General features: G+C 31.9%; 1 protein-coding gene across 1 annotated transcript; it reads right to left on the bottom strand.

Moving 5' to 3' along the window:
• Window positions 1-11665: 11665 nt before the first annotated feature.
• LOC113395003 (sodium-independent sulfate anion transporter-like) lies at window positions 11666-71708 on the bottom strand. The gene is made up of 11 exons (XM_064215868.1): window positions 71537-71708; window positions 68702-68897; window positions 67028-67248; window positions 62031-62205; window positions 53710-53874; window positions 46028-46189; window positions 44470-44610; window positions 29397-29542; window positions 24992-25234; window positions 14537-14681; window positions 11666-11838 (listed from the first exon to the last, which is right to left on the bottom strand). Exons 1-11 carry the CDS (start codon window positions 71705-71707, stop codon window positions 11789-11791), a joined length of 1815 nt encoding a protein of 604 aa, XP_064071938.1. The 5' UTR covers window position 71708; the 3' UTR covers window positions 11666-11788.
• Between the last annotated feature and the right edge of the window lie 381 nt (window positions 71709-72089).

The raw sequence follows: 72089 nt of genomic DNA, 5'->3' as shown, positions 1-72089 counted from the left end.
TACACAGATGTAATTTATTGATATTTATTATTACCTATAGCACTCAAGAATAATGCAGGTTTATACCAGTGAAAAGAATTAGAGCATTAGTTCCGGAGATTACACGCTTGATATAAACAATAAAATTTTACATCTTTGCTATATTAAAAATCAGAGAAGTCGATGCATCGAAATAGTTTAATTTTTTATAATATCGGAATTACGTTTTCTCTGAGTCAATAACGTAATAAAAACATTAAATAAATTGACTGTCACGGCATATGTGAAATATTGAAATTGATGCTTATTAAAATAATTTATAATTAACTAAAACCCATATGTGAAAATATACCAGCGGGTTCTACGTACTGAGGCCAAAATAGGAAATTAAATTTTACAGGAGAGCCATTCAAAATCTTTAAAAAATATAGTATGTAAAAAAGTTATCAATAAATTGGCAAAAATTTGACTAGAAATTATGACTGCTTATCAAATTTATATGATACATTGAAGTATGCTTTTGGTGTAGATCATTTTTGCCTTTATACATCTCAGAAGTTAAGGAAATTGTAATGAGTTTGATAAAATGGCGGATGTTTTGTGTAATATAGTTAAATATACGAATGATGTTTTATGTTTTTAGTGAAATATTTTTATCATTATCACAGTATCCGGTTTATTTTACAGAAATGAAACAACGATTTCTATTGTTGTAGTTAGAATAAAATCAGTTTCGCCTTTCGTTAGAAAAGTTCTCGCAAATGTTTTACTCCAAGTATAGACTCAGGTAGTTCTTAAAATTTTGATAGACTATATCCACAGTTCAATTGTTTAGTACAACAATTGAACTGTGGATTATGATCCATACTAATATAATAAATCCGAAAATAACTCTGTTTGTCTGTTACGCTTTCCCGGCTAAATAACTAAACCGATTATGATGAAATTTGGTACGGAGCAATACTAAGTTCGTATTTTTCACTTCACTCTACCGAAAAAAAATTATATTAAAAACAATTCTTTATCTCTAGCAACAACATTTATACCATTTTAATCCTTTTAATGATATTTTTTCGAAAACACCATAAAAAGTACGTTTATTTTCAGTCTTATATTCATTATCAGTGTGTCTAAATACATATATCTCATATATAAATTCAAAATTATATAAAAGATGTTTCTTAACTTGAACTGTAGGCAAGTTTCTGTCACTAAGGTTCCCTGGAAGAGATCGCTATGTTTGTGTGCAACATAGTAAATGAGAGAGTAGGAGAGTAGAATAAGAGGAAAAATTTGTACTAATTATGTTATGTATTAAATTGTAAGTTTAATCATAATACGTAAATATAACTCAACTTATCCACTCAGAATAAACTTTTTTTTTTTATTTTACTTAAAATAACAAAAATAAATTTATTTTATATGTTTACAAGATTAAAAAAAAACAGTTGTTTATCTGTGTTCGATTTCTTTCATATCGCTGATTCTGTGTCTATGGAAAAACGATATTTCACGTTATCGTTGAATACGAACAACATGTATGGATGGTTCAGGTATCGCAAGTGAATGCGTTGTTTTTTAACACTTCTGTTCTTGAAATTTTGATCTCAACCCAATGGTTAATGAAAAATCGTAGTTTCAAATACATCCCAATCCACGACCTAATTAGCAGCCACTTTCGACGCAATTGATAAAACGATATCAATATATTTACGTCAATTTTGAAAAATATAAAATCAAAAATCTATTACCGATAAAAACACTGAACTACAACAAAATTGCTTCGAAGCTTTGCACGATACAGATTCTTGAAACCAGGTACGAAAATTACTGCACAGTTGTACTGTAAAGAATAACTATTGAATAAGTTCGCTGTCAAGCACGAGATGATGTGCTGGAAACTGCTTATAAAGATTTCATCATTTGCCCTCCCCAATATTTCTACAACATCAATAAAACCTTCTATTAAAATGGCAATATTGCATTGTCAGCACTGGCCGATACTTCGATTAACCCCTTTTAGCCCTTAAAAGACATGCGAAAATAAAATATACTATCAAAAAAATATATGGATGATAAACTCTGTCACATTATCAATTAATGGATTTCAAAAACTAATAAATATATATATCACATATGTGATCAAAGCAGCTCCAAAAGGTCTTAAACTCCGAGACGACCTCTGTGGTCGAGTAGTGTGTACGCCGGTTTTCATGGGTACGCCACTTCGAGGTCCCGGGTTCGATTCCCGGCCAAGTCGATGTAGAAAAAGTTCATTAGTTTTCTATGTTGTCTTGGGTTTTCTTCATTTTTTCCATAACACAATTGCTTTAGCTACTTACATTGGAATCAGATTAATTTATGTGATGTTGTCCAATATTTTAACTGCTCGCTACTCCGTTAAACGAGACAACAATAAGAACAAAGATTATTAATTCAATATTCCACATGGCAGAAATCCAGATATGTTTTTCATTTGGACTATTTATCTTAACATGTTGTAAGTCAGTCTTGTTTTAAATACAATTTGTAGACCCAAAACAAAAGTCATAGCAGCAAGCAAATTATATAGCTATTCCTAAAGATAAGCATACAAAACCGAAAACATAAGTATAAGAAAAATATTTAAAAAACGCAGTAGTTATTTGCATTCAAGTGGAATTAATTAATTAAAATTTGAACAAATAATGCCTTGTTTAATTGATTTATGTCAATAGTTGTCCTTTCAAATCACGTAACATGAATTATATAATTAGGATTCCATGCCGCTGAGACATTTTCAATAATAGCTACTACGGCTTCATGAAAAGTATAAAGTTAGAATAGCATTTATATTTTATAGAGCCCCAAGACAGCGTGAAAACACTTGTATCAGAAGGACTCGCTCCTCCATAATAAACGAATAAATATAATATAGTAACAATACTTCAAATAAAGTAAAGCCTATATGTTTTAGAAAAGATATATATATATGTGTGTGTGTGTGTGTATGTATGTGTTTTGTATGTTTTTTCTGCTTATATGTACGTGATAAAAAAAATGTTCTTATAAAAAAACCAAAGAATGATCAGTGCTTGTCTACTACTACTACTGTATTATGTAAAATAAAAAACATATAATATGATCATATTATATTTAATATAAAGCAATACATTTTTGCATTTCTAAACGACGATAGATCTGGAGCTCTCACTTCTGAAAAAATATTTTAAAACGTTTTAATTTATATTTTTAAACATTTTACTTTACATCTTAATCAACAATTGATATGTAAAACAACAATTTTATGCGATGAAATAATTAGATATCTGTTGAAAATTTTAACCAATATATAGATATATATTATGCGCAGTAATTTAAATACTAAATATGATATACTACTAGGAACCCAACTTATACACATATAAAAAAATAAAAATTTGATGCATGTCAAATTTAAAACACACTTACATTAGGGCTAACATATCCTGTATGTTTATTTAAAAATTCTTCTTCTGATAAGTCAGAAAATTCGTTAATACCAAAAACTGCACTGTCTGATTTTTCGTTTAATCTGTTTATTTTTTTTAAATTTTCAACAAATGATTGATAGTGATGCTCTCTATCAGCGAGACTCGAATATTGTCTTTTGTAATCCCTGATAAATGTTTCGAATAAAAGAGGGGCGTCTTTTAAATCGTAATGCGGTTTTGTCGCACATGTGAAAGCGACCGTAATCAGAAGAAAAGCAAACGTTGCGAGTTGCATATTGTACACTTTATACCGAATAGTATGAAAACAAAGTAAAAGTGAATACATTTATTTGAGGAGAGCTCTTATATAGTAAGCCAATCATCATAATAACGTCAAAGTGCATGGTAATTAATGTATCAAATTATACGGCTTTTCTATGGTATGCTATTTATAACCATAAATAAATAAATTTACTATTATGTTTGTTTAACTGTTGAACACGGATATCCTTAACCTAAATACTTTTGTATTCCAATGTAGAAACCAGATTAATCTAACAATTCGGCGTGATATACAAAGTCGAAAGCGCTAAACCAAATATATATATAACGGCGAGCCAGCAATATTGTTTGGTTCGGGGTCATCATCTTCGTCATACATATTCACAAATAATACAACAAATCGATAGCTGGATTATCATATATTGATTTTTACAATATTTCATTGGCCGCGACCACATCTGTCTTATCCTTCTTGACAACTGACATTTTATGTTTTTCTAACGTAACAAAGAGTGATTGACTTCACTGGCCATCCAAAATCAAATCTCAAAACTAAGAGATTACAATCAAAGTATTTAATTATCTGACGCTGCGACATATATATATTTACAATTCAAGAACGGCTGAACCGATTTAGCTGAAAATTGGTGGAGAGGTAGCTTAGAACCAGGTCAGATCATATTCACGTTCCAGTTTCGGAACAGGAACGTGAATATGATCACCATGAATTAGATTTAGATGTATCCCTGTTAAATCAGCAACAAATGGAAGTTTATGATACATTAATGATGAAAATGGTGGTTTTTATTTCCTGGATGCCCCTGGCGGAACTGGTAAGACATTCCTCATGTCAGTAGTTTTAATCACTGTTCGTGCCAGACCCAACATTGCGATTACAGTTGCTTCTCCGAAATAGTCTGGTTTTTGCTACATTGTTAGAAGGGAGCTGTACGGCTCATTTAGTATTGAAATTGCCACTAATTCTTTAAACTATTAAAAAACCAACATATAATATTGCAAAACACTCCGCAATGGCCGAAGTTTTATCAGCATCGAAACTTATCATCTGGAACGAATACACAATGGCGCAGAAACGTGCATTAGAAGCGCTAAACCAAATATTGAAAGATCTACGCAACGTTTTGGAGACGCAATGATTTTATTGTCTGGTGATTTGGTTTGATGATGAATTAAGAGCAATTGCTAATTGTCGGTAATAGTTGAGTACCCGTCGACGAATTGAGTGGATTGATTTAATTTTCTCAGAATTTCTGTAATTTTGACTCATTGAATCTCATCATCTCAAACTCATCAACAAAATTCCCAAACACCATTACTAACCACAAAAATAATGAATGGTTCAGTGATCGAGCAATTTTGGCAGCTAAGAATAAAGGCGTAGGTGACTTAAACAACATTATTCAGAATGAGGTCATTGGTACGCTGCATTCATTCAAATCTATTGACTGTGTAACAAATAAAGATGAAGCGACTAACTATCCAATTATTTTTTTAAACTCCTTAGATGTGCCTGAGTTACCATTGCACAAATTAAGACTAAAGGTTAGCTCCGTAGAAAACCAAAACTTTAGAACGGAACGCTTTTGGTGGTAAGTAAATTAAAGAACAATTTGATTTACGCGACGATACTCAAAGGAAAATTCGAAGCTGAGGAAGTTCTAATTCTGAGGATCCCGATGATCCCAACCGATTTGACGTTTGATTTGAAACGACTTCAATTTCCAACCCGTCTTGCATTCGCCATGGCCATTAACAAATCACAGTCCAATCTTTGAAAGCTTATGGTCTACTTATTATGAATCTAGAAAATCCATATTCTTTCCATAGTCAAGTATATGTGGCATGTTCACGGGTTAGAAGACCATCTTCGTAATTTGTTCTTGTGCCTGATAATAAAATAAAAAATGTCGTCTATTAGAAGGTGGCTTCACTGAAGAGTGCAACCTATGCACCAAAATACCTGGCAAAAATAGAATCATTAAAATACTTGATTTTTTTTATTTATATTTATTATCATAATAAAAAAATTAACTTATTAAAATCAAAAATCTTCTCATTCATTGCTTCTATGGCGGAACAAAGTTCGCCAGGTTCACTAGTATAATATCAAATAATACAGTAGATATCATTTACATTTGCTTTGCGGTCAGTATCGCACTTACGAAACTCATTTTGAATTTCGAATTGACATTACTTTATTTGAAACTAGTTACCCGACCCGGCTTCACAGATGTCATTTATTGATATTTATTAATACATAGATCAGTCAAGAATAATGCAGCTTTCTACCAGTGAAAAGAATTAGATCATTAGTTCCGGAGATTACATGCTTGATATAAACAATCAAATTTTACTTCTTTGTTATATTAAAAATCGATGCATCGAAGTAGTTAAAATTTTTATAATATTGGAATTACATTTTCACTGTGTTCATAACGTAATAGAAACATTAAATAAATTGACCGTCACGGAACACCCGGCATACGTGAAATATTAAAAATAGATTTGTATTAAAATAATTTATAATTAAATAAAACCCATAAGTGAAAATATATCAGCGGGTTCTACGTATAGAGACCAACGCGAAAAATTAAATTTGACAGAAGAGCCGTTTAAGGTTTTTAAAAAAGACATGTATGTATAAAAGCTCTTAAAAGAATCGCTGAAATTTGGCATATCGTATTAGGCAATGAGCTACATTAAGACTGATTATCGAATTTATATGATACATTCAAACTTATTTTGATTTAGAGCAGTGTTGCCTTTATACTTCTCAGAGATTAAGGAAATTGTAGAGTCCGATAAAAAGGCGGATGTTTCGATTAGATGCATTTTTACTTTGCATATATTTAAGTACGATATTTATTTATTGATATTTTTTGTTTTTATTGAAAATACTAGCTGTTACCCGCGGTTTTTCTCACGTAGAATATGAATATATTTACAAATTAACTTAAAATATTACGTTAATGTAATATCTCTTTGTATACCACATTGGTGTGTATTTCAGCCCTTAGGGTAGAATATCCAGAAACGCTTAAATGCGAATCAACTAATTTTTAATCGGTAGCCAAAAAGTAAATTTTGAACTTCAAAATGACAGATTTCCAGACTAACCTGAATACGAAATATTAACACCTATTTTTCCCTTATGGCCTAAAATATCAAAAAACGCTTAAATGCGAATCAACTCATTTTTAATAGGTAGCCCAAACATAAAATTTCAAAAGATTGTTAATTCATTATTCCACATGGCAGAAATCTTAATATGTTTTTGATCTGTACCATTTCTCACAATATATTGTAAGTCAGTTTTGTTTTCAATAGAATTTGCAGACCCAAAAGAAAAGTCACAGCAGCAAGCAAATTATATAAGTATCTAAAGGTAAGCATACAAAACCTAAAACATTAGTATAAGAAAAATATTAAAAAAGCGCAGTAGTTATTTGCATTCAAGTGGAATTAATTGAGGAAAATTCTGAACAAATCGTGTCTTGTTTAATATATTTATGACAATACTGTCTTTAGTTTATGATTACCATACCTAGTTATAAGATAAATTGGCTGAATGTCATTCAGGCCGCTTTGAGCAGGTTGAGCTGCGCCGATTAGTATTGTGTCTAGGCGTTTAATTGGATGGCTAATTGAGCAAGTTGCCTGCTAGCTGCCTATAGATCTATAACTAAAGCAAATGTGTTTTACAAAATATAAATATATAAGTGTGTGTGAGTGTGTATGTGTGCTCGTGCTTATATATACGAGATAATCATATTTTTTTAATAAAAAAAATTATTATAGAAAAAAAAAATTCTAGCACTTGTCTACTATTGTATCTTGGTGTTTTGTTAGTTGTATTATTTTAAATAAAAAACATATAATATAATCATAATATATTTGATATAAAGAAATACAAGTTTGCTTTTATCAACGACGATAGAATTGGAGCTCTCACTTCTGAAAAAATAATGAAAACGTTTTCATTTTAATTTTTTAACATTTTATTTTACATCTTAATCAACTATTGATATGTAAAACAACAATTTTATGCGATGAAAAAATTAGATATCTGTTGAAAATTTTAACCAATATATATATATATTATGCGCAGTAATTTAAATACTAAATATGATGTACTAAAGTAAGTAACCCAACTTATAAACATATTAAAATAAAAACTGTGATGCATGTTAAATTTAAAACACACTTACTTTACTATTGACAAATCCTGTGTATTGTTTAAATTCTTCATGTGATAAGTCAGAGAATTTTCCAATATCATAAACTGCAGTGTCTAATTCGTTAAACTTGTTTATTTGTTTTAAATTTTCAACAAATGATTGATAGTGATGCTCTCTATCAGCGGGACTCGAATATTGTCTTTTGTAATCCCTGATAAATTTTTCGAATAAAAGAGGAGCGTCTTTTAAATCGTAATGCGGTTTTGTCGCACATGTGAAAGCGACCGTAATCAGTAGAAAAGCAAACGTCGCGAGTTGCATATTGTACACTTTATACCGAATAGTATGAAAACAAAGTAAAAGTGAATACATTTATTTGAGGAGAGCTCATATATATTAAGCCAAACATCGTAATAACGTCAAAGTGCATGGTAATGATATATGGTATGCTATTTATAACCATAAATATATAAGTTTACTATTACATTTGTTTAACTGTTTAACACGAATTTCCTCAACCCACGGAGACACAATACTTTAGTGTAGAAACCAGACTAATGTAACAATTCGGCGTCAGATACAAGGACGGAAACCTTTACAGAATATAATATAAAAATGAATAGAGCAGATGTCATTTACATTATCCGGAAAGTTGGGAAGAAGTAAGAGACGTCACAGCTATGAATGCGATGCGATTATTTAATTTAATTTAAAATTACGAATAAAATCTTAGGATTTTGAAAAAATATTGTTCACATTTGCGAACTCCCACAGGTATGGCATTATCAGACTTATTTTTATGATCATACAGGGAACTGTTAAAAAGTTTCAGGGCGGTACAAATCGATTGGCGAAAAAAAAAAAATTACTCCTTTGCAGTGGTATGGCGGCCATTGGGAACTGTCGGAAAAGTATGGCAAGGTGATTTTCGTGAATGGCTACTCGACGATGATTAGCTATGCAAAAATTAGCGTGGTACAAATGGTTGAATTGTTTTATTTAAATTAATGTATTCGCGTCGGTATGGCGGGCTGTACGTCACACCCGAGAAGTATGGCATTACGCTACCGCCTACTTCTTTTTTTTTCGACTATCTGAACATACAAGCATTTTTGTGGAACAAATCTTTCGACACTCGTTATTTATCCGACGCGTTCGATTAACGCCCACGTGATTGGGCCGCCGGTGCGAGCGCTATGACCATCATTTTCCTTTTTGCCTTTACGTAATTAGACCCCTGAAGAACCGCCATACTGATATAAATGACCTAGTATTTTGTGTTATCATCTCCCGGTCTATAACGTAATAGAAACATTAAATAAATTGATCGTCACGGAACGCCCGGTTTATATGAAATATTAAAATTGTTTCTTATTAAAAGAATTTATAATTAAATAAAACCCATAAGTGAAAATATATTTGTGGGTTCTACGTACTGAGGTCGAGATGAGAAATTAAATTTTATAGGAGAGCCGATCAAAGTTTTTAAAAAATATAGGTATGTAAAAAGTACTCATAGATCATAGATTGGCTGAAATCTGGCATATAATATTAGGCAATGAACTACATTAAGACTGTTTATCGAATTTATATGATACATTCAAGCATATTTTGATATAGAGCAGTGTTGCCTTTATACTTCTCAGAGACTAAGGAAATTGTAAAGAGTTCGATAAGAAGGCGGATCTTTAATCAATCCTTTTTACTTGGCATATATTTAAATAATAAAAAACCTTCTATTGAAATAGCAATATTGCAGTCAAACTTAAAATGAAACTCAAATTCCTTTATATAGAAGCATTACACTTCCTTATTGATAGTCAAATGAAACACTACCACTGGTTCGGAAAAAAAATACCCTGACCTGACAAGAACCGGCAAAAGAAACTCAGCGGGTCTTTTTTTGGCAATTTTATTATTTCCACAATTGAATATGAATAGAAATAGCCAGGAGTCGATCGTTTTATTCCCAAGGTGTGCTTTCAATCTCTCTCAAAAGCTCACTAATTGTATAATTATGGATAGCGGCTGTGTTACCCCAAAGCATAATACCGTAAGTCAATATACTGTGAAAGTAACTGAAATATACTAAGCGAGCCGTATCAACATCGGTAAATAATCTAATTTTTTTGACCGCAAATGCCGCAGCTCAGTCTACTCGCCAATCTATTAATAGTGTCAGTAATGACCGATACTTCGATTAATCAATCTTATTTCTAATTTCCATGACTCATTAAATTACACTGGGTTACGCTGTACCAAGACTGTTAACAATTGTGTATTTGCATTAACCTTTTAGCCCTTACAAGAGATGCGATATAACACATAATATTTATAACGAAGAATATACAAAAAGATTCCATAAAAGCGAAAATACGTACTATCAATACAAGAAACAAGTATAAACTTGTACGTTTTTTGGCAATGGTATACGCACATACATAATAAGATACAGGAAAATATAATCAAATTACAATTTAACACGTTTAAAATCTTTATTAAGATTAAATTAATCAATAAATCTTACTATTTATTAAAATAATACTGTTTACAAAACATCGCCTAGCCTATCCCATCACAGGACTGATTGAACACTAAGAGTGAATAACATTGTGCATCTGTTTATTTGAAAAGAGCAACTATTCAAGTTTCTTGCCGTTTCTTCTCGCTGGAGGTTGCTTCCGAAACGGTGGTAGTGTTTTAATATTGACGATTCAAAAACGCTTCATTGTAAATTTAACTTGAATAAAATATATTTGATTTTATTTAACAATAAAATATATAATCAAAAAAATTATAAATGGTACACCTGTCACATTATTAATTAATGGATTTCGTAAAACTAATAAACATACATATCACAATTTATTGTGGCTCATCATCTCCATTTATTAAATAAAAAACGTATAATACGATACTATATTTGAATTAAAGTTTTTTTTGCGATTGATCACTCAAATCTGTATTTCTTTTCCCTATGGAACGACTTAACTGAATTGTAATAAACATTTTTATAGTTCCCAAGATAGACGGCGCATTGCCGATGAAATAATTAGTAATATTTCTTACAGCTCCGATGTATCTGGGCGGCGGTGACCACTTTCCATCAAGTGGCCCATTTGCCAGTTCGCCTACCAATCTCATAAAAAATACACATACAAAACCGAAGACATATTGAGAAAACATCAATGCGTAATTGTTATTTTTATTTAACAAGGAAAACTTTGTGCCATAATTCATTACTCTTTACTGAGTAATACAATACCTCATTTATTAATATTGCGTACATGTTTTAATTTAATGGTCAATTGTTTTTTACTTTTGATATATTTTACAGTTTTTAATACATTTTTTAGTGTCCGACTTTTTGTCTGCATCAGTCAGGAGCCAAATCTATTTTTGGTATTATATAAAATTGATGGTGGCAAGAGGCACCTTATCCAATTAGGAACCTTCATTAACACATTTTATTGAAAGGGACACATTTTTAGAGGAATACAATACTTTGGTATTTGTATTTTTCATAATTTGATCTCTGATTGTAATAGTCAATAGTATCAAAAACCTTGTTGATATTTTTAGATAGAAAAAGCGTCCTTGTAGGTGAGACTCGCTGGTATGTAGGTATACCAAATACACCAAAAATAAATTTTATTTATAAATAATAAGAAAAACATAAAGAAAAACTTTTTTTTTAATACTTTAATGGTAAGTAGCAAAAATGATTTGCTCTTTACAAATGAAGTAGGCACGTAATCAAACTTATCTCTTGTTTGATTATTTTTTAATATATTTAAAAAAACAAACATTAAATATTACTAAAAACAAAAAAATGTGTAAACCGACATTGTAATTACATGAAAAATTAATTCAACTCTAAAGTCTGGTATCACTGGTAGTACCCGTTATCGTTGCCATTGTTATTTCTGAAACAATAAAATTCAAATGAGCGGATATTATGAAGCGTATTAATTTTAACGCGAGTTATTTTAATAATAAATTGTGTTATTGGTGCCTTAAATGTTAATTTTCTAACAGTAATAAATATTCAATACCATTATAATGTTTCGGACGCTACGCTACTAGTCTAAGAGCCAGTGATCGGCAGACTTACGGTGTAGTAGCAAACTCCATATTACTGCCAGGTATACTGCTTCACCTGCTGTTGGGGAAATGGAGGTTCACTATTCCCATCGAGGGTTCCTTTGAGCACGCAAAGGAGTCAAAAATCTTAAAAATTGACTTTCAAAACGTGATCGCAGCATGTCTGCCATTTTGATATTTTAAAATATATTAGAAAAAATATAGAAACAAATAATGGCAGATACTTACTCCGGTTCCTACTATATTTTTTTTAATTTCAAAGGTACAAATTTACGTCATTTCAGCAAAACCCATATGTATATATAATATTTATACTATTATTATATACATATATTTACAAAGGTAGACACATAGGTCGGTTCTAAGGTGCAGGCAGACCACATAAAAGTTTCTTAGCTGTCCTTATGAAGGTGCATTATTTTGATTCTCGCACTCTTAATTTCGGAAAAACTAGTGTTTCAGCATAGCTGCAATTTATGTATATTATTTATAGAATTCAGAGGGTTGACGTTAAAGGGACACGGTCTCCTGGGATCTCAGTTGGTATGGGGGTCCCACAAGAATCAATTCTTGGACCTTTTCTATTCCTCATATACATAAATGACTTGCCCTTTCTTGTTCGGAACAAACATTATATAGTATTGTTTGCTGATGATAGCTCATTGGTTTTTAAAATTAATAGGAAACAGGTACAGTATGACGATGTAAACAATGCTATGTCTGATATAGTACACTGATTTAGGTTTAATAATCTTAGGCAGAATAATAAAAAAACTAAAATTGTAAAATGACGTAAATTTGTACCTTTGAAATTAAAAAAAATATAGTAGGAACCGGAGTAAGTGTCTGCCATTAATCTTTTCTATATTTTTTCTAATATATTTTAAAATATCAAAATGGCAGACATGCTGCGATCACGTTTTGAAAGTCAATTTTTAAGATTTTTGACTCCTTGGCGTGCTCAAAGGAACCCTCGACGGGAATAGTGAACCTCCATTTCCCCAACAGCAGGTGAAGCAGTATACCTGGCAGTAATATGGAGTTTGCTACTATACCGTAAGTCTGCCGATCACTGGCTCTCAGTCTATACGTTTACTCGTCGCATAATAGTGCAATACAAACAAGATAACCAAGCCTATTTATTATAATTATTAATATAATTTGAAATGATGATACATTAAACAATACGACTGTGTCAAGTAATGGTATGACCTGAATATAAATAACATAAAATAAAAGAGACAAATCCTCAAATATAGCTAGCAACGAATCCGTTCCCTCGACAGACATTAGAAGGCGAAACGTGAACATCGCCTCGGGCGTTAGGTTAGTTCGTTATTATACACGGATGGAACACGAAGCGAAATAATTGCCCCGTTGAGATAGTTTCAAAAGACTGTTTTGTTTCTTCCTCTAAGAATATTCTTTCGAAAATCTTATCTACGAAATGTTAAGAAAATTGCCCTAAGTTAAACTATTTTACATATAATACCAGTATACTAGCGTTAGTGATGTGTGTTGTTGTATAGTATGTAAGATATAAATAATTCAAGCAAGTTGTATCAGACAACGCAGATGGTTGAGTTCCGTGGTCATGCAAATTACGCAAAACGAAGTTATTTCTGTTATTTGTGTAGTACGAATATACATTTCGTATGGTAATAACTGCACAATAACTTTGTCTACCATATCTATCTCCCGAAGTTGAATAGCAATATATCATGATAATTTTATTAAGATTCTATTAGTCTTTAACAAACCTCATTTATTACATATCTTTGGAATAAAATTTTAATATTAAACTTAGTATTTTATAAATAGATAGATAAAACGTAAAAACGAATATGCTAATTTGGTTGAAAAGCAAAGCACAGCCGTCGTAAAAGGCCATTTAAGTGACGTCACAATTACCTACGTACAAATTAGAAAAAAATTGCAAATTTGCAATAAAAATTTTAATCTTATTATTCGTAAAATTTAATTTCGCTGCATAAATTTGTACTATTTATTGACGTTGACTATGTACACGATTAAAGTAGATAATACGATAACAATAATTAAAATATTCTAGTGTTATCTTCTACTACATTTTATATATTATATGCAATTTTTACCGCGATCGTACTTTTTTTTTTATTACTTTGGCAGAATTTTTGACACAGACGCAATTGCTCTTTCACGGAAATACCACTGAACCGAAAAAAATGAAATTTGGTATGAAGCAAGTATGAACTCCAAGGAAGGTCATAGGCTAGTTATTTGCAGAACACCTGACGACCATAGCCTAAAAGAAAACAAAACCACGGACTAGCGTAACATATGTATATGTGATCTATGTGATCTTGAATATTTACAATACTTACACCCAAAGAGATATGAATTTTTTAGTTAAACTTCATAGAAAAAAACTTTATGTGTAATATAAATACAAAAACAACTAATGATTATTAACTAACTAGCCTTACATTATATAACAAGCTCGACAAAAATATTATTCAATGCCAATTTACTACCACAAACCTATTAAAAATAATCCAAGTTGTTCCCTGTCACAGTATAAGGGCTCTTGAATGACTGTGTTGAGTTGCTCCTTGATCAAGGGGCTTGCGTCACACCAGACTACTCGGCCATTACGCGACCACTCCTGCACGAGCATCTTGATACTCTAAAAACACATTATGCATAATTAAATTACAAATTTCTGTCTTCCTTTTATTGCATATAAAGAAAAAACACATACATATAACAATTAACATTAAGAATGAGATATACCAAAAATGTATCCTCTGCATTATTGGAGGGGTATGACACGCTAGACCTTAACGTTATTGTTGCTTTTATTATGTGTATATTTTTTACAATACCAAAATCTATGCGTAAGGCTGATCAGCTTTACGTGCACGTATTCCTGATGGTAGGTGGTCACCCACCATCGGGATACGTGCTCATCTAAACACGGAACGTAACGTATAACAAATGTAAACAGTGTTTTCTAATAATTTCATTGTCTCCATTTTCAATTCATTCAGGTAATTGTAAATCAGTACTTCACATACGACTAGGAATTGTGATAAATCCTGAAATAGTAGATAGAATGGGAATAGATAATCTATTGATTACAGAATTCCTGCATAAATGAAAGGAAAATGCATTTTCAAGGAAAACTAATAACGTATTAGAGTTTATAAATGTATTCTTCTATTTGATTTGGTTCATGTGTGCCTAATATTAAATTATGTATATTTTTAATTAACTTAACTCAGAAAACAATATAACTAAACACCGTGAATTGAGACAAATAAATCAATTATTTGTAAAACGAGGCGTGAAATAATATGTTGAATTTTTTTTCATTATTATTCAGCATGTAATATATAATCATGCATGTTTATAAACTACAATTGAATTAATCATTTTTCGATAATATATTCAGTGTGAAAATCCTTATCAGTGGTTTTATTCACATATTATTCTTTATTGAAGACGGGCCGGCAAATTGACCACCCAATGATTACTGGTCATATCTATACATATAATATATTGAATTTGTAATTAATATAAGCCGAGATGGCCTAGTGGTTAGAACACGTATATAATAACCGATGATTGCGGGTTCAAACCCAAGCAAGCCCCACTGAATTTTCATGTGCTTAATTTGCGTTTATAATTCATCTCGTGTTCGGCGGTGAAGGAAAACATCATGAGGAAACCTGCATGTGTCTAATTTCAACGAAATTCTGCTACATGTGAATCCACCAAATCGCATTGGAGCAGCGTAGTAGAATGTACTCCTAACCTTCTCCTCAAATGGAGAGGAGGATTTAGCCCAGCAGTGGGAAATTTACAGCCTGGACATGTAATTAACATAATAATGTAATAATAATAACAATAATTTATATTATCAAATAACACAGACCAGATAATACAAATACAATATTAAATGGGCTTATGTTAGTGATAAAGGTAGAGACATTGACATTAACAATTAATGGATTAATCTACTGGCTTTCTATACTATACTACGGTATACTGCACTAACTGAAACTTTACAGTAGCTATTTATAACTGTACTGTCTAGTCTGCTAGTAATCATGTTCAGGATTTTGTTAGAGCTGACGCGAACGTTGCGAATTAAGGACGTGCACCTTTTTCGTATTATTGCGTAAAAATAGTCAATATTTGTTTCAGCAAACATCCCTGAAGCATTTGAATCATTGAAGCTATTAAAGCGTTAACAACCATACAAACTAAGTTGTTATTTTCTACATGCTTTTCACTACATTGGCTTACTAACCTTTCAGACCGCAGCAGAGTACCATAAAGTACCATAAACTAATGATTCGATCGAATCTTATCCAGCAGGACGTTGTACTAATACAAATCTATGATAGCTAGATATTGCTTACGTTAAAATCGTATTTTTTTCCAAGTAACCGTTCTTAAAAGTCTATACTCAAACAACCAAATGGTAAAATCGAACGTGTGAGTTTCATATATATTTAGATAAAGACTTCCTCCTATTAAAAGGAACGAAAAGATCTCGAGGAATTCTGTACGTTTCGAAATAAATTCTGAGAGCAGCATAATATATACACACGTACATACATATACGCGCTAACTCGCAGTTGCAGTGGCAGATTTAGCTCTTAATCCTTCTTCTTGATAAAAACCTACTCTAAATTTTCAACGAACATATATCCTGTCTTTTATTTAATAATATAATAATACATTTTACTTATTACACATAAGTGTATATTTGAAAATATTTTTATAGTAATAATCTAATTATATCAAAATTATTAATAAAGTCAAATAAATGACTCTAATTTTAACTAAAAGAATGGCTAATTAGGCACACTAATTACTTCTAAGAGTTTTGCTGTGCCATTTTTATGCGGTGGCCAATATAGGATGAATAAATATGCTATCTAATGGTAAATGGTTACCACTGCACTGCAAGAAATTTTATTCTTCCCTTGCACCAATAACAAAACCAACCTTTGGAATTGAAATGGTATGTGTGCTAGCTCACTCACTTCTCAAAACGGAACACAATAATACTAAATATTGCTTCTTGGCGATAGAATATAATATGATGACTCATTCAAATAAAATCTTATAAAAAAACTTATGTTTCTGCCAAAACCACATTGATAAACGCATTTTTTTCAGATCATGTTAATAGGCTTGTGATTGCAATACAACCCATTGGTAAAAATATATGCAATTGAGTCATATTCTTATGTCTAAAAGAGGCGCGAGATTATTGAGTTATTTTTCTTTTATTTTGTGTCAGATATTTTCTACTATTCTTAAGATATACTTTTTATTTTATTGTATATAATATTTTATTTCTATTAGTAGAAGCATAAAGACATATTATATTATGATAACGAAAATTCCCCGAACTGAACATTTCTCCAATTTCCCGATATTTTAAAACTATTTTGGTACAGAGTGAATATCAACTTCTTAGTACTACGGTTACCGTCAATATCAATTATCTGAAAAAGATAATCGACATTATTTACTCAAAGTCCGCTTTTTCCCCGACTACCCAAAAAGAGTGAAATATATGTATGTGAGTTTATTTGTCGCACCATAACCGCTTATACCGAATTAACATTTCACGAGTATTTTTTAGGAATTGCAAGCCAAAATTTGTAATTTATCAAATACTTAAAAAAAAAAGACTGTACAAAAGTTTAATCTCTTATTAATAGAATGATTTTAAAAAATCTTATAGAAACTCTACTGATATTTGACAAATTATTTGTTAAAGATGCACGTTTTCAAAAATTGTACATTTCAGTGTGATTTGAACGCTGTTTTGCCCATAAAAATAAGTTGTAAGTTATTTCTGTAAACATTACATAAACGATCCGACTTCTTTCTATGGAATATATAGATAAATAATATATATTCGTATATATTCACAATATTAAACTTCAAATATCATGCCATTTCTACAAAACTACATCGTTAACCGAATAAATACTTGTGCAATTATTGAGTTTAAGTATTTGTTTACGGAAAACAATGTTTTTATTAATTTAAATTACGATTAATATAATTTATGTATTTTTATCAAAATACCTATCAACATTGAAATGCAATGTCCAAATTGGCATTCCGCACCGAAGGCTCACAAAGGTGGGATGTATCGGTCGTTGTCGCATAGCACACTCGCGCATGCAAATAGCTATTTCCTACGTATACAGTCTCTCGTTACAGCGCGGCTAAGACGTTTTGATCTGAAGTAATAATAGAATAACAGGTACTCTATTTTTACTTAATACATTTTTCAGCTATAAAAAATTACATTTTTCTGATATTATAAAAAATGTAATTTTAGTAATTCGGTAAATTATTTTGATTCAAATGTCATTTTATTTTATATTTAATTGAAAACAATACCTTTAGAAAATGTATATGGTATAAACAATGTAATCAGCATCACAAAAATGATAGAAATTGACAAGCAACAATTGAAATAAGCGCTCTTAACCGCTTCAACAGATTTAGACGGAAATACCTAGGGTATTGTTAAAGTCACTGAGCGACACTGGCTTTTATAAACAATAACAATTAATAATATTTTTGACATCGATAAACCTACTTTCTAATTTACAGATCAATATTTAATTTTGAAATAGCAAGCTTCTGACAAAATAAATTTCACGTTCAATCCTTAATAGAATAACAATAGAGATTTTATTGAGAAACTTGAAGATTTGGTTTAAATTGTCCTCTTCTTAAAATTGATCACTTTGTCATTTTAAAGGAAGATATATTTACAACCGTAAACATACTTAAGCAAAATATTTGTCATTTATGTATTATGTATGTATTGTTATAAATTTCCTGGACAAAACTAATTCGTATACAAAAAAAAATATAAATATACCAATGACAATGTTATATGTCAGTTACGAAGGATTTTTTGTGTGAAATTTGCAACAAAAATCGAATAATGTATTCTTCTTATACCTCAAATATTATAAATAATTGAGTAAATATATTTATTCCCTTTTCTCGTTTTCATTAGCGTTCAACGCTCGATATTTCCCCGCTTTAACTTTTATTTTGCGTTTGAGTAATTACGTCAGCTTTCCGATAATTTTATTATAATAACGACAATCAGTCATGCGATATGTAAGATATTATTATGTTCTGAGTAGTTCATTTAGAAAAATGTATATTACCGATTAATGATCGCTTTATAATATTTAAATGTGAATCACAAAATGTAATCAATCTCTGAATACGAAATGGTAATTTTATAATCTTAAATTAATGATATCAATGTTACAAATATTTATATCTATAGGATATATTTACGCGTATCATTCGATAAGCCACAGCCACGACATGCCGGCTCGGCCTAACATAAAACAAATACACTGAACGGATTTAAAGCGACGTGACTGACATAATTAACCTACATAAATATAGAATTAATTTACAGGACAATAATAATACGAAAATAGTATGATAATGCTGCTAGTTGTGTGTTCGCATCAGAGTTTAATAATGTCAGCCAAAGAAGGATTTTCAAAGCCACGCATTATATTACGTTCACAAAATTGGTGACAATAATTATTCTGGTAAGATTAAGACGAATAATTGAATTTGAATTATATATATTATTTAAACAGCTCGATTTACGCAATAATTGAAATAGTCCGTCGCTGGAGCTACCATTCAAATTTTATATATCCCGGATGAGTTAATAAATAAAGCAATAACGTCATCTCATTCGATGTGAAGTACCTTAATGAGGAACACTTAAGCCTTTAATGAGGTTATCATCATCGCAGATACAAATATACCTATCTCTATTTTGCCACATTTAAAAACCGAACTCGTAAGCGGTTATAATAGCATCACAGCTCTTAAAATTTTAAAAAGGTCACTCGAAACGTTGCGCTTACCTATTTCAGTTGATGATGATATAAACTAACTCGTTAAAATTTATTATATGCTTGCGCTTCGCAACGAGTGATAGAATGCACGTTATAAAAGGGACTTTAAATATTAAAAAAAAAAACAACTAGTGTTTATAGTTACAGGATGAAATTATTCTTAGAAATTCCTAATGGAACGTAGGCAAGCATTAAGGAAAGATCAAAATTCATCTTCCAACTGGAAGTTTGTATGAACGTCCGTTCATCATTTTTGATAATTATATATGGGATTCAATATTCAGGCTTCTTCAGTAAAAGACAGTCGTTACATCGTTTTTGATAATTCATCATCTAAGACGTTGAAAGATTCTACGGAATCTCTTATAAATGTTATAAATATGGAATATTTACTGGGGTATTATTTGTGAGTAAAATACATTTATTACAGCGTTTTTTAATCATGTAAAAGGGTGCGATTGAGGATGAAAGTTTGTATAGAAGTTCTTCATAGTTATTTGAAATTCCAAATATGCATTTAGGTAAAGTAAAAAACTCTAATACCTAATATATATATGGATGATGGATGGATATTTTTAAACCATAATAATCATAATTATTATAGTTATTAGGAGACAATGAGCTCTGTCTGAACTCTATAGGCTTTTTGATTTTGAGACTTCGTTTCTGAGTTAGGTAAGCAACAACTCTGTAGTCATTATGATCGTAGAATATAATGACTTACTTTGATATCCAACGAAACTGTTGCTTGTCTTATCAAATTGTGATTCTAAAATATGGAAAATGTCTTTCTTAGGATGGACTGATATTTTTATACTACATCAATAAAGGTTTTAGTATATATGAATCCTAAGAGGCACGATCACCGAATCGATATACCCATCAAAACCAAGTCGCAGCACCGGCGTTGCGAAATAACCAACGAGTTCCTACATTAAACAGTAAACCGCCGATCATAGAATAATAAAAATTTATTGTGGTAGAGCTTTGTACAAGTCTGGATAGGTACCACCTCAAGCAAGACTCAGTATTGTTGTGTTCCGGTTTGAAGGGTTAGTAAGCCAGGCACAAGGGACATAACATCTTAATTCCCAAGGTTGGTGGTGCAATGGCGATGTAAGGAATAGTTAATATTTCTTACAGCGCCATTGTCTAAGGGCGATGGTGAGCTCTTACCAATTTGCTTGTCAAAATAATAATAGTTCTATCTTATTTTAAGCACGTCGACGTCTATTTTTTACAGTATTAGTAGACAAAAAAGTGTTACATACCTGATTTACAAACAATGGCGAGTATAAAGTAACAGACACAGTAAAGACATCGCTTATTGAGTACATCCTGTATTTTACTTACTGGGAAGATATGCTTCATATGCTTTTTGGACATTCGTACATAAAATTAATAGCGAAGACAAATTTTGAGAATATGTACGAATGAGTGTATAATAATTATAAATGCAAGCTCCTGACATTGACCGTTGACCGTTGATGGAAAATATAATGTACCCAAATTTGCGGTGCGGCAGCGCTACGATCCATACGGATCAAACTTTAGTCTGGCGACTGTACTTCTGTGCGCCGAACACGAAGACCAATACGTATCAATTTTAGTTTACTCAATTGTATATAATACATAAAGTATCATCATTAAATGATAGTCGCGCTTTCATATTCAAAAAATCACACTACAAAATGTTATCGTTAAAAATACGTATAAATTTTATACATACAATAAGCATGTATGCACCTTTGTAAAAAATAACGAGTTTCATAAAAACACATGGTTTTACAGCAGAAAGGACCACAAAAGCCTCTATCGGTATTTACCGACACGGGTAAAAAAACTTTTATAACGGATATTACATTTCACCGCTCCTACTATTCTTTATTCATATTTTTAATTTTGCTGCATACTCTCATTTTAAAGCATTACAATATTTTATATAAAGAGCAGCTTCACTACATATGTTTACAATTATGTTAGAAGAAATATGTTTTCACATACTTTCATCGCGTATTACATGGATACATGTAATGAATTATAATATCGTAATGTCTATTGAAATTGCAGCATTGTGTTACATAACTATATTTAAAAAAAATCACAAGAAAATGTACACAATTCGTCCTTCGCTTCTCTTTTTTTTTTAAAGATAGGACAACAGAAAATATTTATATTTTATATATTTAATATTTTTATCTATAGGAGCCAATTACATAATCAAAAAAAAAAATTTTTATCCTTACGTCACAAACATGACTGCTGTTCTTAAGACGATTTTTTTTATTGTATGTGGTATCCCTTACATCGCCAATGCGCCAAATAAGATGTTACGTCTCTGTTGCTCACTCACCCTTTTAAATTTAAATCGGAAAGCAATAATGTTAAGTGTTCTTGCTTGGCGGCAGAATATAATAAAGTGGATGATTATGATCCAGGCGGAAACGCACAAAACCCAACTACCAAGTCAGACATGGACTGTAGACATGACAAAACATACGTTATGAATGTCGTGGATGTGACTCAACGTCAAATGGTAATTTTATCATCGTATTATTACCGACCAATTTGTGTAATTTAAATATTTTCAATTCGTCACATAATATATGATTTATTGTTCTTGTTATGGAGACGTTCTGAGGTGTCATTTTCACCAATATAAAGATGATGATGATGTTCACTTGACTATATTCGGTGAATCTACAGTGTTCAATTGGTAGCAAACATTCAATATATACACTCATATTTTGGTGGGAAAGCAATCACTCCGATACGACCAGAGAAAATTCAAGTGCTAAAATGCTGAGAACTTATTGTCAGAAAACTAAATATCTTTTGAGTCTCGACCTGGTGTGTAAGTCCAAGTCTGCTGGAGACCACTAGATCAATTTAGTCATGTAAATCTACATAATGTATTCAATTAATAATTATATATACAACTATAAAGTTTAAGATACAATACAAAATTTAAAAAGGATTGGACTCAAAAGTCTGTAAAGTGATAATAATTCTCTTAAGAAGATATCAAACACGCATCCATTGCAATGCAGCAGCCAGTTGCAAATCCAATTTAAACCTGTTGTGCCAAGAATAATGTTCACTAATAACTACTATTTCATTATAGTGTCGGAATTTCTCTTGTTATTATAAACTAATACCAAATTTTAGATTAGAATAAGTTTCCAGAACGCATACAATGCCTTGCGGTCTACAAACGGTAGTGAGTGAAACAATCGTCGTTTCTAATTGCAATTTGTTACTTTGTCATTAATCAATACTTTGTTTGATAGTTTCAAATTCTGATTTATTATTATTATAAGAATTTCTCTTAGTATTCAAACATGAAAATAATTAAGTTATAGTAAATTCAGATTCAAAACGGCTCATCTGACGGTGAAATGTCAACTTCGCCCAAAATTAATGTATATAATATATACATACATCGGACTGTAAAAAAATAATTTCTTACTATACACTTAGTGGTAGGGGTTTGTGCAAGCCCTTCAAGCTAGGTAACACCCCAGATATTCCGGCACCTAACATCAATACTTAGTATGGTTGTGTTCAAGGGTTGAGCCAGTGTTACTATAGTGCACAAGGTTAAAAATATCTTAGCTTCCAACGTTGGTGGCGCATTGGCGATATAAGTAATGGTTAATATTTTAAAGACCAAAAAGGGCGCTGAATGGAATATGTTAACCATGTTATATCTGCATTTAAATAATAAACAAAACTTTTTTTAATATGAAAGCAGTAATATGTGCTGTTAATTAATATATATTGTAACTACACTTTATTGTAATTTTTATATTATAAGTATAACAGTTCAGTTTCCACAAATAACTATTAACCACTAGAATTATAGTCGCAGCGTTTTCAATAACTATAATTCTAATATATCAAAGAAACCTTTTAGCCGGAGAGTCGAAGTAGGAGAGTAATCGATTCTGTCGAGAGCACTGCAATGCATCACCGATGTGTTCAAAGACTTTGTGACTCTTACCGACTGTGCCATATATCTAACAATTCGATATCTTTCGGTTTCCTTGGAACACATTTAAAATCTTAAAATTAAACATCTGCACAATTAGAAATCTGTAATTAAATTGTTTTTTTTTATTCGAGCACCACAATAAAACTTCTAAACCGATTTTGATCAAACTCTAATAGAATTTCGCTGCCATGACCAAAGGTAGACGGAAGGTTTAAGACATAACTCTTATTTTTACAATCAATCGTATGATAAAATACAATTGCAATGACATTGGCTACTTTGATACCAGAAGCCAGTTTTAGTATAGATAATTTTAATCGGTTGACCGGACGTATAAGTCAAAAATGTATACTTCCATAAATATACAAATACTACAAAGCTTGACAATAAATAAAATATTATAATAATGTTACAAAATGAAAAAAATTGTATTTACTTTTTTTAAACTACGTGGAAATTTATATTTCGATTAATATGAAACTTTCACGTAATATGTTATACTTTTCATTACGGACATGGACATTATGGCTACATTATGTTTGAATAGAAACTCTAATAACTTTTTTTTGTCCCGACCTGGGTTAAAAACTAGTGTCTCATGACTTGCTGCCGTACAAGATAGCCAGTAGAAAAACAAGACAAGAAAACAATAATAATAAATAGTTGAAGAGTTTATCGATAAAAATATAATTATTCGAGTATTGGCCGTGCGAACCCTGCGATAAGCTCTGCGGTTTATACTGATTTATTTGTAATAGTCTATAGTATTAATATAGTTTTAAGTAAATAACACACAAAGTTATCTCACTACAAATGAATTCATAATATATTTTTACAGATAAAAACAATACCTGAAGCATTTCATAATTAGGTAGTTACTAAAATTTAGTTTGACATTGTGATTACTCAAATAGATTTTTTTTTAAACCTGTTGAACTGTCAAAAAAGTATCATATCATAGTTTTCTGTGAATAATTTAAATAATAGTCATATATTATTATATATTTTTTTGAGCCATAGGAAAAATGATTCGTATTTAAACATAGTTCAACATACCTGTAGAAATGTATAGTCCAATCTGCAAATCGCATCACAATGTACCACGAGTACATTTGATCCAGCCCTGTGTTCCGATGCACCATTCGTTACAGCCCCATTCGGTATCACAGTGAGATCACTTAATGTTGCTAAATTATTATTGTGTTTTAACGACACAATTTTAGATCGAAGTCTTTCAGCGCTCGCGAAGTGTAATCCGCCGATGGGTTGTATTGAATAGTGTGGAGGATAATTACTTTCCTGTGAACAAATGATAAGTGTAATGTAATTTAACAAACTGTAAATGTCTAATGTCTAAAATGGCTGGTGAATACATATGTCGAATATTTTCATCCGATATTCGGTTTCCTTGCGATGTTTTCCTTCATCACCGAGCAAGAGATAAATGATAATAAATATATATAATTAAATACAAAAATAAGCAATGATGCTTGCTTGGATTTTATTTTCGTTTGGAATTCACTTGTTAACAACATATCAGCTCTTTTAGATTTATAGGAGTTAAGATAAGCACCAGCTGTTAACACATACAAGACTTATATTGTCGAATGTCTCGATTCATTAAAAAATATTCTAACAAATGCATCAATCAAGAACAAATGTTACATAAAAAATATTTTTAAAGTCCATTCAAAGGTTTTACATTTTAAATTTAAGATTAAAATTACTAACGCAAAAAAAAATATATAAGCTTAATTTTCAAGTAATGGAAACCCCGAATAATAAAATCTTAATTAACATATAATTTTCGTTAATTATTAACTTAAACATAATTTGTTTTCGTCGTCGTTTTGTCGTTTGTATCTAAAAATTACAAAACGTAATTAGAAACTTTACCCTGAAAAGGTTATTTGAATTATTATTTAATTAAATTTGCAAACGATACACTTATGTACATTGTTATTCGATATAGGAGAGGAAGGTTAGAATTTAATATAGCTATTTAAAAAACATTTCAACAAAAACCTAGAAGACTATCTGAATCCGCGGCTTTATCCGCGCAAAATCTATAAAACTTCATAGCACACAATCCTTCATACCAAATTTTATACATTCGAGAAGTGAATTAAAAAGAAAGTTAATCCGTACCACATTTCATGAAAAATGGTTTAGACAGTAGTTTAGCTTGCGTATTCATAATAAGTATGGATTTTTTTTTTATGACATAGCTTGGCGGACAGGCATATGGGTCAATACTGAGTACTGTTGTTTAGCGGTAGAATATCTGATGAGTGAATGGTACCTACCCAGACGGGCTTGCACAAAGCCCTACCACCAAGTATCAGACGTATACACTAAATTTTTTGTCATTTTTCTGTACTCCACTACTCATAAATTAGCTGGGTAGCATCCAAATTATTTTACATGGTTTATATTAAAGCTACACTCCTTGCTTTTCATTGATTCTTAAGTCTGAATTTAGATCTGACAAGTGGTATCAATACTAACAAATGTCTGACTCAAACTCAAACTCAAATTCCTTTATTCAACATAGAAGCATTACACTTTCTTATTTATAGTCAAATTAAACACTACCCAAGTTCCCAAGTCGTATCGGTTCGGAAAAACCGCCGGCGAAAGCTGGTTCCACAGAGTGGTTGTGCGAGGCAGAAAATGTCTTAAAAATCGCGCTGTTGTGGATTTTCGGACATCTAGGTGGTGTGGGTGATATTTTGAATTTTGGCGAGATGTCCGAAGGTGAAATTCAACAGCCGGGATTAATCCGAACAATTCATCGGACCATTCCCCGTGATAAATTCTGTAGAAGATGCAGAACGATCCAACATCTCTACGCAAAGCCAAAGGATCAAGCAGATCGGAAAGGGCTTGATCGTCGATAATTCGAGCCGCTCTATGTTGGATACGGTCGAATGGAAGGAGCTGGTACTGGAGAGCACCCGCCCAGAGGTGAGAGCAGTACTCCATGTGTGGCCGAATTTGTGCCTTGTAGAGTCTTAGACGTTACATACATAATTGTATATGAATAGAAACAGCCAGGAGACTACTACAATTAGTATACTATAAATGCATCTACAAATAACTCTGACAAATGACGCTACAAGTAAACCCATCGATACCTACCCAATCAACTAATATCATTTAGTTCAATAACACATACATTACAGTAATAATATATAATTTACGGCATGCAATTAATATAATACCAATTTAATTACAAATATGGATTGGTAAATATAATTTTGGCATTAAGCTCTACTTACATTCCTAATACACTTCGTTAGAGCTATAATTTGTGCAGTAGGCGTTAAGTAATTATTTGTAGTATATGATAATAAAAGAAGAAATTTATTAAATTTTAAGTTAAATTGTTATCAAGTCTAAATAAATAAACTGTATAACTCTGCTTGTCCAAACAGCAATTAGAAATTTTCTAGTAACTAACAATTATTTACTTTTTACAATAGAAATATAATGGAAAACTTTCTAGAATTTTCTTTAAGGACATAAACTGTGGTTGGTAATCCTAACAACTTACCTGAAAATAATATATCTGAAATGATAAATTTTGCTTAATTTATGATTTTCTTTTATATCATGCTCGGTGGTATATATAACCTGCTATTTTGGTACAAATATAAACACATGAAATGGTGAAAATCTGCCTGTTTATAATAACATGGTAGAGTGGCAAGTCTAACCTAACCTAACCTAACAGCCAATATTTCCAAGCTTTTAACAAAGTATGGCATCCATGTTGCTCTAAGCGTCCTTATTAGATAAGTAAACATTTGTTATGTTTATTTAGAATTTACATGAATATGAAACGCTATGTTTTCTTACTTCAAACACAAGGCAACGTTTATTTCCCGCTTCAATTCATCATTTAAATAAATAAAGCAACTACAGTTAAAGTAATAACGTCTAATTTAGAGTTTTACAAACAACGCTAGTGAAACTTTGTGCAATTTTAATTTTACTTTTACATTTAAAATATCAACTCCCGAAGAGTTTTTTAACTATTGTAAACCATTTATAATATTGTAAAGGTAAAGATGTCACCTGAAGATGGTTATCTCTATCTTACCATTGTGTAAAGTAAAAACACTGTAAATAACGACACCGCATTTTAGAAGGATAACATCAACAACAATTTAAAAAAAAATTAACTAATAAATGAGAATGCAAATTTTTATGTTCCCTGTGTGTTTTTTTTTTGTATAGAGTAAACGATATGGTAATAAATTGAACTTAGGAACGAAAACGAAGGACAACAGTATAAACCGAATTCATACATTCATACAGATTATGTTCATATGTAGAACCAGTAGCAAGAAAATCCATAATGTTCTGTGAATAATTGATAATTAAGTTTCAGATAAAACGTAAATCTGAAGAGAAAAAAAACTTCATTTAATCTAGCAATGTCTGACGAGCCAAAGATTTTTTTCTTTTCGGGCAACATTTCGTCCAATCAAATACGGTTTGGTAATTACGTTGGCTATTGAAGAAACTTTTAGCCACTACTCCGAGTGATGCAGTGACAAATTCATTGTTACATAGCTTTGAAGACCACTCGTAGGAAATATTTAAAATTCGCTTAAATATAATAATATAAAATAGTCTAAGATTGACATAGTACTAAAAATACGTATGAATTTTCATTTATATGTAAGAAAAAAAATGGTATGTTAAAACAAGTTAAAGCTAAACATGAATAACAATAGGTTTTAATATATTGAATTTGAAATATGATTATATTCGACGGAAATTTATTTGAACTCATAAGGTAAGGTAGCACCATTTTTTATGTATCTACGCCACTTATAAAATAAAAATATACTTAACTTTAAAAACTTTTCCAGCAACAACTAAAAATACATCAAAACTGGTTGTTAATTATTCACGTAGTTCACAGTAAAGGTCAGAATTAACGAACAGAAATACTGTTTTCAAATAAAAAATAATTACTTTGTATAATTCTGAAAAAACGTAGTTGCTCAAATTAACTTTCAGATTCGGTTGGAGTATTTTTTTGTAGGCTAATTAATTTACTATACTGATTGTTTAGTATCGTAACATAAAATACTTCTAGAAATCTTAATCGATATGAACTTATTACATGTTTTACTGGTGTAAGAGTCATTTGCAAGCTTGTCTAACCAGACCTGGTACCACTTACTTCCCACCGGTAATTTTAGTGCCAAAGCGTACTTCAAAAGTATGTAAAGGTCGGTCGAGTTCATGAGCGGCGCGTTGACAATATAAAGAATTACTTATATATCTGATAAAGCGAATGAACGTTGCGCTTCATAGGCTGCCCCTCGTTGATAGTAATAAGGATAAGTGTGGGTTAGTTTAATAAAGCAAAAATATAATAAAAGCATTAAAAAATTAAAAGAGTTTGTATCAAGTGATGTAGTTTTATAAACGTAATACGTACATCCACATATTTTATATCCAGCCTCGGTCGAGACTGATAGTACAGTAGCAGCAAGACGTCTATGGCGACACCACAGCCCAGACCCAGCTCAACTCCCAGCGCGAGGCAAGAAACAAATGTGCCCAACAACGGGATTAGGTCGAGTCCTGTTTAACATAATATATATTTTATTCGTTAATTGCACTTGCTTTTTGATGCTACATCGTTAAATAAACTAACACGGAACTACTTCAGTTAATGGTCCACTACATAATATGTAAGGAGTTGACTGCCTTTATCTATACTAATTCAATAAATGTGAAAGTAACTCTGTCTGTCTGTTGTTCTCTCACAGCCAAACCGCTGAACCGACTTTCATGAAATTTGGTATGAACCATGGTTGGACTTCAAGGTAGGAACATAGGCTAATTTTTATGCCTTACACCTAACGAGCTTCCCTTTTAAACGCGAGCGAAGACGTGGTTGACAACTAGCAAGCTATATAGAGTATTAATAAATACAAGCGATCACAAATTTAAAAAAGCAATTTTATAAACTATCCACGAGGGATGTCGCTTCGTTTCTTCATATAAATTTTTCGTTAACGCCTTTTTGCCTCGAAAAGACAAGAAAATCAAAAATATAAACGAATCGCACAAAAATTTACGTGCGATAAATATTATGAACCCACGTCCTTACATACCATGATATATTTAATAAATATATGTAAGTACAATATATAGTAATATTTCTTCAAATATTTCGTCAGTTTGTGTGTATATGGGATGGAAAATTGACTGGAAAATAATTTTTAGTTCCTACTTACAACTTTCATGTACATTAGACACATTCTAGTAATTTCTACTAGTAACGTAAGGTATTTGGTATTGTATCATTTCGAAATATTTACTTTAAAATTATTATTTTTACCAAGTTAATTTTTAAAGAGAACATGCACCAAATTGAATATATTATTGACGAGCTGCCCATGTTCCCTTTTTCATACACGTTTAGCAAACCGTCCGTGACATCTCTTATGTATAAATATCAAAATTGATGTTGATATATCTGTTGGAGTACTTGTGGCAGTCATCGGAACTGCACTCGAGAACCACTTAGATTTTGCACGCACTATACAAACATATGTACATATGTGTATATAGAACGTAGGTTCATTTAATTATTATCGAATATGGTGAATCGAACGTATTAAGATAGATATATAAGTAGATTGCTATTTTGATATACTACTTATATAAGAAGTTCAGTATTGAAACAAATACAAATTACAATGATATAAAAATAAAATGCATTTAAAAAAAAATATTTTCGACGGTAATTACTGAATGGAATTAATTTCCATTACACTATAAAATATCGATTACGCAATTGATCATTCTATATCATAAACGATATAGTTATTATTCTCGTTTGTAGTTTGTATTAACTCTTTTGTGTATACAGTGCATTCTTAATTTGAATGACAAGTGAAAGTTTTAAGATACTATGCGATGTTTTATTGATTGCGATATACTTTTGTGTGTTATTGTGATACACGTTATTTTAAAATGGCGATTAAATTTTGACAAACCCATCACTCTTGTTTCTATGATCTTAGGTTTAACACGATAACGCAGACACATCGATTTATCCGCAAATAGCAAACTAACAGTACCTATGTAAAAATAACGTCTTACGCAGCCGAAAAGGTTTCGTATTAGACCGAAAATCGTATTGAATTCAGGAAAAGCTTACAAAGGGCTATGATTGGGCTCCATCGAACCCGGCGACGTACAAAACTGTTTGATGCAAACCGACGCTCGCTCAATGAAGTTATCTCCTCAAATCAACGAGTAAATAGACTTTGTTCTTTACGTTGTGTCGTCGCCGTCGTCCGTAATTTGAATCTTCAGACATTTTAAGGTCGTTGAAGCGCCTAATTCTGTAACGAATTTTCTCTTATCCTAAATCCCTATGCCCTTATCACTTTACTATGTTTAAATGAAGTGCCTTGAAGTTAAATATGCCTTAGATATTTTCCTCTAATTCTGAGCAGTGTTTCCCGCACAACATATTACTGTATATATTGAATTACAATGTTTTAATTATCATAATCGGATAATGGACTTAAATGTCCTACTTGCTTGGCAAAGGTCAAAGCTCCAGTTAATGTGAAGATTTCTAGCATTTTCCAACTTTTTATAGATCGTCACGTAGTTGATCCGTATGCTCCATTCACTAGACCTTAAAAGGTGATCGAAGATCTAAGTTCTATACATCCTATAAAACGACGACATTTTTAACTACACCATTTAAATACAGTAGCGTTTCTAGGTTAGAGAGTAATGTAGTAATCAATATAAAATTCCACTCCTTCATTGGTTATAATAATGTATGCAATTAATGTTATGTGTAATAAATATATTTTGGCTTAGGTTTAAGCCGAATTTATTTAGACACCTACGGTTTGATACACGATAATTATATTTTACTTTGTTGAAAGTGAAAGCCGAGATGGCCCAGTGGTTAGAACGCGTGCATCTTAACCGATGATTTCGGGTTCAAACCCAGGCAGGCACCACTGAATTTTCATGTGCTTAATTTGTGTTTATAATTCATATCGTGCTCGACGGTGAAGGAAAACATCGTGAGGAAACCTGCAAGTGTCTAATTTCAACGAAATTCTGCCACATGTGTATTCCACCAACCCGCATTGGAGCAGCGTGGTGGAATATGCTCCAAAACCTTCTCCTCAAGGGAGAGGAGGTTTTAGCCCTGTAGTGGGAAATTTACAGGCTGCTAATGTATGTTGAAAGTACACAGCTTATTATTATATTATATTTACGGCGTATATGAAATAATAACTGATATTCCAATATGATTTTATTTAATCCGATTCCATAATTGAGAATTGAATAATAATGATATTAGTAATATTACACGAAAGTCGCCTGTGTTATGAATGAGGCGATGTTAGGGGTAACGATTAAAGAGAGTACTAGGGGTCCATAATAATGAATTATTTATTTGAGGCTTGAAATACGGATGTGCCGTGCGTTCGTCGAACGGAAGGGGTGAGACAATATCCGAAGCGCGTAAGGGAATTTACCAGAAAGCCGTAAATGACAGTTTAATTCTTTATTGTTTCGTTCGCTATGATTTATGCCGAAGCTAACGACTTTCTTTTGTTTTTTTGGCTATGATTCTGGATTTATATTTTTGGTTATAATAAGTTTAAAATATTTTTTTGATTTATGTTACGTCTTGAGCTTTATAGAATAGTCTGAATTATTATTTGTTTAAACAGTTGAAAAGCGCCTACTTATTTAGATTTACTAGTAACATTTTTTTCTTTACATGATAAAATCATAAGAAAAATGTCATGTCAGTGCAATTTATTTGTAACAGTATGTATTTTTTTCTTTTATAGCATAGTTAGGCGGACATTGTGCTTTGACCAAGAACTCAGAAGTTAAGTCCCTTGTGCCTATAGTTAAACTGGGCAACTCACCCTTCAAACTAGAAAACAACAATACTAAGAATTTCTGCTTTGCGGTAGAATTTGCGATGAATGGCTTGCACTAAGCCCTACCACGAAGTAAATCCTGATCAAAATGAATAATTGATTATATTGAGAGTGTTCTCAGTAAATATAATACCATTTACGATTTTCAATGTATAGGTTATTACATGGAAAAATTAAGTGGCGCCTGCAATAGGTGAGTGATGTATTCAGTACTGACCGATCTCTTTGATTGTTACTGAGAGCACATTGCTAACCTGTATCTTATTATTTAAGTACATATATCATGAAATAAATCCCTAGTATGATACCAAGCAGGACAATATAAGTAGTCACAAATATTTGGGTTAATCACACCATAAGACTATGTAATTGATAACCTTAGAAGTATAAAATAATTGAAAATAGAAGAACAAATAACTGGCCAAGTGCTAGTCAGACTCGCGCACAAAGGGTTCCGTATTAACGTAAAACCATAAAAATTTTTGGAAGGCCCTCTAAATATTTATTTTATTCTGTTATTTAGTATTTGTTGAGATAGCGGGATCAGAAAAAAATGATCTAAAATTTTCAACTGTCTAACTATGACGGTTCGTAAGATGTAGCCTGGTGACGGACGGAAGTCAGACTCGCGTACAAAGGGTTCCGTATTAACGTAAAACCATAAAAATTTTTGGAAGGCCCTCTAAATATTTATTTTATTCTGTTATTTAGTATTTGTTGAGATAGCGGGATCAGAAAAAAATGATCTAAAATTTTCAACTGTCTAACTATGACGGTTCGTAAGATGTAGCCTGGTGACGGACGGACAGCGGAGTCTTAGTAATATTTATAACGAAAAAATAGTGCAGATACCAGTCTATTTCGCCGTATTCGTAATAAAAAGTTTTAAATATTAGAATTAAATAACTAATTTAACTCTGCATATCTACAGAAGTGCCTATAAGAACTTTAACAAGCTCATGTTCTGATGAATAAAACTCTCTGATCATAAAATGTTAGCTCCTTTTAGGTTTTTAGCTTTCGTTAGGTCAATCAAGCGCTTTGTCAATGTAATCATTTTTTAAAGTTTTTTACAGCCTATCCTTACAATAAAAAAATGAAGTAAAAATAATTAAATTTCGTGTCAAAAATGGTCTACATAGTATAGAAGGATTAAAATCGAAAAAACATTTTAGTACTAACCTGTAATTTTCCCGTAATTGTCATACTTTTGCGTAAAGACCTCGTCTCTTAACGTGAGGTTAACCCTCTGTATATTTACTGAATATGACAATGTATTCTAAGGTAAGTTGACGGTTTATATATTGAAAATAAGTTTACAGCTATGCTCTTGAAACTCAATGGGATATTAAGTAACTATATATTTAACTCTAAATATGCAATTAAATATAATGAGCTCGATCAACCCAATTATATATATATGTCACAGCGTCAGATAATTAAATACTTTGATTGTAATCTCTTAGTTTTGAGATTTCATTCTGGATGGCCAGTGAAGTCAATCACTCTTTGTCATGTTAGAAAAACATAAAATGTCAGTTGTCAAGCAGGATAAAACAGATGTGGTCGCGGCCAATGAAATATTGTAAAAATCATTATACAATAATCCAGTTATCGATTTGTTGTATTATTTGTGAATATGTATGACGAAGATGGTGACCCCGAACCAAACAATACTGCCGGCTCGCCGTTATATATATATGTAAATTACGTTATGTTTTATATGTTTTTTTCTGTTTTACCAATTTCTAAAGTGTTAAAAAGTATGCGACATAATGCCTAATAATCCTTACGCGTTCTTGGTCGCTATTTGTATTCCTTATAAAGTAATACTTTGTATTATTTTTGTATAAGTAACAAAGACAAATAACGACGTAAACTATGACGTAGGTATATTTTATTTATTACATACTCATATATTACAGACGTCTTAGTCGTCGCATAGCAATAATTTCGAGATAAGCAGAGAGCGTGATTTTGCAAAACTCTACTTACTAGGTCGATAAGTACAGTTTTGCAAAATAAAAAGTAAGTAAAAGTAAAATTCATGAAAAATCATGAATTTTACTGAAAATGAATTCACAATATTTCTACACATGTACTGAGCAATTAGAATGATATTAAAATGTTTTTGATTTGAAGACAATTAACGATTTTTTTATGTCTGTGTCAATGCAGATTATTCATAATTTAATACATTTCGGTTTTTAATTTATCATTTTATAAGTAATTTCATTTGATATCGATTTTATTAATAATGAATATATATAATAACCACGAATTTTCTTATTTGTCAATATACTAAAAATATATATCTGACCAAATACGAGAAAAATCTTAGTACCTTTATATTTAGATAGATAACGACGAAAAAGATAATTTAATCAAAGGCTTAGAAAAAAATTAATGAAATGTTTTCATTTAGATACACCAAGAGCCCATTTAATAGGAATATTACACGCCAAACATTTACAAAGTCTGAAAAGAATCTTCGTAACATATCCCTTGGATATACGACATCACGATTCACAGGGATTAGATAGGATCCGGTGTAATCAAATGAGACGTCAAGATGACAATCTTAGAGAATTTCAGCACAAAATTACCTGCTTACTTATGTATATAGACAAATTAAAGTCTGTTACAAGAATGCCTTATTGGTTTCAATTCAATTTTCACTATAAATATGTTGATAATATTAAATAGAGACATGTACGTTTGATAGAATTTTAATATTAATTATAATATATATATTCGTAGATTAGCAATTAAGTAATATATTTAAAAAAAAAAATGTATCGATGTTCTAACTGATTTTTGTATTATAATGACAGCTCAATCATTTTTAAAATAAGAAATTGTGTTACATGCCAGTATTTAATGCTATGCCATGGGTTATTTGGAAATAATAAATTGAATTAAGATGTATTACCTATTAAAACTGGTGGATGAGTGTACTCATTTTTAATTGATACTTACTTTTAATTTGACAGACAATTCCCTGTCTAAAAAATCTCTATTAACAAAATGACCCGCCATTTATTGAAATCATTTGTTACAAAAAATGTGATAAATGAAGAACCACTCGACCGATTTTATGCAAACTTCACATAAACCATCTACTAAATAGTCCGAACAAACCATGAAAATTTGGTTTGGATAGATGAACCCGTTCTTGAGTTATAAAGTGACAACGAAAAATGCCACTTATTTTTATATATAAGATAAAAAAAATAATCTAGTGTCAATAATTAAAATACCTAAGTATTTCTATTTTAGTTTTCTCGTTTGCTGTTTTCTGTACAATCTATATTCCGAGCGAGCATTTAATGAGCATACTTGAATAAAAAAAGCTTTGATATGATTTAAACCAGTTTGTAAAATTGATAATTATTTAAAAAATATATCAAAGGCCTCGCAACTTAAAATAATAATTAAATATATATATTTCGAGTACATTCGAAAAAATGATTAACGTAATGGCAACCTCTACCTATTGAATCTGAAGAATTAACCATTTCTTACAAAGTCTATAAGACATCAACCTACAGGATCTAAAATCTGTAACTGATCACACTGTCTCATAGACATTCTCCATACCAAACTGAGCAATACGGTCGCTGCTGTTTAGAGGGTAAATAATTATTTAATGACAGCCATGAGCTTCGAACGATATAAACGATAATACATAAGGGATGTGTTAATAAATAAACATATAGTAAGTATTAAAAAATACATCCAGCAATCGCTGTAAGTCGAAGAAAAAATATCTGGTTTAACAAAATGTTAAGCTGGCGTGATTTCCAAATAATCTAATATCTAATCATAATACAAGTGTAAAGCGTAATCAATTATTTGAAACGAACTATGAAGTGACGTTTAGTTTAATCAACAATAGCCAATTTCTATGCTCGACTTCAATCATTTAATTGTTCAGCTTAGATTATAATTTATTCGAATATTTATCGCAATCCATTTTAACTTTTCATAATATTATTGTTAAATGTTATGATAAGCTACAGTCGGAGCTATTAAATTAACTTAAACAAATAAAAAATATTTAAATGTTTGCCTATAAAACCAATTTTATAGGCTGAATATATTTGAATATTGTCCTATTACCTACTCCTAACCATCTGCTTTGTTGGTCTAATGGATAGTATATAGATATAAAGCTCACGAGGTTCTGGGTTCAAGCCTCAACCTAATCAAGTTGATGAAAATTCTCAGTAACCGCCCGGAGTCTCGAACTTGTAAGTGTGTACAATCCCGTATCTCTAAAAGCACCTAAAGGCTGCTTCTGCACAAATCCTGCCCCTGGGCTCTATTCGGTCGTGTTGGATTTGCCATCCCGTCGGGCAATGAGGCTCAGAGATTAGGGAGAGCGCCTGTGATTACGCACACACTTGTGCACTACAATAATATATCCCGAGTTGGCTAATCGTGACATTAGTTAGTAGTGAAATTAGTTAAGACAACATCCTCACTTCTAAATGATTTCAGCTATGGTGGTGATTTTATCGCACAAGTATGTACGTAAACACATGTATTTTATCTATTTCTTTACTCAAATATTTCTATGAGTCTTCAACTCGACACGATAAACGAACACACATACTTAATGCATTATATGTGTATATTTTTTGTTACCCACTTGTTATTAACCTTGTATTGTTCGCAAAGACTCATCCAACATAAATTTAGAACAATCGATGCAGTAATTAAATAGAGTGCTATACCAATGTAAGGGAATTTCGAGATTGTTCGAAACTTTTAAACTCACGGTGAGATATGGAACCTCAAAAGTTCTTCGCCTGAGGCTATACAATCTATGTTACTTCAAAAACATTTAAAATAAACAAATTTCATTTACCAGCTCCATTTATTAGAAACAATTGGCAATTACCTTTTGTGTTTAATATGCCTACTTTGTGATTCTGACAATATTTAATTAAGAAAATAAAAAAAATCATAAAGGTACTACGACGCTTAAATGAGAAATGGTAACATAATATATGTACTAACGCCATATCATACGTCATACTTATGTATATACACTTATATGGCAAATGTGTCATCTGATAGTGAATGGTCACCACCTACTACTGAAATTGGACACTGAAAGAAATTAAAACTATTAAAATTACCAGTGCACAGGCAGGAACACAGCAATATAATATTAATATTTGGTAGTCATAATAATGGAGTCGACGGCACGAGTACCTACACAGACGACCGTTTACCAAGTCGGGATTAAAAAAAACTGTACTTATACATAGGTTAAGATTTTATGGTTTGCCGCTTTTATGGTGGATATAAAAAAAAAATTATTAGATGAACCATAATTACGACCTCAAGAATATTCACATTAAATACCCAATTTCATAAGGATCATTAGCTAGATTTATAATATTAAGCAATAGATATTAACTTAGTCCTAAGTAATAATTTATATTCTTCCCTTTTTGTGGGCGTTGATTTACGATTTCAAGACTTTTTAATTACTTATTTTTAAGCCTTTAAGTCAAACGTTGTACTACGAAGAACGTTATTTAATTATAAGAGATTTAACTTAGATAGAGATTCTAGACGGGAAAAGGTGTCGACTATATTGATTACCGTGACGAAGCTAAAGAAAGTAACGCAATTAAACCTTTTTCTTAGTGTGATCCTTTAATTTAAATCGTTGACATAATCTATTTCACTGGATGCGTAAATGTCAATTGATAGTTGAGTCTATATACAATCAGGTAACTTAAAAACAGGTAATTTAAAAGTTTCATATCAGATCTTATTTAAAAAAAACTACTAAAAGACTGAAAATTTATTTTATTTTTTTTTATTTTTTTTTTAATAGCGCATGCGCAGTTCGCTCAAGGAGGTCTGCGATGCGACCATGCCTCAGACCCGGCGCAGGGTTCCGCGCCGGCACGTCTATTGGTGGTCGCCCGAAATCGCCGACCTTCGGGCGACGTGCTGCCGGGCGCGGAGGGCCTTCGTCCGCTGTCGAAGGCGCAACGGCCTCGACACGGATCTGGAGGGACAGATGCTGGACGCTTATCGCCAGTTGAAAAAAGATCTGCAGCTGGCGATAAGCAAGGCCAAGGAGAAGGCCAGGGAGGAGCTTCTGGCGGGTCTCACCCGAGACCCGTGGGGGCGCCCGTACCGCGGTGTACGCGGGAAGTTCCGCAACCAAGGCGCCCCCGTCACCAAGACGCTGCCGCCGGAACTCCTCCTACGCCTGGTCGGGGAAATCTTCCCCCATCCAGGCGAACATGTCCCCCCGCTCCGTGATCGAAGACGTAGTGGCTCCACCACTGATCATGGAGCGGGAGATGGAGATGGCCCTCGGTCGCTTGAGGGCCAAGAACACGGCGCCGGATCCGGACGGGGTTTCAGGGCGTGTTCTGTGCGACGCCCTGGAATTGCTAGGTGCAAGGCTTCGGGAGCTGTTCGACGAGTGTCTGTGCAGCGAGCAGTTTCCGAAACCTTGCAAAGAGGGAAAATTGGTCCTGTTGCCGAAGAAAGGTCGGCCAATGGATTCCCCTTCGGCATACAGGCCAATAGTGCTGCTGAACGAGACAGGCAAACTCTTCGAGAAGGTCCTCGCAGCCCGTCTCGTTCAGCATCTCGAGGAGGTCGGTCCGGGTCTCTCAGAGGCTCAGTACGGGTTCAGGGTGGACCGGTCGACGGTCGACGCCCTGGACGCCCTGAAGACTCGGACGACAGAAGCGGTGGCCCGGGGGAAAGTCGTCCTGGCGGTGTCGCTCGACGTGGCAAACGCCTTCAACAGTCTCCCTTTCGAGACGATACGGTAGGCACTCCGATACCATAGGGTGCCGACCTATCTGAGGAGGCTGCTGGAGGCGTACCTCCAGGATAGGGAGATCCTCTAGGCGGAGGTCGATGGGAGGCTTGTCCGGCGTCGGGTAGGCTGCGGCGTTCCACAGGGGTCGGTTCTAATTCTGTGAAACGTCGGTTTCGACTGGCTCCTGCGAGCTCCCGTCCTTCCCGGGATGGGGGTGTTGTGTTACGCTGACGACACCCTCGTCACGGCGACTGGGCGGGACTTTTGGGAGGCGGCTCGCCTCGCCGAGGTCGGAACGGCTCTCACCGTGGATCGTATGGGAATGCTGGGCTTGAGGGTCTCCATATTCAAAATGGAGGTCCTCCTCTTCCACGATCCACGGAAAGGACCCCCATGAGGGTCGAGTATCACCGTCCGTCCACCACCGTCCACCACCGTCGTGGACAGCGGCGACACTTCTCGCGGGCGATCCGCCCTGGGAGCTCCAGGCAGAGGTGCTCGCGGAAGTGTGCCGGCTCCGGGTCGAGGCGAGGGACCGCGGCGATCGTCCAGGATCGGCGGAAGTCGGGCGGATCATGGCTCTAGCCCAGCGAGCCCTGATCGTCCGATGGGAGGAGGACCTGGGGTCACCCACGGCGGGCCTGGCGACAGTGGAGGCGATCCGTCCCCATTTGAGTCGCTGGGTCGAGAGGAAGAAGGGCACACTCACCTTCAGAATGACGCAGGTACTTACCGGGCACAGATGCTTCGGTAAGTACCTGCACGGAATAGCGCGGCGGGAGGTGTCACCCTCCGACACTGCCACGAGTGTGGTGCGCCAGTCGACACGGCGCATTAATTTAAATTACAAAATTACAAAACTATTTTGTATTTTTACCACAAATTATGCATAAGCGAACGCAAAAAATCCCAAAAGAAATCTTCTATTATTTCAAAGTTAAAATTACGGATTACATTGCTAGTAGCTAAAATCAACAGCGTATACAGTTTAAGTCCCGAGAAGAGGTTTTCTTTTGCTTTTTCAATGTAAAATTTCAAATAAGCCGCTGTTAGGGCGCATATAGACGTTATATACGGGTACATTAAAGGATTCGCTTGCTGCGGAAGTCAACCTCGACAAACTCTAATAGAGTCATACAACCAAAGTAATCGTCCCCTTCCTGTAGACGACACCACACGAAGCCATATTGTTACATTATCGCCTTCATTAAAAAATATTAATTCATTGTTGATAATGCGCTAAAATAATTAAAAATTTATTTGAATGCTTCGTATGATTTCTCATAAATAAATAAAAAATATGTATATTTTACGAGAATTTAATTGAATAATGGCAAATTTTTAAAACAATTCATAACGCAAAATATTTAATTATATACCATCATATTATATAGTATATAATTAAATATGCACCGTTTAAATGACTATTGTCGGCAGATTTTCAGTTAGAGAGCAAATCAAAATATATTCTTTACTAGCGACCCACCTCAGCTTCCGACGAGTGCAAATCATTAATAAAGAAAATAAATACCGTAATACTGCCCTATAATTTAAACCCTATAGCACTGGAAAATAAAGAAGCTTTCTACAATTGAAAATTTTTATTATTTATTAATATTTATCATTAGTTCGAGAGATATACAAACAAAAAAAAATATTTCTATATAATATTAGTATAGATTCAACTCTGTCTGAGCATTGAGTACCTAGTCACACTTGTTTATAAATTATATTTATTAATTGATTGAAATTCCATATAGCCAGCCCATATATGTATGTAAATAATAAACACCGAGAGAAACAGCGCCGGAACGCGTTTTTTCGTTGCGTGTGTTTCTATTCACTATACGAGTTTCATGTTTAGCCTCCGGGAGTGTATTCACAATGACAGGCGTCACGCAGACGCGATGCAGGATGAATCTTCACCCTCCCTTTATATGGTATTATTTTTACGGAACCATGATGCTGGGAATATGGACGCATTTGAGATACGTAATTAAGGGATCTCGATTATATTCCGTTGTTTTTCTTTGATTTACTTGAAATTAATCGATTTAAAGTATACTTATTTTTGGTTTATATTTATATTTTTCGAAATTTAAACAATTTGCCATTTAATTAAAATTAATATATCATCTAGTATTAAATTTTTCCTCTATTATACTATATTTTGCTACATTTAATTGCAGGTACTATCTTTTGTTATGATCCATAAGCATTAACGCTCAAATTTTTCATTATTATTCTTTATAATGCCTGGCTTCGTTGTTTCGACTTGATTTTGATTTTCAGCGACGATTATAATAAATAACCTCAAGACGATGAATTATTATTAGTCTTTAATATAATGGAGGCAATTTTTTTGTATATATGAAAAACTTGTAACGGTTATTAATTTTTTGCATACTATTCTGAAATCAACAGTCAGGGTTCGTTCTGGGTTCTTTGGCATTCCCTTTTAATCTGTACAAAACATACCTAATGAGAAATGCAACGAAATATTTTGCATTCCATATTCAAAACAATATTTATAAGGTCCAAATAACATGGTAATTTAAATTTCGTACAAATTCACTGTATGACAGATTTTTATCGACTGAATTTTAAATAGCTTCAGGCATGTACAATATTTGAAAGCAAATATAATACTTAATTAACCAATTAACTACTTGCAGGAGCTGACAGTCTATAATTATTATATATAAAATGAAATCATCACCAAAACTAAGAACATTCGTTACCATGTTTACTTTTAATCAAGATGTTAATAATAATAATAGCAGAAAATGGGACGATCGACAGAAATGCAAACAATATACAAGGATATAAGAGAGTGCTAATTGAGCAAAAATTTAATGATAGTTAGCTGTAATTTAACATAACTATATTAAATCAGGCGAACTATGATCATGGAAACATTAAAGGCCGGAGCCACAGCGTAAAATGCTGAAGTGAGAAAAAGCAAATATTCGTCTCTAAATCCAAATTTTACACTTGTTCCGGTTGCTGTTATATCACTTGGAACTTGGAATCAAAGGGAGAAAACATTTCTAAAAATATGTATGTATGTTCTTACGGCCTCCACTGGGGACTTTATTTTCGCCTAGAGACTTAGAATCGCAATCTAACGGAGAAATGCTGCTGGTGTTGGTGCGTCCATTCCACGTAGTCATTATTGTAACAGTGCCTTTTTTTATTTGGATTTGTATGAGTAATTTGAGTATTCATTGTAAATAATTTTTCAGCAAAAATTGTAAGCTTTTGCTTTTACACGTTTATATGGTTTGAAGTTAATTGTATATTGATGACTAAATATTCAATACCCTTAATTTAAAGTTATAATGTTTGTTCGTCTAGGTAGGTACCGCCAACTCATCACATACACTATTAAGTATTGTTGCGTCCAAGGTTGAAGGGTGAATGGGCCAGTGGAACATAACATCATAGTTTCCAAGGTTGGCGACGCATTGGTGATGTAAGGAATGGTTAATAAATCTTACGGTGTCATTATTTATGGGCCAGTGGAGACCACTTTAAGTGGCTCATTTGGCCAACCGCCTATCTATATTATAAATTAAATGGTCAGGCGATATAACTCTAAAAATGTTCATGTTCAAATGGATGCCGAATGGATTTTGGTAGTAGAATAGACCTCATCAACATATGGTAGCTTAAACCGACTAAAGGAAATGTTTATGCTAAACGCGTCCATCAATATTGTTAACACTGAAGCAAACAAACGATGCAAATATTTTTCTCTTATTCCGAATTATGTATTTGATCTATTTGCAGTTGACATATTTTGACATTGGAGTAGTAGTGCAAAAACCTTTACTAAATTTATAACATTTCGTATTACCTGCACTGGTGACAGGAGGGCTGGTTCATTTTTTGCCTAGAGGATTGGAATTGGGATTCAACGGGCAAATGCTGCTAAGATTCTCGCCACCATTTCCACTATCGTGGCAAAGAACTAATCCACCAGCAAAAACTTTCCCAAGGAGGGTTGATATCAGAGGCTTTAAATATCTTCCAAATCCTTTATCTTGCATGTTATACTAAGCATAGTGCACCCATTGCAAAATATGGGAAAGCGAAATAATATTTAAAAATTATTAATACGAGATGGCCCAGTGGTTAGAACGCGTACATCTCAACCGATGATTTCGGGTTCAAACCCAGGCAGGCACCACTGAATTTTCATGTGCTTAATTTGTGTTTATAATTCATCTCGTGCTCGGCGGCAAAGGCAAACATCGTGAGGAAACCTGCATGTGTCTAATTTCAACGAAATTCTGCCACACGTGTATTCCACCAAACCGCATTGAAGCAGCGTGGTGGAATATGGTCCAAACCTTTTCCTCAAAGGGAGAGGAGGGCTTAGCCCAGTAGTGGGAAATTTACAGGCTGCTAATGTAATGTAAAAATTAATACATTTATTTATTAATAACAAAATTATTCTTTATTCAAGTAGCCCGATACAAGCCATTTCCTAGAACCGGCAAAAAAACGAACTTGTTACTTATTCAATAGTATATTATTATTTATATATGTATTATATTTTTGAAAGAAAACATGGAAGGAAATTAAAACAGACTTAAGCTTGTTATATAACAAATAATCAACTACGATTTACTAGTATAATACTCATGAAACATACCTATATTCACATTCAAAATTCATATACAAAATTGAATCCTACAAACCATCCTAACATTGAACAAATAAATTACATTTCGACATTACAATTCATTACTCACGGTTATTTTGCCATAATCTCTTGAGTATAGCGATGTCTACCATGTGCAGTACGGCGCACATGATAACGGCAGACAGCGCCGCGCGAGGGATGAAGTAGAAGTAAGGCGTCAGCAAGCCCAGCGTCAGGAGTACTATGATACCTATTGATGTCAACTTATTTATTTAGTTTATCAAAGGAAGACGAGTGAAGTGTCACAACTGCAGATTTAGCAGTTTTCAATAACCTAGGAAGGCAGGGCAAATGGGCCAACTTAAGTTACTCAAAACCCATATTGGCACCGTGAGTAATTTTAATCATTCCTTACTTCGCCAATGCACCACCAACCTTGGAAACTAAAATGTTATACCCTTGTGGATATGGATATAATTAGAATGGTTGACTCGCCCTTCGAATACAACAGTACTAATTATTGCTTGGCGGAATATATTATGATGAATGGCTGGTACATGCTTAGACGGACTAGCACAAAGCCCTTTCACCAAATAATTCAACAACTAATAAAATTATCAACATAAATATTACGCAGCTGATGGATATTTAATCGTTGGTAGAATTCTACCTAGGTTCCATCTTAGTTTCCAAGGTTGGTGTATTGGCGATGTAAGGAATGATTAAAATTTCTCACGACGAATAGGTGATATCCACCCAGACGAGTCTGCACTACTCGTGTTGTCTGATAAATAACTGTATATATATTCATTCAGTAGTTGTCACTTATAACTATTATGATAGGGAGTATAAATATTCTCTTAAGTTTAAAACTGCAAATATTGTGTAAACTATGACGCTTTAACTGAGATCATATCACTTAGTTATTCTGTATCGCCGTGGCAGCACGTGCAATATTATCGTTGGTTTTTTGGACTTAATTGAAAATTGAGGCAAACGAAAAATGTCCATTTATATTATTTTATTTCTTACGTCCGTTTTAAATTTTTTTTTAAACGAATTTATAACAATTGCCCAGTTCTTCGTGAGAAAATGTACTTAAAATAACACTGTTATCTGATATGTAACTAGAAACATAAACCGAGTAATTTAATTTCTCTCGGTAACCGACGTTTTAATGTAGTTCCTAAACTTTTAGATAACAGAGCTGTAGATTTAGAACTTGATGCGAGTAACGGAGTGTACTTTAAAGGAGTATATCAAAAATTTTGAAGTCGGTGCGACAGTAAACTATGCTGAAAACTTTTAGATTTATGGAGGACCAGGTCCCCAACTCGGCGTCGCTGTTTCAAAGCGAAAACTGATAGCACTTGTGTTGACATGAAGAGTGATACGATTTATGAACTCATTAAAATTACAGCATTATCCATTTAAAATAATAGACATAGAGACCATTACTATAAATTATATAATCTGGGTGTAGTAATATCGAAATAATGTAAAATATGAATTATATTTTTCACCCCCGATCCTTGGACTATTGTCGTATCCATATGATGTTTTATTTAATTTTTAAATACGCCCATAATTCGTATCGGAAAATACGAAATAAAAGTTCTTTAAAATGTACAAATACGTGAGCTAATTGAAAGAAAGATTATAAATACCAGTATAAAATCCAGCAGCAGGGGTTTTGACTCCCGACGCGTCGCTGACAGCGCTTCTGGTGAACGAACCGTTCACTGGAAAGGAGCGAAAGAAAGCGCCAATAATGTTGCAAGCGCCTAAAGAGACTATTTCTTGAGTGGCGTCCAAAGTCCTGCCTTTCGCTGAAATATATTGAGTTATCAACTTTCTTAAGTCATCGAGATAGGTTTTAATGTCGTTAGACGTTGAGCTTTTGACAGTTTATTATTATGAGACATTGAACGAAGACAAACGTTAGATGTGAAGTTTATTGTTAATAATAAAAACCACAGAAAATATACAATAGTTAAAATTGAAAAAACATTATTTTAAATGAAATTAGTTTATTTATATATTAAATATATTTGTTTTATTAATGACTATTATATACGAAACTGATCTTTTATAACTTATATACTTTTATAATCGGTGTACATGCATATGTATATCACAATAGGTTCTCTTTTTATATAAAAATATTGTGTCTGACTGCCTCTTGGTTCTTTCGATTTTTCTCATCGAATTATTAATGTGTGGGAATAGAGAGTGCACACACTTGTGCACTATTTCCTACAAAGTTAGAGATTATACACCGTGATCAAAATCAGTCAAAAGGACATTATTGTTATTATCATATATTGTGTCTTACAATTAGTGATATTTTAAAGACCATCAACTCTTGTTTTGTAAGTACCTTAAATTCCAACAAGGCGATGAATTTATATATGTAATGTTTTTAAGTTTTCATTGTCTCCTACAATTTTACTTATAACAGTTTATTCGATACAGAAAAAATATATGCACACACCGACAATATATAACCTTTTATAATATATTCATATAAAGATGCTGCAACAACAATCGTATGACTTAGTTGCTATTTTTTTAAGCTAGCGTTTTATATAAGTTTACTGTCTTCATGGAAAACCGACTTATTAACAATGAATATAAAATATATATAATTTTATATATATCGAAAGAATGTGCATTGTTCAATAATAAAACTTTTTTTTATTGTTTACTTAAATAAAAATCATTAACATTAAAGCGTCAAAAATATTCAAATAAAAATAGTTACCGCGTTAAAAATAAATAATCATGTTAAAACTAAATACGTATTTTAAAATAAACCGATGCAACCTGCAATATTACATGGATTAGAAATCCCTTTGTATTTTATCAATTCTATAACACGGCGCTATTGAAACGTGTCGGAAAATACAATAGTCTGAGCTTACTTTCAAACAGTGCCGTGAAAATTTATAGAGCAAAAACGCTCAGTAATCGATATTGTAAATATTGCTATACAGCTGCATTTTTGCGTTATAAAAAGTAATTGCGTTAACATTTATAATATTTTAGTATCGCAAATTAATATATAACTTTCGTTTGCATAAAAAAAAAATATTTTAGTTATAAACGGATACCTCAAAAAATGTTTTTTTAAAATTGTTATTCATTTTTTAATATCGTTACGTTATGAAGTCACCGTCTTATAAAGTCATTGCGACTCTAGCGATGGTTATTATACTGGATAACAACATACCCGTTACACGACCATATCTTGCATATTAGTTAAATAACAATTGAATGACGCAAACCTATCGAAACTAATCGGTTTATGTTATTATATAATTTCATTTAATTCGTCCACAGAAGCATACCTCTGTATAACATTAATTCCAGGGTGAGTATTTAAAGCTTTAAAGCTAATAATTCAAATAATGGGACAGAGAAATTCCATCCATTTACATCAACTCGACTCACTTGGAAAACATGCAATGCATTTTAACCAAATTATTTCGCGCACGTTTTATGTCACTGGCTTTATATACATGGATAATGACAGTTGCCATAAAAAGTAACACAGGTTCGCGTACGACAGCTTGATACTGAGTTCAAACAGCGACAATTATGTTATAAGCCTCATTACTATTTCATACTATATTCGCACCCTACTCTGCTCATTCGAATTTTCTGGCACAGTGTGGGATTATTATAAGTTTATTAATGAGGACGTATGTACATATGTAATTTATGTGAGAGTTACAGTAAATTTCGATAGTTTGTAGCAATGGAATTTGTAACAGTGGAGAGGGACGAATACTTTTTTACAAGATCAATAATTAATCACATTTTCAAACAAACAAACTTGGTAACAAAATCTTGTATCATAATAAATTGTCAAAACACACTTAGTACTTAGTGAATGACACTGACCTACATTACGGTAAATCTTTTTGCATTCAGGTTTGTAGTGTGTATATACACTGCAATAAAAATTAAAAAATGTAAAGAGCACCTTTTTACGGTGAATTTGTTAAATACAAAAACATAGTACTCGCTCGTTACAGCTCTTATTCTGTAGATGAGTGGAATATGAAAATTAATCCATCTCGCTGAGCCACTGAACTGAAGAAATTTTGATGTTTATATGCAGTAACCCGTACTGCACATACACATCAAAATTTCTTCCGACTCATGCAGATTTTCTCACGTTTTCCTTCAGCGCCGAACACGAGGTGAATTGTTATGACGTATCAGCGTTGTAACGATTACTTTTATATTATTTCAGAGAGATTTATCCTCATTAAACTAGTTAAATCAACCTAATCAATATATTTTGTCACAATGCGCAGGGTTGCTTGGTCGCTGGATCATACAAAAAGATAACATTAAATTTCAATGATACTTATTCATATTTAATTCAATTTCAGCAATTTCGGTTTACTACAGATAGATATCTTTATTCCTACTTAATATTATATATTCTTTCACAAATTAACGGATCGATTATGAGCTTCAGAGTACTTTTACTGCCGGGAAAATGCATGGAAACATAGCCACATTTAAAAACATCTTGCAAATGATTCATAATTAATTCAAAATATATTATTTTTATATAATCAAAATAAGTACACGAGCTAAATGCGACGTATAGTCTCCGTAAAAATGAGATAAAAACTATGATAAACTATACAAATTAAAGAAACCCTGTATTTATTGGATAAATTCCGACTGCGGTTACTTAGGATAACAACTTCACGTTTTTAATTGCAATAAAAATATCGTTCAAACCACTTATACGTACACTACAAAGAAGAACCACTTGATTTTGCTTAAAACTTTATAAATATAGCTACGAATATAGAGTTAATATATTATATAGCTATAGAGTATAGTGACGTTAGAGAAGGATACGCTTCATATCTCAAGTGACGTCGCGTTCATTATTTTTAAGTACTTGTATCACAACTGTACTCTTAATCAAGTCTCATACGACTCTCAACTTCCCGCACACAAATAACTATTTTATACAGTAAAATAAATACATTTAATTTCTCCTTGATAACCTGTCTACATGTATGTGTTTTTATTGCGCGTAGGATTGTAAAACTAGACTTTTAAATGGCTTATATTATGTAAATAAAAAAAGTGTTATATTAGACGAAACGAATTTCACTATTTCAAAAAATGGTGACAATAAACTGATCTGGTTCGAACATGGCAATAAATTTAAAAATAAAATCAAATATTTATAATATTTATTATTTATTTTAGATAAGCTGGCGAACGAATGAACGCACCCAGACAGGCGTTCACTAAACCTTACTGCATAACCTCAATAGCGCGTGTCAAGCCTCAAAAAAGGAAGAGAATATATTATCAGCAACACATTCGTTTTTTTATAACTATGTTCACCTATTATTCAAATTGTTTCGACTGATTTGTAAGGCCCCTAAAATGCTGGGATCTGGGATCTTCTGCTGCATGCCTGGTATTTGAGAAGTGTGCGTTTGTGATGTGTAAACTGACGTAATACTAGCGTCGAGATACTACAGACTTATGGTAGTATGTATTTATTTATTTATTTATGGCATGGTTCCAACGAAATCAAGCCGTGCAAATGTAACACGTTACGATGACGTGACGTGAACTTTTACAATGTGCAATGTTAGTTTCCACGACACGGCATCGCAGCATTACACGATTTCCAGTCACGACATCGTAACGTGTTTGTGTCACCCTAACCTGGTTCAGTAATATTTTAGTTAAACAGTATTAAGTACACCCTCCACTATTTTTCACTTACGTTCGTAACATATTAACTTTAAATATATTTGTTACATTTTTTTTTGTGAGTTAGAACAATTGAAAGTTAATTCGGTCCACTAACCCAACAGAACAAAAATTACAAAAAAAGTTGATAATTCTTCAAAGCCAAGGCAAAAGGATTTCAGAAATTCTCTTTATTTTTACGTAATAAATAATAATTGTTTGTGTTTTGTTTTATGTTTATCTTTTATTCTAAAATGATCAAACTATAATATTTACCAATACGATTATACGAGCTTCAATTTTAGGGCCGTAGGCATTAGCGCGTACATTAAAGATAATTTAGCTATTATCGGGATGAGTAATTTTGTATACTTTGTCGCCCCATTATAACTTTACATCTGTTCAAAATTATTAGATACCAATTTAATATATTACCATCTAGCCTTTCCGACCCAGTCCCTGTGCACAGGCTAAATTAAGGTTTAAAAAAGACATATGCGTCTCGGGAGGCCCGACAGAAGTGTGTTAGAGTGAAAGAGGAGGAGCCTGCCTACCGCTGCCGTAAGCTTGAGAGATAGGGAAGCCAGACAGACTGGCGCCGTAACGCGTTACGTAACGAAGCGTTTTACTCCCAATTAGAAGTTATCACTTCAAAAAGATCATGGGGTGCATCATCATCTTTTTTTTAAAATAGATATTAAAATATTATAATTATTAAAATATCGCACCAAATTCAAAATAATGTATGTAATGTGTATAAGCATATCCAAGTTGCAAGATGTATATAATAAAAGTATCGTAAGGTTTAATACATTATTAAAATATTGCGACATGGATAAATGTTTTGTGACAAAACAATTCATTACACATTTTAAGCGTTCAAATCTGGCTGGATTTTCTGACATTTTAGAGGCACAAATATTTTAAATATCAAAGTTTTAGTACATCTCTTATAGCCCTTGTCTAGAGAGCGCACGGGTCAGCAGTTTTCTCTTCGACTACGTTGACATAATGAGCTTATGTCAACTTCGCACCTATAAAAAATACGTACTCTGTTGCATAGAAAATGTGTGAAGCATGCTAAATCATACAATTTCTCTTCTACTAAGTATAAAAATAAATGAAGGTAAATACAATCGGAGTTCACTTTGTCCATCATAATCAGTTTAATACTATAAAATAAGTAAATATAATTAAGAAATATTTATATACGGCGAAAAAATTATTGAAAATCACAGAATGATTGAACGTTAGATTTTATTTTAATACGGAAATGGAAAATATTTATTAATTAAATAACAATAAAAAATTAACCAAGTGGGATCAGTATTTTTTTATACATGTAGCTGAAGTAGTTTTTCTATTAAAACGTTATGCTAGATCTAAATCAATGTCCAAAGACGAAAAGCTATATATTTTATGAACTCTTCTCGGGAATAAATGCTAGCCACTCCGATGGTGATGGATATATTCGTTGTATACCTTACAGTCACCTTATGAATATTGCAACGCTATGCAAAAGCTTGAATTTTATTACCATAGCTATTGCAAATAAAATTTGTTACGATTTTTGAATGCAAACGATAAACTGAATTTAACTAGATTGGATCGTTATGAGAATATTAAAAGTTACAACTAAAATACATCCTATACTCGAATTAAATAAGTGTCAATGAGTAAACTAGCAACTAGTTATGTGACTGGCCTATGCTTAGAATTTTATTTAGATTACCTCATGTTTACCAAATTTATCTCATTGATTACATATATACAAATATATTATAGATAAATTAGTTAAAGTTTCATCAAAATTGTATAATTTTAATGGATAAATATTTCCCGTATCATACAATAAGCATTTAAGTTTTTATGTATTCTGTAACCCACAAATGGAGTACGTATACAAATATACGTAAGTAAGTTTATATAGTTTGAATAAAAAGTTGATACCATTAAAGTTGAATATAGATGTAATAAAATATAACGTAACAACACGTTAAACAAACATAAAGGACAATATATAGCTCTAGAACAAATAAAACACTTTAAAACAACGTAAACACAAGTCTACTTATTTTAGAATCTTCGGAATGTTCCAAGTTTTGTATATATCAGCATTAGATATTACTACGACAAATTGTTATTCGCCTATAAAAATATCGCAGCAGTAACTCCAGAGCGATGAACTATCTTAGACAATAAATATTCCACTGCTATGTGCACTACGTAGAATGTAATAAGGACTAGTTTTGTGTAAAGTGTGTGTATGTTTCGATCAAACTCAGAACATGTGCGCCTCGAGCTACTTTTAATGGAGTGTGTTGGTCATAATTCGTTTCTGCAATTTGAGTCACCTTTTCGCGCTCTGTATGCATTTTACCAGCTCTTTGTAAAACTATAATATGTTCTCTTTTAAGTTATCAAAAGAGGTACAGTAACTCTTTTAATAAAACATGAAGGCATATTAAATTGAATATATTCAGAATTTTTGACCACTCGTTTCAATTATATTTTTCTATAAAGCCTGTTAACATAATTTATTAATTTAATTATATTTATTAAATAAAATTAAAAATAAATTTTGAGCCTTTTTTATCCCACGACGATTTATACATCGCAAATAGGAACGATCTATACGCAACGATCATACACAATATTATACTTTACAGCCTTAGAAATAAATACTGATTTATTCGATTCGCTGTACGACGTCTCATTACCGTTGTTAATTAGTAAGCATAACCAAAGACCACTCAAGTCGTTCCAAACGTTTTCATCGTTTACTCAACGTTACTTTACTCTTTTAACTTAAGACGACTTTCATGTTAAAAGTATTTTAAATTCAAAAGAAATTAAGAGCTTCGTAAGTTTATTTCATAATGTGAATGAGGCAAAAACAGAGAGAACGTATTGAAATTCCTATTTAACTAAACACGAATTGAAACAAATTATATTTATAGTAAGCATTTGCTAGTCTTCAAAATAAGGACACAATATTGTAGGTTATTAAACGTTGTACACAATTGTTAACATACGCGATATTCAATCTCTTAGCATGTAATAACCTAACCAATCTAATCTTGGGCTCTTGATGTTTATATACAAACGTGTATATTGTTAGTTCTGAGCTTAGTCATTAAGATCTATTTTAACAAGTCAATTGTTGAAAAGTAACAAGTTCGAATTAAACATTTACTAGTATATAGTAATATACTAATTTGTACCTACTTGCAAAACAAAATCGAGCGATATAAGATTAAGATACCGTCATGTACCCAAAGTTACACATTTTTTAAACAAATCCAACAAGCTATTTACTACATCTGTTTAGATATTCGCTATAACACTACATCATGAATGACAATATAATTCAATTATATGATCGCTTTTAAAGTATAGCTCTATGTAACGGAAGATATAAATGATTCCATCTTATATTGTTTTCTAGATTTTTATACGTGTACCTTTTATTTATTTGCTTAAATTATTTTTTCTTTCTGCTTGTTTGGGTGCTTTATTAAATCATAAGATATTTATCTTCAAGGGATATGCTTGCTTCTTATATGATATTAGATATGTTAAACAAATAAATAGATGTACTTACAGAAAGCTTTCGCAATGGCAACGTTTGATATGATACCAACGAGAGGGACCACCAGAAGTCCTGAGCCGAGGTGTGAGAACATCTCACCCGCGGAAACTGTCGTATTTCCAATCATAGTGTAGAATGGGGGAAGCTGTGGTTTCGGCAATCCCGGCGTTATATTACCTGCAAAGACAATGAAGGATAACTAACTATTCATTAGATTCATTCGATGTGACCCGGTGGATAGAACACGAGGATCATATCCGAAGATTGTTGGCAAAAACGCTGAGTTTTTTTTAACAATATAACAATAGAATTTATTTATAACTATTTTTTTACCAGACAATATAGCATTATATCAGCATGTTTGAAACAGTTCAACAGAAATAATATAATGCTTTACTGACCCTTTTTAATAATAAAATTCACTACGTAAGTAAGTGCGAACAGACGTCGTCAGCTTAAAATGAAATTAAATAAAAAAAAAAACTGTCATAGATTTCGAAATTTGTAAAAATCTGTTGAATAAACGAGAAGTCTCATGTGCGACCCACTAGTATTATATTAAATAAATAATATCATGAACAGACAGAGCTCAGAATTCAAGTATTTTAGTAATCTCTTTAGCATTTAATCTTTATAATGTCGTAATGTAATGCACAAATTAAAAGAACTAAAACTTCTTATAAAATTTATAGTACCGTATTTTAGAATTTATGAAATGTTTTTGTTAAAATATAGAAGCTTTTAACGAGACCTAAAAGCTCATACTTATACTCAGGTAGCTCTAAGACTAATTTTTAATATATAATTGGTGGTAGGGCTTTTTGCAAGCCTGCCTCATCATATATTCTAGTCAGGCCGAAGAACTTAATATAGTTGAGATTCGATTTGAAGGTTGAGAAAGACAGTGTAACTACATGCACAATGGACATAACATCTATGTTATGGACCCTAGTTATGGAGACGCAATAGCGATGTACGCAATTATAAAAAAAATTATGACGCCCATGTCTATGGGCACTGGAGATTAATTCAAGTAGCCCCTCTGCCCGTCTGTCTACTTAAATTGTAAAATTAAAAAACTAGCTAAAATATGTTATAACTTATGGATAACCATCCTATTACATTGCTAGATAACAGTTCGTTATATATATAACACCTTTCACAACACACATAAAATAAAAACATATTTTTTTTAAAGATAATAATCGCTTTTTATTATTTTTGAAAGGTTCCAATAAGGTATACTTCTTGGTGTATATTGATAATTCTTTATCGTATTAGTACTGACGTTGAATCTCACCACTCCAAATAAAATATATACGAATATTTCACTATAAATGGAATAAATGTACCAAGCCGATTGCAAAGTTTCGATCTATTAATCAAATGAAAAACAAAATGTAATGGTCTGTAAATATCTATAAGATTCTATTTCCTACAGGCGGATATGCGCTCCATTATTTATATGACAAATGTACAATCTATACGACCGCTATAATATGAATAAATATAGAAAAATCTTATTCAATTTGAACCATTCCGTGCGTTACTTGAGCCGATATGGACCAGTTTTTAAAACACGTGATATTTAGCCAAAGACTATAGATTCAAATCCGGGTAAACCTTACAAATTTTCATATGCTTTGTTGCGTTTGTATTCATTTCCTGCTCAAAAGTAAAGGAAAACATCGCGATGAAACCTAAATGTATCAGATGAAATTCTGCCCAATTTGACACCATCCGCATTGGAGGATCATGGTGAAATAAACTCTAAGGCTTCCCCGAGAGAGTAAAGGTTTTATAGGCTGTTACTTTTTTATTACTTTAGGTTATTCGATCGATTTCATTGAAAACATAGTTTGTATATGGGTTATAACTAGTCAAACTATTATCGTCTTTTTGACAGACTTTGAAACAATACTAATTAGTATGGTAATTGTTGTATAAATAACTGCAGTATCAAAAATGAAAACTTAATTATGTCTTAATATTATAATTATAAATCGATTGAACTTTTGAGTAAAAACTTTTTTACCGAAAAAGTACACAGCAGACACAAATTATACTCGAAACGTATACAAAATTATTCTGGTACAATTTAGCAAAGAAATATATTAAGAAGAACTCGAATATCTTTGAGATATATTTCTCTTAAGTATCATTTTTGTTAAACAACATATATTTCTTGAAGACATTTTATAAAATCAATTTTAATTCTTTCATATCAAAAGAATCAATCATGCGGAAATTATACAAACACCTTTACAATGTTCCTGTTAATATTATATTTATTTATAAACTTCAAGTACGTCAAGTATTTAAGTAAAGAAATAAACGCATACTTGGAAATATACAGAGATATGATGTAGTTATTATATTATATATATATAAATGTGTTGTTATATAGTATATCTGTCTGAGATTAAAAACTGTTTGCCACATAATTTTAGCCAACAGCATTCAAGCGATCGCCCTGACCTCTTACTAATATTATAAATAGGTATAATTTCTTCCTCTGAATGTAATGGGGTAATCTACGGTATTAATGATCAAATTCTAAAAGAAAATTCACTGATTTGTAATATTAAAAAAGCTATATTACTCCTGAATGCTATAGGGTATTAAATATATTCATATCATATAATTTTCTTTCTTAATGAACTACACGAGTGGTGTATATATGTATGTGTGTGTATATTCACCATTATTATAAAGCAAATGAAGCGAAAATGAAATCTGGCTATAAGTAGTCTATCGTTTAGCTCACGTGTTTATGTCTATATTTATACGGTTTATCGTTACGCCACGTGTTCGGGTTGATGAGACTAAAATCAATCCGTCACCTTTAACTTATGAGTTTAAATTGCTTGCCTTTATAAATTCAGTATTCAAATATTATTACATTATAACAGCAATAACATAAATGTGGGATATGTCATTGAAAGAAGGGTTTTTTTTTTTTATATTTACATACGAAATTTCGAATACTTCACCTTCCTCCTCCGATTGTGCCTAATACTTATTAGTAGTGGATTTAAGTTGGACTATAAACAAATTTCCATAGGTGTAGATGAAGCATTGAGCCCAGATGGCCCAGTGGTTAGAACGCGTGCATCTTAACCGATGATTTCGGGTTCAAACCTAGGCAGGCACCACTGAATTTACATGTGCTTAATTTGTTTATAATTCATCTCGTGCTCGGCGGTGAAGGAAAACATCGTGAGGAAACCTGCATGTGTCTAATTTCAACGAAATTCTGCCACATGTGTATTCCACCAACCCGCATTGGAGCAGCGTGGTGGAATATGCTCCATACCTTCTCCTCAACGGGAGAGGAGGTCTTAGCCCAGCAGTGGGAAATTTACAGGCTGATTATTAGATGAAGCATTATACACTATTATAATTTGTTAGCATACTTAACGAGAACTTGTACGTAATTTAAAGAACACAACGCAGTAATGTTTTACATCAAAATGCAATTGATCACGTAGCACTTGTACAAGAAGCAAAATAACTTCGCAGAATGTGAACATAATATATCACAGTTATGTGACAGCTCAGTGCAGCTCTTGAATCAAACCGTAAATAATTTTTAACATCTGGTTGCCATTTTTCTTGTACTGAAATAACGTCATATATCAACTGATTTTACATAACACTTAAACTTCTGAATGCTAGAGAAAGTTTAGTTCACTATATAGATTACAATATAGATTGCGATTAAAGTTTTATATACATGTAACAATAATTTCTAGTTATTTCTACGTACTATACGTAGGTACAGTAAAGTAAAGTTTACGAATGTTCCAGTGCTAAGCACGTGTGACAAATTTTATGTAACACATGGAAATTTTTACACGGTGTAAAGCTTCTTCACCACTGAACATGAGATTAATAAAATTATAAACAAGAATTAAGAACATGAATATTCAGATAGAACCCGCAACGATTTGAATCACATGCACTAGCCACTGGGCCATATTAGCTCTGGTGGAACTTCATACATGTAAGTGCATAAGAAGAACATTTAAATATGTAAGATGTGAAATAGGTAATCACCCGAATAAAATATTTAATCTTTAATCTGCTGAAATATAACAGCAATTCTATTAAATCCTTTTTCTTCCTTTTCTCAATGACATCATAGTAAAACAAAAAGTTTTTACTGTTTTTTGCTTATACCTTGAACTGGGTAATTACTCAAAACAATTACAGACAATTTCAATCGACTAATCGGTCTTGTAAATACCACAATGTTAAATACAACTCAAAAGAAAAATAAAAGACCTAGTTCTATCTATAATTGGTTATCAATTTTTAAATAAAGAACTATATATCTGTCTGTCTCTCTGTACACCAAGTCTCTACATAAGATTAATAAGATTTTCATTGGTACTGGTCATAGTAAGACTTATACCGAATTATAATTATATACATTATGAAAAAAGTCGTTCTTTACTGGAGATTATATAAATTTTCTAAAGTTCCCTGGAAAAACTATTGCCCATTTATATTTAAAGTTCACGCAAATATAGTCATGTGGCCACATGACACTTGTACTGTGTAGCGCCCATCATAGCTTGTGATGAACGCAACTGAGTGTGAATATAGGATAATATGAAGCTATAAATTCAGAAGATACAATCGAAATAGATCACCACAATGCAGCAACTTGCAACAGCACTAAATCGCCGGACGTGTCATACTTTTGTTGATAAATTGTTACATCCGCCTTATTATAGGCTAAGACCATTAAAGAGCTTATATAATATCTGTTCTCCCGCTTATATTCGTACATAGCTAAAGATCTACTTTGTTACATATAACGTTATGCAGCTGACTACGTCTTTACATGACTAGCAGCACCTAATGTAACATTATCGCCGATATACGAGGTGGCACATAAGGCGCCACTTTTGTAAAGTTTTGCTGAATTGCTTTGTGGTTCTTGTAAGAATGTAATAAAAATGAATTTTATTTTATAAAATATTTAGTTCTTACTACTTTGTCTAACTTAATATTATTAAAACATATCGAATAATGTTTTTCTGTCCGTGTACTCGCCCAGTGTTCGCCCAATCATCGATTACGATCATAATCATTATTGACAAAAAAAACATGTTATATGAATTTTCATGTTCCCAAATACATTTGCTGAATTGATTTGCCTTTGCCATAGGAAAGAAAAAAACTAAAACACTTTTTATAATATATATAGATTCTAACGGCAAATATTACAACATTATAGATGCAAAGTAACTCTGTCAGTCTGTCTGTTACGCTTTCACGACTTAACTACAGAACCGGATTTAATATAATTTTGTACAAAGCAAGCTTGAACTAGAGGGAGGAACATAGGCATTGACTTTTTTGAACCTAAAACTAACGACCGTTCCGTTTAACACGCGGTCGAAATTAAGGGCAAAAACTAGTATAATTATATTTTAAGTACTGTTACAAATACAACCTACTTCGTACACCACGAATGCACCATCGACCATGGAATCTAAATAATCATGTCCTTTGTGTATATAATTGAATTGCCTATCTCTGCATGTAAACCTAAACACAAAAATACAAAGTATTGCTATTTACCAGCAGAATACATTCATTCATCTCAATAAAAATAAAACCATATCATTTCTTTTATAGTCATCATTTGTTCCTATCCGTCAAATTAATATCCTTAATAGATTTGCAATTTATTAACACACAAGACTGGCCGTTGTGACGATCTTTGGGGGAGGCCTATGTCCAGCAATGGACGTCCTTCGGCTGAGAGAGAGAGAATGTAATTGATACCGATAATTAAAAAAAATTATGTAGTCACAAACACTTAAGCCTATACAATTACACCGTACATAATAACATTGATCATTTTGATAGGTATCAGTGATAAACACGAAAAGTAATTTTAAGCTTATTAGTTAAAATAACGTTACCACACAACACAAGATCACATAAATGTTAAAAAATGTGCAGTAAGTGTTTGTGTTTGTGTTCTCAGGTCAGGGCGTTTCCTTTTCCGAACCGGTGGTAGTGTTTCATTTGACTATCAATAAGTAAGTGTAATGCTTCTATATTGAACAAAGGAATTTGAGTTTGAGTTAATTTTCGGGACTGATATATTTATATTTAATTAAATTGTATATGATTCACATAAATGTAAATAAAATTGTGCAAAAGAGTATTTATTGATATTCTTGCCAGATCTCTGGATCTTCTCAGGAGAATCTATCTTCGAAACCAATAATAGCTTTAGATCACAATATTATAATAATAAAGTCTGCCGTCATCGCGTCTGTCTGTCTGAACGCGATAGATCAAAAGCTACCGTAAGCATTTTCATGCAGCATTCTCCATTTTAATGTAATTCATGATGTATAGTTGACTGAAATTTTGTGGAAATTGACTAAATTCAACGATGACTATTAAAGACGTCGGGAAAAATAATAGTGTCTGATGGGTAGCTAGTTTAATATAATCCTGTATAATTATAATTCAAAAGTTCTTATAAAAACCTACTTAAATGTACTATAATGTATTTATAGTACATAGTACTATAAATCGTCCCAATACTTAATAAGTACCTTTAAAATTTACTATAGAGAAATTTCCCTAATCATTTGTAAACCAAAAGTGTCAAACTGACCATAAATAACAGTAGAGCTACGAACTGAAACTGTCAAAAGCCATTTATCATAATTTACGAGGCCCATAAATTTATCACATCTCATTAAATAAATCAAATGAGGATTATATGATTATTTAAGTTCTTTCATAAGTGGGTATCCCTCACCAAATATATTATAAGTGCAATTAGCGGAATTCATAGCACCAAAATGTTTTGAGTCTGTTTAACTTCACCTTTATAAACTAAACAATTACATGACAAAGTTTACATAAGTAACTTTTGACGTTTATGAGGAAGTTACTTGTAAACTTTTGATAGCGTACCAATTTGTTAGTATGTAATCAAAACACTACATAACTCAAACTGTAATCCCTTACAAGACATGTGTTGTTAAGATTTTTAAAAGTATCAATTAAGTCAGTCAGTATCAATTATGACAGAATACCATATCGTTCAGAAGCCATTATAAAATATAGTCGAAGCTAATAACTATTGCAACTTGATTATGCTAAATACTTTATGTAAACATTAACTTAAAGAAGCGTAAACATTAACTTGCGAAGAGACATGAAATAATTAATTAATTTATACACTTTGAGTAATAATATAATTTCAACGACGATGGAAAACGAGTCGTATTATATTTGATTCAAAGACCAGAAATACAATTTGAATAAAGATTGTCCGTCTGTTGTTGCACGCAGCACCCGGAAATTACTGAAACTATATTGTTTGCGTTTCTCCTGTGTCCACAAACTCAGCGGAATATAAAGTTTTTTCAAAAAGATTTTCTAACTTTTTATTCAAAATAGACGTGACTCAATTCACCAAATCAGCAGATTTATGTGAGGAATATAACAATTAGTAAAATGATGTATGTCAAATTGTAATTCGACAGTACACCAGAAGTATATAATATCAGAGTAAGTTTAATCTAAGCTAAATGACTGTGTAGGAATAGTCAGTATTTAGCGTAAATAGTAGTTAATTACGACTAAGAATTTAATAGTGATGACAATACAATTTATACCAACTATTTTTTTTTTTCAAATAAGAATAGTAGCAATGCCCCAAATTAATTAAGGAATTACCAATATTTCTATTTACGACAATAGCCCAAGGGTGATCTATCCTGCGACTTTTAACATCGATCTAATTCGATTTAATTCGATCAGTTTTAAGCATAATGACCATAGACCACTAACGTACATAACGTCATCATGCTCATGTCATGCATTCAGTTAGTGGTCTATGGTCATCATACTCATTTCATAAATGCATCAAAGTTTAGTCGATATGTTTCGGTCTCATAGTCCTTCCGAAGCATGTCGTGAATTCCTCGATGGATAGACGAAACCCTTAATATTTAGTTGGAAGATATAAGTACATATTTTAGACACCGGATGAAATAATTATTTAAATTGATGACTGTTCTAAAATACGCCAAAACGCAGGTATGATCAGTATTAATATTACTTGTGAATAGTTATGCCATTAGACAATGGTACCTGGTATTGCCAGTGTGTTAAAGCTTAAGATCAGTCATAAACTTTCTGTCTATATAAGCACTTAAAAAATATTCACCGTAGAACTTGAGTGTTATAAGTTTCATTTTAATAACATTTAAGTAGAAAGTTTGTGATAATATTTAATAACAAAACGTAGATTATCAAAAATAGTATCAAAAATAGCGGCTCACCAGTAAGTATCAAAGGATTATCTTTGTCTTCGTGCACGAAGAAGGCCACAACAGACGCGATCACGACGATAATGGCGTTTCGCGAAACGCCCGCGAACCAAAGGCTGCGTTGTAGTACAAGTATGCGTCCACTCTTCTCGTCTTGTGGATCTTTCAAACGAATATCCTTTAGAGCCTAGAACATTTCATTGAGACGGTTAAAGCATAATTTATCACTTGCTCAATTTATTGGACACGTGAATTACGCTAAAAAGTTCTTAATTTTAAGTTCGGATTTTTTTTCATTTATACATCATATTATAAACACCGTACACCAACAACGGGAAAATTATTTATGGTGGCCACTTACCATAAGGTGGCCCCTTTGGCAGTTCATGGCTATTCCACCCACCATTAATAGTCAAAATATATAGATATTATTTGGCCGCTATCATTTTTTTATATAAAAATCGGTAGGTAGACGTACAAATGGTCCACCTGATGCTAAGTGGTCACTACCGCCCATAGACATTAGCGCTGTTGGAAATATTAACCGTCAATTTTAAGAGCTAAGATGTTATATCCCTTATGACTGATATTACTCTCATTCTCCCTTTAAACCGGAATAAAATAATACTACGTATTGCTGTTTGGCAGAAGAATATCTGAAAAGTAGGATGATCCTACCCAGCCATTCACAATGCACCAAGTGAATACCATAGTATATAGTGTATACTCATAAGATTAATAAATTGCTATATATTTACATCCAAATTCAATGCAAACGATAGCACGTAACTACTATAAAACTTATATATAAACCTCAGTTTATATAAAAGTCTATAAAATTATATGACGTGGCGAAGAAATGCTGTAACGAGTAAAGGCGCGACCTAGTTCTATTCCACGTAGTTCAGTCATCTTTATAGAACAATTACCTTAAATAACTACAAATATATATATAATTATATACATATATATATAATACATAAATCACATTACATATGTAAAACATCTAGCGTAATATAATTAAAACGACTGCATAGAGCATAATGTTTTTAGTTAAGCTTAAACATTTAGAAACGAACTAAATCCGGATTTACCATACGTAGCAAATATTAACTAATTAAAACAGTGTACACGCGCTCTTACTCGCACCGCTAGAATATTCCGTTCATTGTATGGCAATCTGTGACAGCTGTTACAGGTTTAGGAGCACAATGCTCTAGGTAATTTATGATTCCATATTACCGATGAGAGTTACTTTGCGAATATTTGATTGTAGTACTGCTGAACGCTTATTATTATGGAATAAGTATAATTTATCATTTAGTAATAAAATCTAAGTTCTTGTTCATCGTTGATATAATATTTTTGTAGTAATCTTTACATCGTATTCCATTGCGCTATTGACGCTTCAATCTATATAATTCGATCAGTTATGAACATAGCATAGTGATTATTTACCACTTAAGTTATGTATCGAGGATTAGTCGACATGTTTCGGTCCCATAGTCCATCCAAAGCATGTCGTGAATTCCTCGATGGTTAAATGTAACCCTTGAATTATAATGAGCACGTAAATATGTTGTTTAATCCTGGATGGATAGATGAAACCCTAGTGTTATTGAATTGTAAAATCTAAGTATATGTTTTATATACAACCGGATAAAAGAATTATCTAAATTGAAGACTCTAGAAATACGCCAACAGTCAGGCTTTTTTAACATTTTTGTAGTTCTGTATTAAAACAATGAAAAAGATGTATTAAATTAAATTATAAATAATTTATTGTTTATTATATTATGACGAATTTAGACGAATAATCACTGACTAAATAGACCTATACATATTTTACAATTATGACTTTTATGAGATTCGAGTGAGTAAAGTTTTTGACAACCTTCTGACGTAAGTAAAAAATGAATATTCCAACAAAAGCAAATTAACAAAGTTAAACAATGTAAAAGAATACAAATTAATAATCTATATATCAATGCATAATAATTATAATTAAAATACAATAGAATATATTAATATCAATTAATTATACTTTAGTAAATACTACTCGGCTAATGCGTTCCCTAAGGGAACTTCCCTTCCATATTCCTTGGAGAAGGTTTGTAGCTTAATCCACCATGATTCTACAGTGCGGGTTAGTGTATACTTATGTTCCAGTATGCAGGTTTCTTGTAACACCAGGTTTCCGTCTCAAGTCTCAAATGTCAATTCGACCTTCTAAAGGGGATGTTTTCTCTTTTATAATAAAATTAATCATTTACTTTAATACGGTAGTAGCTTTAAATTTAATTTAATCCTTTAAAATGACGATTCCAAAACCAATTTGAATTAAGTAAACCGCTAGCGATTCATTCGTATATTGCATAAATTAATAACATCTGATAAATATTAACTTTCAAACATCACACTGAAACACAGTAAAGCACTAGAGACATCCCTGTTACGTATTCAAGCAAAGTTCTGAACCGACGTGGCAATACAAGTTCACAAAGTTGCTGCCATAACAATAATCCGGAAAGAGCAAGAGCAATTACTTTTTATTCGTGTTGCAACACAGATATTTGCACGGAACTAAAATCATTATAAAATGGCATAAGAGTACAGTTCAAAAATGTATCTATAATACGCGCTATATTTGTAAACCCAACCAACTATTAATATACATATTATTTACTTTTCATATAAAACAAGAATAAAATACCATTAGCCGGGTTATTACAAATGTACGATTATACTTGAAATACAACGCCACTTCCAGTAATGACGTGATCTGCGATACAACGAAGTTATTAAGTGGAGTCGGGGAATTGAGATGTAACCAGTTGTAAAACTAGTGTCTACAAACAATGGAACGGGCAATTATAGTCCTCGACAGAGTTTAATATGTGTCGGAATTAGCCAATGTGGAATTGGTATTGCGTTTAGTTCACAAATGCCTTTATATTGTTCTAGTGATCTGCGAATAACTCTCCATTTATAAAATAAGTTAATTTATCGTCTTCGTATTTTAAAACTTATTATATACTAAGTAATGTTTTCATTGTTTTTCATGAACTATGCAAGAGATATATATATATACTAATATATTTAGAAAATACTAGTTATTTGTGATTATAAATTATTATTATATATTATATATTTTGACCAATATTTGAGTACGAAGTTATTGTAACAATTTATTTAGCTTAACCTGTTATTAGAAATAACTCAAATATTAGATAATATTATTTTAAAAAATGATATTGCTTTTTCTTAGCTCATTCAAAAGTCATTTAAATATAAACTCACGATCGTATCAGATGTAGGATAATACTAAGAAAACTCGACAAGCAACTAAACGCTTAAAGATTTTATACTTTATTCTTACTAATAACATTTCGATTCATATTCAATATACCTTACAAATGATTCATACTTTAATGATTAAACCACTAATATTATCTATACAATTATATCTATAGAATTAATTATCGTGTCTCTTAATGATATTTTTTAACATTAATGTTTCAAAACAAAACCATTCAACTCGAAAACATAAATTCGCGTTCATTCGTGTATGTATTTAGATAAATTTTATTGATATATGAATAGACTCTTCCCAATCTAGTTCAGCCATAGCAAAAAAGCTCATACTATTATACAAACACTTGCACTTTCTACGACTTCAGTCTCATAATCGAATGGGATGGCAATCCGACACAACAAGTGAATTAACAGGGCGGAACACATTACGTACTTTCCTAGGGATGAAAGCGTAACACTAACAACTTCCTTATTCAAGCATGGTATCATTATTCAAGTCTGGTGAAATAGCTTTTTACTGACCCGACTCGGTTTTTGAACCCAGAACATCGGGATTTGTAACTTTATAATCTAACGACTAGACCACGAGGCAGTTACATTATGTAATTAGTTAGCGTCCCAACGACAAGGACAGTTTCAAATACGTCTGAGAAAACATTCGCTAACAATGTACCGGTAGTGAGTAGTTTATGTCAATTACGGAATTTAACTATCACGATTACGATGTTTTGATGCCTTTATATTGCAATCAGGGTCACGATTTGACTGATGGATAATTATGTTCTTTATATCACTTGATATAAAGTTTATTTTTGTTTATTTCCATATTTAAAAAATGTGTAAGTATAACTCACACTCGAAATTCGTATTAAAGGAGGTTTTATTAACAAACAATTATTTAATAAGGCTTCTTGATTTATATTGTTCTATAAATTTATAAAACCAATGTGGAGTGCATACAGGCTTAATCGCCAATATTAAAATACTAATTACTCGTAAATTTATATTATGAAAATAGTTTGTACTTTGTCTATAACAGAATCAAAGCTCTATTTGCAGCGAATATGTTTCCAATAGACGTATAATAGTCTAGTAGCTATCACTACATGAGGCTATTAAACGTAGTTATATTGGTTTTATTTTCCTCCTTTAAAATTGAAACACATAAATGGAACATTTTTATGGAAATTGGATTCTTTCTATGTAGCATTATCGCTGGGTTAAGCTCCTAAAACTCTCTTTTATTAAACGTAATTTTCGAATTTAATTGAACGTTTATATTACTTTGGTATTACTATTAATAACATAATATAAAAAAATACTTGTTAATAAATTGTTTATTTCCTACAAATCAATTAACTACTAATTATATAAGTAAATAATGTATTATCACAACTACTAGCAGTTATATTTATTTATAAAAAAACAGACAAAATAATTAATTAAACTAATTTATTTATATGTAATTAAATTTGTATATAATTGAATAATTAGTTCCGGTGATAACCCCTACATATAAACAAACAGCTTTGATTCTGTTATCGGTTTACTTCACAAGGTTTAGTCTCAAGTGCTTTCACATAGATTATATATATATATGCTGACGACAAATACATACATTTAAATAGCATTTATTTTAATAGTACGACAGTACGACAATTTGAAACAAAAATATGATAAAATACTTCACTCACCTTCATTCCCATTAGAACAATGCAACAAGATAGTCCAAGTAGAGTATCTTCGAACCTCGTTCTTCCTATATTGTAGAACACTCCACGCCATGTCGATATGAAAGTCTCAGCGTTAAATTTAAGACCTAAGAGACCTTTGATCTGAGAGGACGCTATAGTGATCGCAGCAGCTGACGTAAAACCAGATACAACCGGTAATGATACAAACTCTACGAGGAAACCTGAAGAAGATATGGATGATTATAACATTATATTCAATTTCTCGTATTAACAAGTTGGACCTCAAAAATAACTCGTATTTTATTTAAAATTTACACATATTCAAGAGTTTTTCCGCATCGCAACTTATTAAAGAAAATGATTCTTATTTCACTTTTTGAAGGCAAACAAGCCCTCACTCACACGTCAGTATAAACAGCTCGTTACATTATCAATTTCCCGTCTGCCTGCCTGTCTGTTACGTTTTCACGGCCAAACCACTGAATTGAATTTGATAATTTTTGAATTCCTGACACCTGACTACCAATTTTTTAAACGTGAGCAAAGCCACGAGCATCATATAGTCCAATATATATTTGCCTTGTAAGCGCAAGACTATTTCCACTGGCTCATTAAAACTTCAAACCGAAATACTCCAACATAAAGTATTATTTTTTGCAGTAGAGTTTTGTGCAAGCTCGTTTGGGTAGGTACCACACTTTCACCACTTATTATAAAAACAATACTACCTAATATTGTCGCATACGTAAATGGTGCGCGTTAGTGATGTAACGAATTTTCAATAATTTTTACAGCGTCATTGGACGACCCATTTCCTAGTCCGTCTACTTGTTATAAATAGTAATTCGTGAGTGGATAGTACCCAAAAATTTTTCGACCACTAAAAATATATTCTTCTATTCAGTGGACTACTTTGGACGCGCTACTAATATTAAAACGAATATTATTATTAATAATACTTTAAATGCGAAAAGTTAATTTCATCATAGTATATAAGATTTCACGTGTATTATTTGTGTTTATGAAAACCTGTCAAAAGTTGTATATTCTGAAACATTGAACTGGAGCAACGTGGAAGTTTAACTTTCGGATCCAACTCGTTAACACGAAAAGCCTTTTCAAGCCAAGGGACATTTGCAAGAAAACTTTATTTCATATATTATTACATACAATCTACTTGCAATTTTAAGTTATATTATCAAGCGTAGTCAAAATAAAATTAACGTGTAATATATTCAATTTAAAATAACCGGTTGATTATCAATATAGCGTTGGAATATCTCTTTATAACAATATATTTTTGAATGAAATATTGTAAAATGTATTTTTGCAAACATTTTGAATTACAACTATAAGAGGCTAGTCGCTTATTAATAATATGAATAGATCAATCAAATTAGGTCAAAAATCGTATATTCAAAAATTTAAATATAAGTAAAAAAATGATAGTCTTTTGAACTACAACTAAGTTATTTATTCTTCTATTTCCAATGCGCTATCAACCTTGGGAACGAAGGTTACAATCAATTCCTTGTATATCAAGGAATATTTTAAAAAAATTATGGACGGTTGCGACCACTTACCATCAGGTGCCTCATATGACTGTCCAACTACATATTTTATAAAAAAATCTATAGAAAACAATGAAAAAGGAACCAATAGAAAATAACTCACCAAGTTGGACGATGCCAGCAAAAAGTTGAATAATACCACCAATGAAACAAAGCAATACTGCATAGTCAGAATTTGTACCATTCGTGTATGTGAACGTAAGGAGTGAGAGTAAAGCAGTTGGTCCGATATTTATTTGTGGACAAGTGCCCATTACAGCATAGACGAAGCCCCCAGCGAATGACGCGTAGAGACCGTACTGAAAGGTTTTGATGATAAAATAAAATTGAACATGCAGAAAGTATCTTTCAATCCTTTTCATGGATCTTTCGAGATAAAATCTTAAACTTATACTTCATAATAAAAATAAAAATATAATACTAGTAACAATTGCTTCGTATAAAAAAGTTGCACTGAAATTTCATCTTAAATTTTTCTCATAATGCACCCTAAAGAAGTTTTACTTTAAAAATGTCTATCAAAATAAATACTTACACTATTTTGTGAAATTTAATTTAAATTAGATATGTAAAAATATATCCCAGATATTTTAAAGAAATACGTTTACTTCAAGCAAAATAACATTTTCCTATTAATTAAGAGTAACGAAAGCTGTTTTTCACCAGAAAGAAATGCAAATTTGAAACTTGCATAGAAATGAACTGGTAACTATTAACATAAGATTTTCCGTCGGTAACTGGATATTTAATTAAAATTATTACCTAAAATATATAACTCGACGTGTTTTGTTCAACAAATATACAAATGGTATGTAAATTTTAACCTATATACATATTTTTAGAACTAGATTTGATAATATAATAAATAAATATTACATGAATGTTAATAACTCGTGTTTGACACACAGTTGTTAAATGAAGTTAGAAATAAAGAACGAAAGGAATCCCCTTATTCGCTTAATATATTAAATAACCAACACTGTGTATATAAATGCAGATATTTTATATGAACATAGCTTCGTTACAATATTGTATGAATTTATTACTCTTGTTATACATAGCATTATATTGTTAAAGTTTTACACTTTATACTTTTATTGTACACCACACAGAGGAAATAAATAAATACAACATATATCCACTCTCAATAAAAAGACGCGTACAATTTTGGCGACCTTTTCGCTGCATAGCGATCTCTTGCTTTTTAACATTTCTTCAATATACATATTCAATGCAACTGCCTTCGAGTCTGAGGTTTAAGTATGAATTATAAATTTGATAGGTGGAAGGGAAAATCTGACAAAGCCAATTCTCGCGTTCTGTACATCGTCGTGTACGCGTGTATTCAATTGTTTTTGTTTGGCAGCATTTCTCCTAAACCCCTTTGCTCTTCTTTGTAAAGACTGTTGGAAAGCCAACAGGAACAACAAATAAAATGAGTAAAGCAACTTTCCTGTATTTCAAAACTCAGACTTACTCTCACGCTTGATAAAAATCCATTAGACGAACTCAACTGAAACTAACTGATTCAGCTTCATAAAAGTTTAAACTTTGTTATTTCCCCGCTAGTTCCTTTGCTTATTATATATCCTTCTAATTTGGACTTTATATTTATAAAAAATACTTAAGCTAAATATATTCTAAGCAATTGATTTAAACAACCTTATAAGCATTTAAAAACGGAGCTCTTAAAACTTGAAGTGTATATTTCTTGGTATCTATGTGTACAAACAAGATTTTCGTGTCATGATTAAGATGAAGGCTTAATGCAAACTTTATACTTAAAATGATTCAAAAATAACAGTTATAAAATTCTAATCAAAAATAAAAATAACGACATATAAATATATACCGTAAGTAGCCTAGATTTAATACGGAAGAACAAATAATCGGCAACGTTTGCAATCAGCACCATCGATGTTTATCAGTGTTTCTACCTTGCTATCGACCCGTAGACAATAGTTTGCGGCATCAGTGTAAGCTACTGTGATCCCGCCAATTAAATCCCTAATCCCTCTGAGCAGGTTTGTTGCTGCTCGACAAACGTAGGACGGAGTACATTTGTTCCATTGATTGTCGAACAAATAAAAAATACGATTTTGTTTTACTTCGAAGTAGTTTATCAACTTTTAATTGCAAAGGCTATTTCGAAAATTATACTGAAATGCATCACATGATTATTTCCATAAGCCGTTAAGACATTAAGCTATTTAGGTAAATACCCTGAAAATGACATATAAATGGTAATACTTAGAGATAAAAGAATTGCAAAGAGATCTTAACACATAATGTGATTACAAAATTTCTTTTTAAATTTTGTATCGAACCACAACATTTTTATGTTTTGAAAGATTTCTAGGTTTTTATAATATAAACAGAAATATGTATTGTGTACAATATGACGCATTACTTATTTTACAAGAAATCTCGTCAAGATTTATTTGTGTATTCGATTTTCAAATTTATCTTTAGGTAAAACGTCTTTAAGTAAATCTTGGATAGGTAAGGCTCTCGACTAAGCTCTTTTTTAAGCGGATTTTCTTAAATATTTAATATAGAAATCCCAAAGTTGTTACGTAAGCGTCTACGATAACTACGATAAATAAAAATTGAAATATTCTAATTAAAAACGAGGCCATATAAGTGCACTTTCTTATCGGAACAATTGTACTTTATCACAGTATGTAAATTATTTATACCTCGAAAAAAATATTTCAAGGCAAAACAAAGACTTTAAATAACTTTCACAGTTATTGATATAAAATATTTGATGTTAAACTCATACAGAAAGATCGTCACATAACATTTTAGCCCGGGTATAATTTTGTTTTTTTTACTAAGAGACTTACTACTATATACGTACTTAGGAGGCCTTTGCAAGACAGCCTTATCTAAATTATTTGTATGTTCGTTATCAACAGTCTCATTGTTTATTTACCTGTGGTTCGAATCCTGCAAGAGAAGCGTAAGCAATAGACTGCGGGATTAACGTAAGGGCTACTGTTATACCAGCGATCAAATCCCCAATTCCAGTCCTTACATCATATCTTCTCGACCAACTCAATATGGGGAACACCCGCCCAACAATTCGCCGTGGCTCCAACAACATTGCCTGCAATTTTTAGTTTATTTTAGATTTCACTAAATATATGAGATGTTTTTGCTTTTTTCACTTTATTACGCGTTTTGTGTTTTGCTGGATAAATTATAAAATTAATAAAACATGTTATTCTGATCTCCCAATAGTAATAAGGTTACATAAGAAGTACAAATAAATATATATATACAGGGTTATTGGTATTTCGACGTATTCCCGTTAGGAGGTGATAGGGGTGACTATTTGCGATAATTTATGTATATACAGAGTTATTGGTAATTCGACGTATTCCCCTTAGGAGGTGATAGGGGTGACTATTTGCGATAATTTATGTATATACAGAGTTATTGGTAATTCGACGTATTCCCCTTAGGAGGTGATAGGGGTGACTATT

The sequence above is a fragment of the Vanessa tameamea genome, chromosome 9 (assembly GCF_037043105.1).
Source record: "Vanessa tameamea isolate UH-Manoa-2023 chromosome 9, ilVanTame1 primary haplotype, whole genome shotgun sequence".
Taxonomy (NCBI): domain Eukaryota; kingdom Metazoa; phylum Arthropoda; class Insecta; order Lepidoptera; family Nymphalidae; genus Vanessa; species Vanessa tameamea.
Note: the sequence above shows the minus strand (reverse complement) of the source record. Positions and strands in the feature narration are given on the sequence as shown.

Excerpts from the sequence above, each read along its gene's own strand:
- LOC113395003 (XM_064215868.1), bottom strand. The coding sequence starts at position 71,707 with ATGTTGTTGGAGCCACGGCGAATTGTTGGGCGGGTGTTCCCCATATTG. Across the intron at positions 67,249-68,701 it reads TGCTGGCATCGTCCAACTTG|GTTTCCTCGTAGAGTTTGTA; the intron begins GTGAGTTATTTT and ends TATCTTCTTCAG. Across the intron at positions 25,235-29,396 it reads TGGATATAAAATATGTGGAT|GAAAGTAATTATCCTCCACA; the intron begins GTACGTATTACG and ends ATTTGTTCACAG.